General features: G+C 45.5%; 1 protein-coding gene across 2 annotated transcripts; it reads left to right on the top strand.

Moving 5' to 3' along the window:
• Window positions 1-13,657: 13,657 nt before the first annotated feature.
• On the top strand, window positions 13,658-36,492 carry Slc16a1 (solute carrier family 16 member 1). 2 transcript variants are annotated; one of them, XM_059266011.1, is made up of 5 exons: window positions 13,658-13,887; window positions 26,626-26,885; window positions 30,326-30,469; window positions 32,040-32,885; window positions 34,601-36,492. In XM_059266011.1, the coding sequence occupies exons 2-5, from the start codon at window positions 26,669-26,671 to the stop codon at window positions 34,879-34,881; spliced, it is 1,488 nt and encodes a 495-aa protein (XP_059121994.1). In that variant the 5' UTR covers window positions 13,658-13,887; window positions 26,626-26,668; the 3' UTR covers window positions 34,882-36,492. The 2 variants fall into 2 exon arrangements, with proteins under 2 accessions (XP_059121994.1, XP_059121992.1); XM_059266009.1 differs by lacking the exon at window positions 13,658-13,887 and adding an exon at window positions 14,216-14,378.
• Window positions 36,493-71,397: the final 34,905 nt, after the last annotated feature.

The raw sequence follows: 71,397 nt of genomic DNA on the forward strand, positions 1-71,397 counted from the left end.
AAAGCTGGGAATGTAAGCTCACTACACAGCTCACAGGCAGCTCAGAGGGTTAGAGAGTGTCTTCTAGGTAGCTTAGTTGGTCTGATTCTCTCTTAGCCATCTCGACTGCTCTGATCCTCTTTTAGGCAATTCAACTTGTCTGTCTCTCAACAATCCTCTCACTGTTTCATTAAGCTTGGAGAGGGAGGAGGCTGGTAAATCTGATCAGTTTCAGGGATTTCCTGAATCTAATGAGTTGTAGACCAGGCTGGCCTAGAACTCATAGACATCCAACTGCCTCTGCCCCCTGAGTGCTAGGATTAAAGGCATGTGCCACCACCGCCAGGTCTGAAATACATTTTTTTTCTAACTTTATGTGTCCTGATGTTTTGTCTGTATGTTTATCTGTGTACCATTGTAGGCCTGGTACCCTTGGAGGCCAGAAGGCATTGGATTCCTGGAACTGGTGTTACAGATGGTTGTTAGCTACTATGTGGGCATTGGGGATTGAACCCAAGTCTTCTGGAAAAGTGGCCAATGCTCTTAACTGCTTAGCCATTTCTCCAGCAATTGTTCCCCAATTTATTTTTTAAGGTGTGGTAGTGATGGTGGTAAAGTCTGAATTGGGGGAGGGGAGCCAATTTCAAGATCTCGTTTTATAGCCTAGGAAGGCCTGGAACTCACTATGGAGCCCCAGGCTGATGGCTTCCCAAGCACTGGAACTAGACACACAGAGGTGATGACACGGGCTGAGGCCTTTATTTATTTTTTATTTTTTTATTTTTTAAAGACAAAGTGGTGTTGGCACATAATTTTAATCCCAGCTCTTGGGAGGCAGAGGCAGGTGGATCTCTGAGTTCCAGGGCAGCCTGGTCTACAGAATAAGTTTCAGGACAGCCAGGGCTACACAGAGAAACCTTGTCCAAAAAAAAGACAAGGAGCCGGGCGGTGGTGTCACACGCCTTTAATCCCAGCACTCGAGGCAGAGCCAGGCGGATCTCTGTGAGTTCAAGGCCAGCCTGGACTACCAAGTGAGTTCCAGGAAAGGTGCAAAGCTACACAGAGAAACCCTGTCTCAAAAAACCAAAAAAAGGGGCTGGAGAGATGGCTCAGAGGTTAAGAGCACTGTTTGTTCTTCCAAAGGTCCTGAGTTCAATTCCCAGCAACCACATGGTGGCTCACAACCATCTGTAATGAGATCTGGCATCCTCTTCTGCACATATCCCCAGGGATATGTGCAGACAGAACACTGTATACATAATAAATAAATAAATCTTAAAAAAAAAAAAAAAGCCGGGCGGTGGTGGCGCATGCCTTTAATCCCAGCACTCGGGAGGCAGAGCCAGGCGGATCTCTGTGAGTTCGAGGCCAGCCTGGGCTACCAAGTGAGTTCCAGGAAAGGCGCAAAGCTGCACAGAGAAACCTTGTCTCGAAAAACCAAAAAAAAAAAAAAAAAGACAAGGTCTCTCTAAGTAACTCTGGCTGTCCCAGAACTCAATACATAGACCAGGCTGATTTGAACTCACAGCCATCCACCTGTGTCCACTCCCTACCCCCACCCAGTGCTGAGATTAAAGGCCTATATATACTACCATCCTGAGCCAGAATCAAGGCTTCTATGAATAATTTCTTTATATTTTCTTTCCTCGTGTTTTATAAGCAAAGCACCTGCCTGTGGTGTGTTCCAATCAAGCCTTGGAGCTGGGAGGGATCTACAAAGTTGCTATCTCCTCGATGTCAAAACCGTAAAGAGAAACACTAGAATTCTAATTATTCTGGATAGGGAGGTAGAGATTAAATTGCTGGAATTATTGCTGCATAGACTGTCAAGGGGAAGAAAAACAAGCAGATAAGAGTGCTTTCCCACTGAGCAGTTCTAGGTAAACTGTGTCCAAAAGTGCCTGGTACAGAGGCATTGCTAAGTATTAACTGCTGTATGTCCTCCCTGTACGACAATGAACCCAATGCTTGGAGGTAACCAACGAGTATTTAGTAACTACATACCTACATCTATAGAAATCAGTGATAGGCTTTTAGAGAGAGAGGAGAGTTAAACTGTTAGGGAAAACAGTTTTTGTTTTTTTGGTTTGGTTTTTTGAGACAGGGTTTCCCTGTATAGTTTTGGTGCCTGTCCTAGATCTCGCTCTGTAGACCAGGCTGGCCTCGAACTCACAGAGATCCGCCTGGCTCTGCCTCCTGAATCAAAGGTTGAGGAAAGTTCATAGCCCATAACCCAGTTGCCTAAAGCCTTGCTTCCTGGGAATGTCCTTAGCCTTCATCCATACCTTCCTCCATTTCTGAATGTCTTTATTTCTTGGATGGTTTCCAGACTATAGCCACAACGGAGAAGGAAATGGAATCATACCACAGTTGTACTGGATAATCGAGAAGTGGAAAGTGTCCTCTCTCTCTCTCTCTCTCTCTCTCTCTCTCTCTCTCTCTCTCTCTCTCTCTGGTTTTTAAGACAGGGTTTCTCTGTGTTATAGCCCTGGCTGTTCTGGAACTCACTTTGTAGACTAGGCTGTTCTATAGTGGGTTAAAACTGTCCTGCAATCTTTTAGAAAAGGAGCAAAAAGGCTATGTTAGAAAATAATCAATTTCTAGCTGAGGTTATTTTAGAAGGATGAGCTTTCTAAATTGGCAGGAAATCATTCTTTTTGTTTTTTTGGTTTTTTTTTTTTTCTGAGACAGGGTTTCTCTGTGTAGCTTTGCTCCTTTCCTGGATCTGGCTCTGTAGACCAGGCTGGCCTCAAACTCACAGAGATCTACCCACCTCTGCCTCCTGAGTGCTGGGATTAAAGGTTGGGCTCTTTATTTATTTACATTTATGTATGAAAGTCAGAGGACAACTTGTAGGAGTTGGTTCTCTCCTTCCACCTTTATGTGGGTTATTGTACTAGTGATAGCATTTTTGCAGACTGGTAAAGCTTATGAATATGTAATGCTAAAGAACAAAACAAAACAAAGACAAAAACAGGCAGGGGCTGGAGAGATGTCTCAGAGGTTAGGAGCACTTGCTGCTCCTGCAGAGGACCAGAGTTTGATCCCCAGCATCCACATTGGGTGGTTCACAACCACCTGTGACTCCAGCTCCAGGGAATCCTCTTCTGGTATTCACAGGCACCAGCACCCACATGTGCGCACATACACATATACACACACACACAGGCAACAAAACAAAACAAATCCAGAAAAGCAAAACCAAAAACAAGTTGGCCTGGTGGTAAGACCTATAAACCCCCAGCATTCAGGAGGCTGAGACAAGAGATATGGGAATTCAAGACCAGTCTGGGTTACCCAGTAAGACTATCTCAAAAACAAACTAATCAACAAGGCCTGAACCAACAAGGGAGAGATGCATGTCTTTTATAGGAGGAAGAACAAGATGGACTTTAATTTGCAAGCTAACACTTTATCTAAAATAATTATCTACTCCTGCTAAGGAAATAGGAAATGAAACGTTGAAAATAGCTTGGATTTGGAGGTGGTCTTCCTATGCTTTTTATTAGAGGATTAAAAAGCAATTATGTAGAAGAACCTCATTGGCAAATACAAAACTATGAAATCCTATTAATTCACAATAATCAGTAAGAAAGCTAAATTGAAATAAGAGCTTTGAATTATGTAACAGAATCACTGAAACTCCCTTGTTAATCGACCTATCTCTCTTCCATCTCTCAGTTTACCAGGTAGAAGGAAGAGGTCCCCCACCCCTTTGCTCAGAACTGAACCCAGGACCTCACATAGGCTGGGTAAAGGCTTTACCACTGTCTTAGTTTCATTGCCTGTTACTGAAATAAAATTCTCTGACAAAAACAACTGACGGAAGAAAAGGTTTATTTGCCTCACAGTTCCAGGTGACAGTCCATCACTGTGGGAAGTTGAGGTGGCAGGAACCGGCAGCAGCTGGTCACATCACATCCACAGTCAAGAGCAGAGACAAGTGAACCAATGCACACATGCTAGTGCTCAGCTCACTCTTCCACTCTTAGACAGTCCAGGATCCCTTGCCCAGGAATGGTGCCACCCACAGTGGATGGGCCTTCCCACCTCAACTAACATAATCAAGATAACCCACCCCAGACCAATGCGATCTTACAACCTCTCTTTGTGATTCTTTTTTACTTTTTTTTGGTTTTTCAAGACAGGGTTTCTCAGTGTAGCTTTGTGCCTTTCCTGGGACTCCCTTTGGAGACCAGGCTGGCCTCCAACTCACAGAGATCCACCTGCCTCTGCCTCCCGAGTGTTGGGATTAAAGGCGTGCGCCACCACCGCCCGGCCCTCATTGTGATTCTTTGCCCAGGAGAATCCAGAACACTAAGATTGACAACATTAACCTCAACCACCGAGCTAGACCTCCAATTTAGGAAGATGAGCTTTCTGCAAAGAAACAGAACACATGGAAGCCAAAAAGCTGAAGATTGGGACTATGAAACACGCCTGCATTTTCCTTATTTTCCAAATCTCCATTTCTTCCTATGACAAGGAATTTGAACAAAATAAATGAATAAAAATAGCCAAATGTGGTGGTAGACACCTGTAGTCTCCAAACTGGGTAGCCTGAGCAAGAGGGAGCTGGACAACAAACAGCAATTTTCAGGGTAGCCTCAGTTACATAGCAACTGTTTATTTGTCATTATTACTATTATTGGTCTTTTTTCTTTTTTTTAAGTTCTCACTCAGACTTGCTGTGTAGACCAGGGTGTCCTCCAGCTTACAGGTGTCCTCCACCTGCTTCTGCCTCCCAAGTGCTGGAATTAAAGGTGTGTGCTACCACGCCCAGCAACAGCATTTTTTTTGAAAAAAAGTTTAGTGGTGGTACATAATTGTAATCCTACTCAGGAGGCTGGGACAGGAGACAAGAGTTCAAAATCAGCTTGGGCTACAGGGCAAGGCTGTTTCAAAATAAAAGCCTGGGGTTGAGGATTTAGCTCAGTGGTAGAGCGCTTGCCTAGCAAGTGCAAGGCCCTGGGTTCAGTCCTCAGCTCCGGGAAAAAAAAAAAAAAAAAAAAAGAAATAAAGAAATAAAAGCCTAGTATAAACTGAGTCAAGCAGGCCTATGTTTAAATCTCCCCTCTATAGCATTTTACTTAAAAAATTATTCAATTTATGATTGAGCATAAGACTACTTGGTGATACACTATGACTCTTGGAGGACAAGACTGTTCTAGGTTCTCTGTAGAAGGCCTTATTTAGCTTTATGGCTGTGGGGACTGGGAGTTCCCAGAGTGATTCCTGGTATCCATACTTCATTCCACTGGCTGTCAGTGGTCTTGGTAGCTATCACAGCCTGAATTATGTGCTATTGTGTTGTAGTTAAAACAGATTTGGCTGTTTCATGGTGTGGTCTTGTCTGAGCTGATCAAATGACTACTGAAATAGAAAGGGTACAGATGATAGAGTTAGAAAGTTCCACTTTTACTAATCTTTTCATTGAAAATAAAAATAAAAACCCATTATCTAACCTGTCTGAGCCTGATGCAGCCTGAGACGGTCATATCTGGTGCTCTACTTGGCTACACAGATGCATGGCTTGTCTGCAATTTATGGTTTTCTTCCTCTCATTGGCCGCTGGCACAGTATGTAATTTCTCCAGAATTTAATTCTAGTACCTGCTGTGGCTAGTGTACGAAGGCAAAATAATGAGGTATGTGTGCATATGGGTGGAATTTGGGAGTGGTGAAAAATAGTAACTCTAGCCAAAGTATTCTGAGCTTGGAGATTTGCACTCTAGACTTAGAGTAGACAAGCTGTAGGTAGTACATAGAACAAAGGGAATTCCACTACTACAAGATATCTCAGCTTCTTTCTGTTAAATTAGAGGTGGTTAAAAAAATAAAAAAGAAGCCGGGCGGTGGTGGCGCACGCCTTTAATCCCAGCACTTGGGAGGCAGAGGCAAGAGGCCTGCCTGGTCTACACAGTGAGTTCCAGGAAAGGCACAAAACCACACAGAGAAACCCTATCTCGAAAAAAATAAAAATAAAAATAAATAAATAAAAATAAAAATAAAATAAAATAAAATAAAAAAGAAATTGGACGTAGTGGTGCGTGCCTGTAATCCGTTCATTTAGGAGATAGAAGCAGGGCAATCAGAAGTTCTAGGTCAGTGGTCCTCCATCTTCCTAACGCTGCAACCTTTTAATACAGTTCCTCATATTGTGGTGACCCCAACCATAAAATTATTTTCGTTGTTACTTCTTAACTGTAATTTTGCTACTGTTATGAATCCTCAGGCAATTATCTGTGTTTTCCAATGGTCATAGGTAACCCCTATGAAAGGGTCATATGACCTCCAAAGGGGTCAAGACCCACAGGTTGAGAATTGCTGTTCTAGATTATATCTGGCAACATAGTGAACTTGAGGCCAGCCTGGGATACATAAGATCCTATCTTTAAAAAAAAAGTGGTAGACCATAGGAGGAATGTGCACTTTGACAGGACTCTAAATGGCTCTCCTTAAGCTTTTGGCCTGAGACCAAGTGTTCTAAGACACCAGAGAGAGAGAAAAAAAATGTCCCTTTGGCTATGGAGTCAGGGTCATTCTAGTGCAAAAGATGAAGTGTAGCCATGGCGACCAAAGGAAGCATGAGTCTTTTTCAGGGGAGCACTATGCATGAAGCTGTAAAAGAACTATTCTTATTTGAGTCCTGATCTGCCAAAGGTGACAATGAAAAGCTCTCCACGTGGGGAGGGAGCGATTGCCAAGTCTTGTTACTATGATCCCTGTTCTAAGATTAGGCTTCTCCTTGGAGACCTTTCAAGTCACCACAGGTACCACTGAAGACATTTTGCAGAGGAAGCACCTTTTTGTCTGCCTTCTAAACACCAAATCAAAGAGCTCGCTGGATAAATCCGTCTACTGAAATACTGTTTGGCCCACTCTCTGAACTTGCTTGCCCATTTCTCAGTCTGTACTGCCCCCCCCATGCCCCCCCCCAACATCCTGCATTGTGTTTCTCTTTTATACTGATTAAAAACAAGGGCCAGACATGGTGGCACACGCCTTTAATCCCAGCATTCAGGAGGCGGAGGCAGGCCAGTTTCTGAGTTCGAGGCCAGCCTGGTCTACAAAGCAAGTTCCGAGACAGCCAGTGCTACAAAGAGAAACCCGGTATCAAACAAAACAAAACAAATGCAAAAACTAAGTCTTACAAGTTTTATGGCTCCTTCCTTTATTTTGAAAAACCAAACAAAACCTTGTTAAACATTTATTTAGCACACAGAGGTCAGAAGATAATTTACAGGAGTCTGTTCTTTCCTTCCACCCTGTGGGTTCCTGAGAATTAAAATCAGGTTGTCAGGCTTGGCAGCAAGCTCTTTACCTGCTGAACCATTTCACTGGCCTCCCTTTTGGAATTCTTGATCTCAGTCTCTACCTCTCAAGTGCTTTCTTTTGAATTTTTTAAAAAAAATTATTAAATACGACGTGGGCTTCATGTAGTGCCTTTTAAACATCTGAATTTGGATGCCTAGAGGCTTTGGTGGGCTCTCCCTCCCTCACATTGATCATCTATCATTAGCTTATACTGGGCTGAAGGATTTTTTTTTTTTTCATGGCCCTTTAGGCTTTTCGATTTGTATACTTAAACTTTAGGGATAAGTAATGTACTGATACATACCGAACATAAATGTTCTCCAGGAATAGGCAGCACTCTGGCTGAGGCCCTTTTTCTGCCAGTGAGGCAGGCCCCGAGTCTTTTGTGAGTGTGTGTGTATGTATGTGTATGCTAGTACATGCTGAATGAAGCCAGAGGACAACATTGACTGTCTTTTCTGCTGCTCTCCACCTTATGTTTTGAGACAGAATTAGAACTCAGAGCCCACAGATTGAGCAAGAGTAGGTAACCAACCAGCTCCAGAGATCATGTCTCTGCCTCCCCAGTGACTGGATTACAAGTGTGTCCAAAACCACACCCCGCCACATGGGTGCTAGAGAGGCAAGCTTAGGTGCTCATATGTGCACGGCAGCACTTTGCCAATTTATGCCCCACCCCAGCTTTCTAAAAAAAAAAAAAAAAAAAAAATTGATGCATGTATAGTGTGTGTGTGTGTGTGTGTGTGTGTGTGTGTGTGTGTGTGTGTGGTGCCATGGCACAAACTTGTAGGCCAGAGGACAACTTTGTGGAGAGGATTCTCTCTTGCCACCTTAACAGTTTCTGAGGATTAAACTTGGGTGGTCAGACTCTCACAGCAAGCGATTTACTCACTGAGCCTTCCGGCTAGACCCAGTCCCCAGCTCATAATTCTAAATCAGCACCATAAAGTGCCACCTTCTACGTACCAAACTGTTCTGTGTGAACATGGTTCACTGAATGATAAGAGCCTCTACTATAATGGGGAAACTTTTACATTTTTACCCAAAGAGGGATGCCATACTGTAAGACCACAAAAAGGTGCCCATATCAGAGCAAATAAAGGCACAACATCTGAAGCTATTTATTTATAGGCAGGGTCTCACTGTGTAGCCCAGGTGTTGTGACCTCCTGTGTCTGCCTCCAAGACTGCTGGGATCATAGGTGTGCAGTACATGCTTGGCTATAACCCAGGACTTGAAAAATGTAGAGACAGGGAAGGCTACACCGTAGGTCTGATAGCTTCTGAACCTCACCTAGATACAGGTGTTACAGGTAATATTAAATAAGCTGTGCCAGACTTCATGGAAGATTTGGGGCTCTCACATGGCACCACAAACAGTTTTATTTATTTACTGTGGTTCTAGGGATAGAACACAGGGCCTCATAAATGCTAGGCAAGTGTTCTACTACTGTGTCATACCTCCAGCTCTATAGGGGACCTTAAAATTAAGTTCAAAATCCATGTCCAACATCTCTGCCTCCAACTTGGGTGCCTAGACTCACACTACTACGAATTCAGAAGGGGAAGAGGCAGTAGCCAATAGTGACTTTCTGGTGTTAAAAGCAGGTTTCATGGCCAACAGTTTTCATAATGGTTGTTTGGCCCTACCAAGAAGCTTACTAAATGGCCTCAAACTCTGCATTTTCTCCTCTGGTATTAATAGCTACAGATGGCAACTTATACTCATGCATTTTTTATAATTTTTTAAAATTATTTTTGTACGTGTATGGGTGTTTTGCCTGAATATAAAAAAAAAAAGTAGAAAATAGACACCATATGATTCTTTGAAAGATATATCAGTGTATGGGCATACTCCCTTATCCCCCACCAAACCACCAGGAAGGACCCTGTCAGCACAAACGAAGCATTTTTGCCCAGGCACCCATACTAAAAAGTGTTGTTTACTACTTTGTCACGTTGAAGAAATTTTTATTGCAGGCAATTTGTTTTCTGTCAAACCAATTTGACCAAATTATCTCCTGTGAGCAGGAAGCCGGGGAAGTAGCAGATCAGGATGCTAAACTGGTGCAGGCTGGTGATAAAAGGTTCAAAATAGCAAGAGCTGAGGAGAAAGAGTTCAGAGCGGGCCTTGGGCACACCTTATCATGACTGAGTTACCCTTCAAAACACGTTAGAGATCCAGAGGAAGGCTTCCGGAAGCAGCAGGACTCACAAGTGACTAGACAAGGATGCTTGGAATGAGAGTGTTTGAAACTTTAGAGGGTCTGTCTTCAAGATGAGCATTTCCAGTGTTTGCTTAACCAGCCCTTGTTCCACACATGGTTCAGCTCTATCCAACTACAAGCTCTGCCCCTCCCCATCTCTCCTACTTTCATACTTTTACAAAGACAAATTATAATGTTTATTCACAAATACTTGTAGATGTTTCCAAAAATTACCAATCACTTTTATAAATATGGCCCATTGGAGTGTTTATTTGGCCTGGTATTTGCAAACTTCATTTTCCATACTAATTATAAATTGTGTGGGGTGTGTTCTTGGTTGAATAAGCTCTGTGTTTAAAAGAATCCTTTACTGTATTGTTATTAAAATGGGGTAATAGGAACTTCCTGTTTTCTATATCAAAAAAGTGATAAAATTGAGGGAATGTAAGTTAAGTGGTTCCAAATTTCCAGAGGAAAATGCTACTGTTTTTTTTTTTTTTCCTTTCCAGATAAAGTATATTGTCAGTATTTTTCAATTTCGCACTTCTTATGCTGTCAGTAATTTATGAAGTTATAACTTACCTTGAAATCTTATTATTATTATAATTTATTTAACAATCTAGTAAGTTCACAGTTATGAGCAGTTCCAGTTGCAGTTGGGAAATCTCAGTACTGTTAATGTGGCAGACCTTGTAAATAAAATACACGGGTACTTTGGATAGCACATGTGAAAGGAATCTCTCTAAAACTGACCTCACTGGTTTCATTCTTGGCAAACCGACCTGTCCCATTCAGCATGGCCTTTATTGGTCCTGATATAAGAGAAAAGAGTATGTTCTTCAATCTCTTTTTATTTTATTTATTTTATTTTACAATAGATGCATGACCAAAAGACAGTATTAATTTGTCAGACACAATGTCAGGGCCTTCACAGCTGCCATGGGCTTTGTCCTCTTCATCCATCATGTTCTTATAAAAGTCTTTGATCCCACAGGAACTTCAGTAGTTTCCTGGTGAGGTGGAGACTCACTCAGGCTGTTATCCACTTGCGTCTGGAGGAAGCGCGTAGTGTTCTCTAGCTTTAAATTTTTGAATCTGTTTCTCAGTTTATTTCCTCAATATGTCATGGCTTAAATTAGAACAAGGACTTTAATTGGTATTATCCCATTGTTTTCTCCAAATCACCTGCCCTACTGTTTGCTTTGCCTTGTTTTGGCTGTTGTTTGGAGTGCTGGATATCACATAAAAGTCCTTGTGCATGGTACACAAGTGCTCGACCACTGAGCTACATGTTCAGCCTCCTGTAGTCCTTTTGATCTTTCCCTCCTATGCATCTTGTAAATAGTAATATTAATTCATGGGCCAGCAAGATGGCTCAGTAGATAAAAGAACTTGTTGGCAAGCCTGACAATCTGAGTTCAATCCCCACAGGTCTCACACACTGAAAGGAGAGAAATGATTCCCAAAAGTTGTTCCCTAGCCTTCACACACACACACACACACACACACACACACACACACTCTCTCTCTCTCTCTCTCTCTCTTTCTCTCTCTCTCTCCACAAGTTTAATTAAAAATAAAAATATTCATTCATAAAATTTATGGAGGACTTTCAAAGAATTACTGATCACTTTTTAGCTCAGGCTTCTCAATATTTATCTTTAACTTACTTTGGGAAGGGATTTGAAGCCAGAGTTCAGTTAATTAATTGCCCAGATAGCAATTGTGATTCCAGAGCCTTGACTCTACTCAGAACATTAAGTCCCTTTCTGCCCCATCCAGGTTTTACAGGGTCTGAGGTGTCTAGAATTTTGATAGCTCTCTCAGAAACCAAAATTATAACATATAACAAGAACATGATCCTGCTCAGTGCCTTGGAAGTGGGGGCTATTCAAGTGAGGGGCCTTCAGGGTTTAGGATTAGTTTTATGGAAAAAGATCTATTTATTCTTTTATAAAGTCTTTATAATCTACTTTTGATCATATTCCCCCTTCACCAACCTCTGTTAGCCCCTCCTGCTGAATACTTTCTTTGTAACTTTCCTGTCTATTTTGTTTTGGTGCCCCACTGCATTTAATTAGTGTCGCTTCTGGTGAGCATGGACTGGGGAATTTTTTTTTTTTTTTTTTTTTTTTTTTTTTTTGAGACAGGGTCTTACTATTTAGCCTTGGCTGTCCTGGAACTCACTATATAGACCAGGCTGGCCTCAAACTCAAACAGATCTACCTGCCTCTGTCTCCAGAGCACTAGGGACATGAAAGGTGTACATCACCACACCTATCTTTCTTTTTTTTCTTTTTTGGGTGGTGCTAGGGACCCAACCCTGGGCCTCATGCACATTAGACAAGTACTGTACTTCTTAACCTCTGAGCCATCTCTCCAGGCCCAGTACTGTACTTCTTTAAGCTCCATCCATCGCCTTGAAAAAGCAGAGTTTTCAAAAGATTATTTTTTTTAATTAAAAAAAAATAAGTGAAATAAGAAAAAAACGGGCGGGAGATAAAGCTCAGTAGTGGAGGAGCACTTACCTCCAGCACTGGGGGTGGGGGGATGAGGTGTGAAGTAAAAATTAATTGTTTAACTGTATTGTCATAGTAACCCTGAGGGAGGTTATGAGGTGGGTATTATCTTTCTTGTACAGAGTGGAGAATGAGGTTTGCCTTGCCTAAGGGCATAGTACAAGTATCAAAGGCAGAACTCAGGGAACCTGGCTCTCAGGTTTATACTGGGAATGTATCACTGTTTCCCACCACATTCCATAGTGCATACCCTTATAAATTCACACCTGAAATCGGGTGCATGCCTGCAATCCCAATGTGGGGAGGTGGAGAGAAGCACAAATGTAAGAGCATGCTCAGCCACACAGGTAAGGTCTGAGGCCAGCACAGGGTGAATGAGACCGTGCCTCAAGAATAAAACAACAAAAACCCTCCAGATTCTAAACCAGGTTTTTCCCATCTCTCCTAGCTCACCTTTTCAAACCATCTCCCTGAACACTTGTCACCAGAATGCTCCAAGTACTCCCCACCCCCCTTTTTGTGGTGCTGAATATCAAACCTGGGGCCAGACTCCTGAAAACTAAATATGGTACCACTGAACATCCTAGCCTTACACTAACCATCCGAAAGCACCGCTGTTTTAAGTTCCAACCACCCCAATGATCTGAAGAGCTTTACCCTTCTACTCTTTTATCGGATATAAAAGGCAAATTATGGCTCATAAGCAGTACTTGTCAGTGGATTTCATACTGGAGCCTAACATTTCTTACTGAGAGAAGGTAGATGACAGCACACAGCGCCTTCACTTCAATCTCTGGTTCTTCATTCACAAGAGAAACTACAGAGCCTATTTCAGAGTGTTAGGAAAAGTGAGTGTAGGTGAGGAGAGGCTGGAGGGCACATGAGGAGGAGGAGGGCAGGGTTCTGGTATGCAGTAATCTTCAAAAAATTTTTCTTACCGGGCGTGGTGGCACAGGACTTTAATGGCAGCACTCCCAAGGCAGAGAGGCAGGAGGATCTCGAGTTCGAGTCCAGCCTGCTCTACAGAGTTCCTGGGCAGCCAGAACTACAGAGAAACACTGGCCCTGGGTTCGGTCCTCAGCTCAAAAAAAAAAAAAAAAAAAAAAAAGAAGACAGAAACGCGCGCGCGCACACACACACACACACACACACACACACACACTACTAATTTACCTCTTCAAGGGATTTTGCTATCTGGGGTTAGTCAAGAATCAAAAAAAGGCTCTCGTGACACTTTAGGCTCTGTAGTTTTGACTTTAAGTGCTGGCCACTTCCTAGCTTGGTGACTTCTGCCAGTCAACCTCGTGAAGCCAGGGGTTCCTTATTTACAAAATCTTCTTAGTTAGAACCTACCTCCTAAGGCTGGGAGGGTCATACAAGTTAATTCTGGTGCAGTGCTTAGCATGCAACGGTCCCAACTCCACTAGCTATACATCCATCCCGTCCCCAAAATTCAGTGTCCATAGAAACCAGGCCTGAGAGCATGCTCCATCTGCGCTTCCGACGTGCACACCCTCCGCCCCAGGGCTGGTCTCTCCCGACCGACTCGTCCTTTTAAACTCAGCGTTCATCAAATGCCACAAGTCAGGCTCTGTGACGAGACACACGCGTAAAACTGCGCCTTAAACTTCCTAGCGCCTCCACAGTCGCGGATTTAGCGCGAGGAAACAGGCCCGGAGCGTTCCAGCAACTTCCTCGGGTCCCCGAGCCCGGGTTCCAGGCCCGTCTTGGAGTCCACCAAGCGACCGAGCCGCACCGCGTCCATTCAAACGCTGCCCAGTGCCTGGACTCCGCCCGTCCATCATCCTCCGCACCTCTGGGCCGGCCTCGGGGCAGCCTTTCCCTTCTCCCCCGCAGAGCCTGAGGGGTGAGGCCCGCGATGGCGTCCCGGGCACGCGCGAAATGCAGTTACCCTTCCAAGCGCCGAAAAGCGCCCGGGGCTGTTGCGGGGGGGTCTCCCGGGCCCCCCGGGGCCGGGTCACGTGGCGGGGGAGGGGGCGCGGGCGCGCGTGGCCGAGCGGGCGGGCGCGCGCAGCCGCCGACGGCGTGGAGAGAGGCGCGAGATGCCGAGCCGGGTGTCTGTATGGCAGGGAGGGGGCGGCGGCCGGGAAGGCCGACTCCACCCCCTGTGCGCATGCTCCGGCCCCCGCGGGTTATAAGGCAGCCGCGCCTGCCCCGCCAGACAAAGTGGCGAGCTGCGACGTGACTGGTCCGCCGTGTGGGTGCCGCAGCCAACGAACCCGGCGGCGGCGGCGGCGGCGGCGGCGGCAAGGGACGCGAGCAGGACCCGGGGCTCCGAGGAACTGCGGCCCGCGCCGCCGCGTCACGAACACTCCGGGCGCCGCGAGGCACATAACGGTTAGTCCGGGCTGAGCCGGCAGCGCGCCGCACCGACTCTGCGGTGCCCTTGGTGCCCCCGGTGGGGTCGTGGAGTCCGGCGGGCACGCGGAGACTTTCGTCCCCGGGTCGGGGGGGGGGGGGGCGGGGGGCGGCCCGGCAGAGGGCATCCTGGGCGCGCGGAGCCGCATGGTCCCGGAACGTGGCGTGGGTGAAGGGGACCTTAAGGTGCTGGGTACAGCGTCACTCCCGGCCGGACCGCGCGGTGCGGGCCCGTGGTCAGGTGTGGCCGCGGGGCTGCGGGAGTCGGGTCATGGTGCCCGGTGACCTTGTGAGAGACGCTTCCAGCCCAGTCTACGGTAGGCGCCTGGAGAGATGCTTAGATCGGAAGAGGGACGACCTGAGGCCGGTTCACGTGGTGCACTCCTGCCGCCTTCTGCTCGGAGGGAAGGGACTGGGGCGGGAGTTATTTAGGACTCGTGGCATGCCCTCCCAGCCTCCCCCGCCTGCCAGTCGGTGTCCCACCTGGTGGCTTGCTAGAGTGGTGTGAGGAGCTAGCTGCATTGCCGACCGCTGTGACAAGACTGCGGGGTTCCAGTGAACTTGGAGGAAGGGGCGGGTTAGGGGCTCTTTGTGGTCCAACCTGTGGCTTCTGTGCGTCTGCCGGCGGGCACGGGGGTCTTAAGGCATACCTGGAGAGAAGACTTAAATAGCGTTACATTTGGCCAGATGCACGCTTTCTGTGCTAAGTACATCCTTCTTCCGAGTGCATTTTTTTGCCTTTCTTTATGGTGGCGTATTTGGTGCAATCTGCAGTTGCGAAAACTAGTTCTGATCACTCAACCAGGAAACGCACGTGTTACTACTTCAGTCTTTTCCCGTTTTCCAGTGGCTCGTTATAAACCGGGCGTCTCCTGCTAGTAGTTACACAGTGACAAGCTACTTTTTTTTTTTAATTAACCATAACTAATTTTGAAATCTTCAGGCATTATTCGACATAGGCTGAGGGTGTGTAGCTCAGTGGTAGAGTACCATGCCGGAGGCCCCAAAATTTGATCGCCAGCATTGAAAAAAAAAAAAAAAAAAAAAACTGGTTTGTAACAAAATGAGTACATGATGATGACGTGTAAGATTAGTAAGTGTTTGAGAGTTTGGGCAAGGGTGGATAGGAACTAAGTCAAGCAGGATTAATTTTTTTTTTTTTTAATCTCAGTTGCCAGCTGAATAAGGCAAGAGAGACTGTATCTTATTTTGCTTACTTATTTTGTTAGTTGCTAAATGGTGCTCCTAAATCCAAGTCTTTGGCGATGCGTGTGTGAGATAGGGTCTCACTTTGTGGCCTTAGTCTCTCATAAATTAAATCCAAGGTGTACAGGTAGGAGGTATAGGCATTCTATATATAATGAGACCCTTCTCAAGTCAAAGTAAAAATATCCAAGTTTTACAACTTTACCTTCCATTTACCATAAGAAATGACCAATAATCCAAGACTTTTAGACTGTGATTTATTTATTTTGGTGTGTGTAGGTGGGGGGTTAGAGACAGGGTTTCTCTGTATTTCTGGCTGTCCTGGAATTCGCTCTGTAGACCAGACTGACCTCTCAACACACAGAGATCCATCTGCCTCTGCCTCCCCAGTGCTGAGATTAAAGGCACACCCATCCGAGGATTAATTAATTAATTTGTTTTTCCAATCCTGGCATGATCGGACGTGGGATGACCTGGGAATTGAACCGGGTTCCTCTGGAACATCAGCCAGTGCTCTTAAACACTGAGCCATCTCTCTCCTCAGGATTAATTTTCTAATTGAGTGTATTTCAGTAATTTCATTGTGAATTTAAGTAGGTACTGTTGGTTTATCAGATTACAGTGACCTTGTTAAATATGCAAGCTCTTATTTTGAGGAGCATTTTAAAGATTTAGCTGTGGATTTACATAATAATCCCTAAACAGATTAAGGGCAGGAGTGTGGGGGAGTGGTTATGGATACCTATAAACTCAAGCAAAAAATAGTGTTCGATTAGTATTTTCCCAGCTTCTTAAACCCTCATTCCCATTGCACTTGAGTCCATTTCCTAGTATGCACTCCATTTAAGGTCCCTGTATAATGCCGACTTGACTGTTTTAGACTGGGACTGTAAACTTGAATGAATGCAAGGAAAACTGAAAGTTGTGAATTGAGAAATTTAGAATTCAACAGTGAATGGGATTCCAGCACTTACCCTGGAGTTTGTAGTCTAGCAGGAAAGCAGATATAGTTAAGTACTCTTAGCAAACAGTTCCTGAGTTTCAGGGGAAGTTACCATAGGAAAAATACTGTATTGTGTAGGAGAGAGGAGATGCTCAGGAGATACTGTTTAACCAGGTTTGACAAAGGAGTGGGAACTCAGGAGCCATAGGTGGTGACAGGTTTAAAGGGCGTTTCAGACAGTGCTGGGGGCTACGCAGAAGCTGACAGAATTTCACCAAAACCTGAAGCACAGAGAGAGGTCAGAAAGAATGGGAGGGAATAGAAATGTCAGCTAATGGAGGGCCTTAGTCATTTTAAGGACTCAGGAAGAGACTGAACAGTTTGGAACCATACTTTTGAAGATGGTTGAAAGTCATGGAAAGGGGGTTAAAGGGGGTTCAGAGTGGGACCATGTGGGAATACCTGGTGGGAATCCTTGAAAGAAAAACAGATAGGTTTTGGGTAGGGGACTAGGTGTTGAAGACTGGAGAAGCCAGGGTAGAGTTAAGGATGTGGCTCAGGTTGCTAGCTGGAGCAAATACAAGTTTTATTTTCATTTTAACCAATGGGAATCCTGAGGTAGTGTGACTGCACCAGAACCGCCCAACTTATAAAACTTGTGGATAAAATTCAGAGCTATTTCTGCCCTCTTGTCTTTTTATTGGTGAAGCTGAAATTTCTTTGTTTCCTCTATACCTTTCTCTATAGTTTAGTATGGAAATTTTAATTCATAAGAAGCTGAGCCACTAGTGATTCATTGCTATCCCTACCTACTTTTCCCAGTGTCTGATTGATTGTTGTGAAGCAAATCCTAGATGAAATTATTTCATATCTAAATATTTTGGTATATAGTTCTAAAATAGAAGTTTATTTATTTATTTATTATTGGTTTTTCAGGACAGGCTTTTTCTGTGTGCCTTGGCCTACAACTCACTCTGTAGACCAGGCTGGCCTCAAACTCAGATCCACCTGCCTCTGTCTCCAGAGTGCTGGGATTAAAGGCTTGTGCCACCACCACCTGGTCTAAAAGATATATACACATATGTATATGTATATATAATTTTTTTTTGGTTTTTTTTTTAATTTACTAAATTTTGAGATCTAGGGTCTCATATAGCCCATGCTGGCTTTGACCTCATTATGTATCAAAGGTGACCTTGAACTCTTGCCTCTCTGGGACTGTAGGTGTGCACCACCACCACACCCAGTTTATGAAATGCTTTAGATCAAACCCAGCTTTATATCCATAGTTACCTGAAAGATAGTGTTCAGAAATCCATAATCACATTATCCTACCTTTAAAAATTAACATCATCAAATATCCATCAGTATTCAGATTTTTCCAAATTTTATTTATATTTATTCATTGGTCTTGTTTTTAATAATCGATTACCTTGATCAAGGATACAAACAGGGTCGTATGTTATATTTAGTTGATGTCTGTGAAATCTGTAAGTTCCTCATCTAAGTAGTTTATTTGAAGGAAACAGTCCCCTTTTCTTCTAGCTTTCACGTTTGGGATTTTGATGAATTGTGCTCATGGCATAGTTTTAATATGGCCTAGTTTTGTGTATCCTGCTGTCCTTTGTATTTCCTCTAATTGGGAGCTCATGGCCAGACTTGAAGAGCGGTCGGGTTTCTACTTCTGAGTAAAGGGTTAGGAGAGATCAAGTATATTTCATGTTTGCTACTTCTGCTTGGAGTCTGTGATGGGTTTCCCTCTTTGTTCTGTCTGTCTTCACAGCCTAATCTGTCATTTCATTGCACTTTAATGTATTATCCAGAGGACCTGGACTACAGGTGCAGTTTGAAGGAAGGGACATTGAAGAGCAGTCAGCTAGGGTCGGTCCCACTGCAGCGTGTGCGTTTCAGACCTTCTCTTAGAACCTTTAATCCCAGCACTCACTCAGAAGGTGGAGGCAGGCGGTCTATGAGCTTGAGGCCAGCCAGGGCTGCACACAGAGACCCTGTCTCTGAAAGACACAGTGAAAAACAAGCAAACTGGAGGGGTGCACACTTCAATCTCAGTGCTGGACAGGTGGAAACTTGAGATCTGAGAGGCTCTCTCCAAGCCTGCCTAACCTGAGCAAGCTCCAGACAAAATGAGAGACCTTGTCTCAACAGAAACCATGCAGATCTCTGGCTTCCACAGGTCCATGCACCTGCAGGCATGTGTAAACACACATTTTCTTGGTTTCCCACTTTCTACCATATTAATTTGTCTGAGTATTAAGTTTCTTTGAGTCAGTCTCACTGTGCAGAAGCAGTCTGGCATCTGGAAATCCACCTGCCTCTGCATCCTGTGGGCTGGGATCAAAGGTGTACACCACCATGATTGGTAAATTAAATCATCTTAAGCATATTGTTCTAATCTTTCGGAATTCTGTATGTTCTTTAATTTATCTAAGAAAGTGACACTTTCCTTCCTGTAATTTAATTTTTTCTTTGGGGGATGGTGAGGGTCATAGATCTACAGTAGATCTGAATGGTAGAGTGAGCCCTAGTGTCTTGCAGAGAAGAACTTCAAAGCTCAGCGCTCCAGGGTCGCAGAAGGAGCTCACCTTCACCACAGTAACAAGAAGGGGGGCTTCAAAGGCTGAGCCTTTGGGTATCACTGACCATAAATAACAAGCATGATCCAGTTCTTCTATTTTCAACACTACCCTATTGCTAATTACAACCTACAATACTCAATTTGATTTGACAGATTTAGCCTTTGCAGAGAAAGAACTTAAAAATGTTCTGATGTTCTAAGCTGCATAGGTGAGGGTTGAAAACTAAGTCTTTGCCCCGATTCTGTTTTACCTATATTAGTCCTGGGGTGGGGTGGGTGCTCGGGTATGTATCGGTTACTTTGCTCATAGTTGTGACCAGATACCTGACAAGAAGCGACTTGAGGGAGGAAGGCTTCATTTCAGCCGGTTTTGAGTATTACAGCGAGGCAGCAGCATGAGGCTGCTTGCTCACATCTTGGCCAGTCAGGAAGCAGAGCTGGTTACAGCCCTCCGGGCCTGCCCCTAAGGAGCTGCTTCCTCCAGCTAGGTCTGACCTAAAGACTCCTCAGCCTCCCAAAGCAGTGTAACCAGCTGGTGACTAAGTATTCAAATACATGAACCTGTGGGGAACCTTTGCTTCCAAACCATAACAGGCTAGAACCCAGTACATAACTGAAGGAATGAAAGCTTGGATCAGCTGGTAGAGGCAGTTCTTTGCAGGCCTGATTCCTGGGTCCACAAGGTGGCAGGAGAGAACCCAGCTCTGGACAGTTCTCTGACCTCCATGGAGTGTGTCCACATACCTTCACACACATACATTCTTTCCATTTAAATAAATTTTAAAAGAATTGTAATAGAAAACATGACACTGTTGTGTTTGTAAACTGTCTTGGAGAGCAAAGGTCTTTTAACTTAGTTATTGAATTGGAGTTAGGTTTTCTTTTTGTTGTTTTTTGTTTTGTTTTTTCAAGACAAGGTTTCTCCATATATCCCTGGCTGTCCTGGAACTGGATCTGTAGACCAGACTGGCCTTGAACTCAGAAATTCCCCTGCCTCTAACTCCCAGTGCTGGGATTAAAGGTGTGTGTCACCACCTCCCTGCTAGGTTTACTTTTTTTCTTTTTCAAATCCTACCGGCGTGCGCCACCACAACTGGCTAGGTTTTCTTTTCTTAATGTCTTAAATTATTTTAAATTTATTTCTTTGGAAAGAAAGGAGGGTGTGTGTGTGTGTGTGTGTGTGTTCCAGTTCCAGTCAGTCTCTCTTTCCACTATGTATGTGTTGGAAGTTCCTGTGGAGGACAGGACAGCTTGCAAGAGTTGATTCTCGGCATCACACTCAGGCAGTCAGGCTCCGTGGTAAGTGCCTTTACCTCTTGAGTCATCCTGTTAGCCCAGTTACTGAGTTTTGAGAGCCAAAGCAATGCTTTTACCTGATTTTCTCTTGTGTTTTCCTATGGGAGGGTTTTTTCCCTCTGTCCTATCAGATTTTAAACTTACAGTCTGCAGGATTCATCTCCAAGGTGTGTGAGATTCAGTAGAGTTTGTTAATTTGTTGGAATTTTAACTATGGTTGTAGGCTCCATGTGTTAGCAGTACATATGACTCAGAAATACCAGTAAACCTCATACTTCATCAACTATTAAATGCATACTGAAATTGTCACCATTTCAAAATTACTATGGTTATTATACCAGTACCTCACAGTGTCCAATTAAAATATTTTGATAGTTCTACTTTTGAATTTATGTATCTATACATTTACTTTTCTTTTTATTTGTTTTTTTTAAGAATGGGGTCACTTTGTAACCTGGGCTGGTCTTCAACTCACTATGCATATTACACTGACCTCAAATTTATGGTTATCTTCCTGCTTCAGCTTCCTGAGACTGGATTTACAGTTTAAAAGTATTCTGATGAGTTCCACAGGTTTTACCAAACTGCCACAGAAATCTGATGCTCCTTAGGGAAAGGATTCCTCTGGGTTCCATTATCCCTGTTCCCGTGTGAGGGTGAGCTAGCCAGAGACCATAATCCTACACAGCAGATAGGTCTTGTTGTCATTGGATTATGTATGTAATTATGATATCACAGCTTTAGTAAGTTCTTGGGCCATGTAGAGTCATTCTCACAAATTCAGGCAGACTACTTAGAGTGTCTGTGCCACCAATTAAATGGGTATCTTAATTTGACTTGGATTTTCTGGCCCTGTTTCCCAGTAGGTTCACATCAGTAAGTATACTTCAAATTCATTCAAACCTTGTCTTCTATGGCTCAGTTGGAAGAACCTCTAAAGAGGTCATTGAGCCGCAGGTCTGAAATCCTTGCAGATTAGAAACACATCCTTACTTCAGCCTCTTGTGATTATAATATTAGTACTTACTCTATTAGCACTCTGTCACCTAGAAATTTCAATTGGGTAGAAGGGAGGCAAGTGGTTTAATAATTACTCTAATTTGAGGAAAATCAAGTACTCATTTAGAAATTGTATATTCCTAGTAAAAGATCCAGCAATTATTTTTAATGACAACATAGTGTAAGGTTTATATCATCAGCAATTAGGAAGGCTATTTAAAGGCTGGGCATGTGGTTCAGTGGTTGAGTGCTGGCCTAGGGTTTAGTATATTTAGCCATAAGTCCTCTACAAAAAGCTACCCACATGATAGAACAGTGTCACACTTGAACGGACACATAAAACTACAGTATTTACCTTTCTGGATCTGGTTTGTTTCATTCAGCAAGTGTCCTTGAGGGCTATCCATATTGTCACAAATGACCAGATTTTCTTTTTATTTAAGCTTAGTAATACTCTACTGCATGTAGTACCATTGATGGACATTTAGATTGCTTTTACGTCTTGCCTGTTTTAATTTTTAAATTATTTGTATGGATGTGTGCATGTTGTGTATGTGCAGTCCTGTGTGCCACAGTATTCATGTGGAAGTCAGAGGACAACTTTGGAGTCAGCTCGCTTATTATCCTGTTGAAGATTCCAGGGATCAAACTGGAGTGGCCAGACTTGTTTGAAAGTACCCTTACCCACCAAGCCATCCCACCAGCCTGTGTCTTGCCTATTTTGGACTAACACTGCAGAGCATGTGGAAGTACAGTTGTATCTTTGACACTCAGATTCCTGTTCTTAGAAGTGGACTTCTAGAAGTATGATGGTTGGATCCAATGGCAATCTAGTCTGAATTTTTATTAATCTACATTTTGTTTTCCATAATAGCTAAACCAACACAGTGTCCTATTACCATATCAGCTGGGCGTGGCGGTGTGTGCTTTTAATCCCTGTCTTCAGAAGGCAGAGGCAACTAGAAGTTTGCAGAGACAAGTTTACACTTTCTGTGCTGTTCCTTATGTAGTATAAAGTTATGCATTTTATAATTGCTAAGGGTCATGTTAGTCCAGTCCAGTAGTCAAAGTTCTACTCTTCATAGATATTTTTCCCCTTTCTTTGTTTTTGTTTTTTTTATTTTATTTTTGTATTCTATCATCAGCTTGATAAAGTACAAATTCTTACCCTAATAGTGAAATGTTTCACTGAGGCTTGCCCAGTGATTGAGTAAAACCAAAACTTATTATAAGCCACAGTCATCCTAGGGTCCCCCCTGCTATGTAGCCTCCCTGGTTCTCTGGGTTGCAGTCTGATCTTTGCTTTATATCTAGTATCTACTTATGAGTGAGTACATACCATGTTTGTCCTTCGGGTCTGGGTTACCTCAGTTGTGATGATACTTTCTAGTTCCATCCATTTGCCTGCAAATTTCTTTGCTGAGTAGTACTCCATTGTGTATATGTACCACATTTTCTTAATCCATTCTTCAGTTGACGCCCCTCTTTCTTAAAGGGGAGGTGGGGGCTTAAAGTGGGGAGGTGGAGGCCAGGTAGTAACTGCTGGAGACTAAACCCAGGGCCCTGTGCATGTTAAGTTATACATTCTGCTACTGAGATTCACTCCCAGCCTATCATTCTCACTCTCTCTCTCTCTCTCTCTCTCTCTCTCTCTCTCTCTCTCTCTCTCTCTCTCTCTCTCCTCTCCCCCCCCCCCACTTGTTTTATAAGCCAAGAAGCTGGATCAAAACAAATAAAAAACAGGAGGCTGCCCTGATAGCAGACGGCTACTTTGAATCAGCTTTGTGGATCTGAGTGCCTGATTTGAAGCCTAAGACTAGTTTGTTTGTTTGTTTGTTTGTTTGTTTGTTTTTGTTTTTGTTTTTCGAGACAGGGTTTCTCAGTGTAGTTTTGGTGCCTGTCCAGGATCTTACTCTATAGACCAGGCTGGCCTCGAACTCACAGAGATTCGCCTGGCTCTGCCTCCTGAATGCTGGGATTAAAGGCATGCACAGCCACCACCACCCGGCTTCTAAGACTAGTTTGTGCTTAGTAATGTACATTGAACTTCAGATACTTTCTATATCTTTTACATTCACAAACTGTTGTCCCCTTAGGAAATGGGAGTTGGGTTTGTTTTACATATTGGTATGGAGAGTGCAGGGAAATTACTACCATTTCCTAGGGCTTTGTAACTCCTCTCTATAGAGAGTCCAGGGCATGGGAACTGAACTACAACTTTGGCTTTCTAGATTTGCTTACTAAAATGCATCATACCCCCCCACCTCTGTGTCTGTGTGAGAGTGTGGGTCCCTTCAGGTCCCTTAATATAAGTCTAGTGCTTATGAACCACCCAGTGTGAACTCAGGTTCTCTGCAAGAGCAATATGTGTTTTTAACCACTGAGCCATGTTTCCAGCATGCTCGTATGATTTTTTTGTGTGTGGAGTGGGCAGAGTCTTACTATGTAACTCTGGTTGTCTTTGGAACTCACTATATAGATCAAACTGGCCTCAGAGCTCAGAGATCCACCTGCCTCTGCCTCCCAAGTGCTGGGATTAACAGTGTAAAATTATGCCCAGACACTTAGGCAGATGAATCACTGAATTAAAGGCCAGCCAGGACTACATAGTGAGACCATGTCTGGCAAAGACAATTTAAAAAAAGCTCGTTTCTCCTGTCGTTTGAAGGTAGTGATGTGGAGCTTGTTCCCTGTGTCACCCGCTCTCCGTTCACTTCTGCTGGTGCTTCTGGCACACCACACTATGCATGGCGTCTGTGTCCTTAGAAGACATACTTTCTCATCACTCCTTTGCCTGTTTGCTAACCCCCTGTTACTTTGAAGGCAATAACATTTAAGCTGATGGGACTACTGCATACTGTAAGATTAAAATATTAAAAAATTTTGTTCTTTGGATTTAGTCTCTGGATTTTAACATGTGATGTGTCTATGTTCTCTTTTTCTGAACTTCAGGCAAAGGGTCTAGTCCTGGAATTTCCTTTGAGGATAAGGCCTTCTGTGTATGGAAGAAAACTGCTGGTGTAAAATGGAGGATTTTTTATAATCAGAATTTTTATGTTAGTTGTAAAATGATGGTTGTGATAAAATTATATTGAATCTGTTTCTGGGTTTTTGAATTTCTTTTCCCCAGAACTATTTTGGACTATATTAGTTTACTTGTGAATCTTCTTAGTTACTTAAGTTAAATCTTGATTCTGTAGAAAAGGTATTATTAACTTGATGAGGCAAGTCTTCATGACTAAAAATTAGAAGTGTCTTTAATTGACAAATCCTAGCTGGCAGCTAAGCTCAGAGTTTAACCACGTCCAGCACGTATTGCTGTTCTAGTCAGGGCTTGATTTGTAACAGCACTGCTCTGTGTGTGTAGGAGTTTTTCTGTGTATGTAAATACTCTTGCTTGAAATGAAGGCATCTTTGTAATTCTTTGGAAAACTTTTATGCTTAGATGAAGGAAAAGGAATTAATGCCTGGAGCACCCATACTTAGCCGAGTTAAATCTGCTAGCATGTTAAGCAGATTTTTATTATTCAGTGGGTACAGTTTGTTTGTTTGTTTTTGTTTGTTTTCGAGACAGGGTTTCTCCGTGTTAACAGCCCTGGCTGTCCTGGAACTCGCTCTGTAGACCAGACTGGCTTCAAACTCAGAGATCTGCCTGCTTTAATTTTTAAGAAACCTAGCTTGTAAAAAAAAAAAAATTTTTTTAAGATTTATTTATTTATTATGTATACAGCATGTATGACCAGAAGAGGGAGCCAGCTCTCATCAGGTGCTTGTGAGCCACCATGTGGTTGCTGGGAATTGAACTCAGGACCTCTGGAAGAGCAGTCAGTGCTCTTAACCTCTGAGCCATCTCTCCAGCCCGTAAAAATGTTTTTATCTGACATGAGTGAAATGCCCTACAACAAAGATTTTTTTTTTCCCTCTACACTATGTTTTTTAAAGAATAATCCAGAGGCTTATATTCAGATAAGACTTTTAAGTAAAAACTATATTTTCTAAGAACGGGTACCTGAGGTCTTTCTCAGCTTACCTCTATTACAGAAGAAATTACTCATCCCATGTCTCACTGAGTAAAAATCTGGGGCCCCAAAAGAAGGAAAACTTGTGAATGCATAGATCTAGGCCAGAACTCTGGAGGGAGCGAAGGGAGGAAAGAAATCTCACGTTTTCTCTCTTAGTTGGATTCTTTTTTTGTTTTGTTTTGTTTTTTGAGAGACAGGGTTTCTCTGTAGCTTTGCGCCTTTCCTGGAATTCACTCAAACTCACAGAGATCTGCCTGCCTCTGCCTCCCAGTGCTGGGATTAAAGGCGTGCACCACCCACCCACCCCAGAGGCTTAGTTGGATTCTTAACACACATGTATATGTGTGTAAAACATGGAGGCAGAATGGTGATTAATTCATCTTTTTAGTAGTTCTTTGGGATAGGGGTACAGCTGTAAGTTGTGTGAGAATGTTAGTGAAGCTCATTTTTGTACACTGATACAAAACTGAGTGTGTAGAAAAAAAAAAAAAAACCCTGTAATTCCAGCACTTGTACGATAGACACAGAATTAGGAGTTTGAGGCCAACTTCAGCCACGTATGAATGAGTTTGAAGTCAGCCTGGGCTGAATGCACAATCCTCTCTCAAGGCAACCAGTTTTTTAAAACAAAAATCAAAAACATACTGGGAGGGTCACCAGCCTTATTCCACATGGACAGTTAAAACTCCTGTCTTTTCTGTTTTCATAGTAGAATTGGGGTCACATTGATGGTTATCTGCACATTTACTTCAGTTGAAATCTGTTTTACTTCCTTGATTGTAGGATCTGGCCATGTTAGAGTATGTAGTGTTTATTTTTCATAGAGTAAATTGGTTAAATGTTCACTGCCCAATGCCGCTAAAAAGCCATTTTAAAAAAAATCACATAAAGTAAAATGAAATAAAAGGTTGAAAACCAAGCAGAAGAGTAAGAGAGTAGGTCCATTGGAATTGTGGGGGTGACAGACAGAGTCTCACTATATACCCTTCCCTGGCCTGAAACAACAAACCCAGTAAGATATTTCCTTTGTCATTCAGATGGTTAAAAGGCATTCGGTGTGACTCTTTTGTCAAGAGCCAAGCAAATATGTCTATTATTGCAGAAAAAGGATTTGTGGAGGCTGTTTCTCTCGTTGCTGACATTTTTTTTCCATTTCATATCCTTCAGATACTAGATTTGCACTGCATTTTGGAATTCATCGACACTTAAAATGCCACCTGCAATTGGAGGACCAGTCGGATATACACCCCCAGATGGAGGCTGGGGGTGGGCAGTGGTGGTTGGAGCCTTCATTTCTATCGGCTTCTCTTATGCATTTCCCAAATCCATCACTGTCTTCTTCAAAGAAATTGAACTTTTATTCACTGCTACTACCAGTGAAGTGTCATGGATATCATCCATCATGCTGGCTGTCATGTATGCTGGAGGTGAGTACCCACTATGGCCCACTCTTTTACCTTCTATTAGGCAGCCAGAGTCTGTACTTTTTGGTGATTTCTCTGTGTAACACTGGCTGTCCAGGAACATCTCTCTAGACCAAGCTGGCCTTGAACTCACAGAGATCTGCCTGCCTCTGCCTCCTGAGTGCTGGAGTTAAAGAGCCACCGCCACCTGGCTGAGTCTGTACATTTTAATATCTTACTCAGTGAGGTGCTTTTGAAGCTGTGCTTGCTGACGTTTCGTACTGAGGAGCATGCTTTCACCCCGATAATGCTGGCAGCTCTTACTCCCTTCATCCATTACTGCTTATTGGAACAGAAGTGGAAGCGAGAGGAACTCTCTCAAGTATTAGCTGTGTTTTGAGGGCTCTTGTAAAATGATGTGTATAAACCTTGTTCCTCTTGCTCTATGCCAGACACTTGAAAAGTAAGCATCTTTACATATTGAATTGCAAGATTTTAAAGTTACTCAAATGTCTAGAATAGTATAGTTAGTTCAAAGTCTAAGGTAAAATCTATAATTTAAGGACTGGGCTTGTCCCACAGGCACAAAGAGGTGAAGACAACTGATACCCTATTGGCTGGCACGCACACATGTACACGAGAGCACACACCAAAAGCAAAAGCTGAGTAAAATCTCCCTTTGTTCCTATGATACTATGAGTTCTAAAAGCATTTTAGCTGTTACTTAAATTTTATCACTTTTTCCCCTTTTGTTTGCTTTGGCATGGTGTGGAGGCTATGTAGAAAGTAGATTGCTTATTTCAAACACTGTATATTTTACCTGGAGACATCAAACCACAATTAAACTAGAAGTTAAACCTACAATAAAACTTGAGGTTGTTGAGTAGGAATTCTGGAGCAAAGTGGTTTTTTGTTTAACCTGGTGGACAGTGTTCCATGTTGTCTTGTTAGATATCTAACAAGCTGGTTTTTGATAACAATTTAGTGTCTTGGATTATACTCACATGTAGCTCTTTAACAGCCAACACAAAGATTCTGGTCTCCATTTCAATGGTGAATAACTTAGTTGGTAGCAGATTCAGCAGTCTTTACTAAGTAAGTCTCTTGAGTACCTCCAGCTCTGGCTGCATGTTGTGAGTGAGGGAGAACACTACATCTGGTATTCTTTTTGATGTAATAAGCCCTGAAACAGCACTGTGTAGTTGAAGTCAAAATTTAATTAAACATAATTAAGTTGGTTGATTTGAAGAGGGATAAATGGACAGAAGCAGCAGTTTGAAGACCTGCTTTTCCCTCCTGTGTATTTTTTTGTCTTTATAACTTAAAAAAAAATTTTTTTTTTAAATTTTTTTTATGTGTGTGGGTGTATGTGTGCCTGGTATCATGTGAATGCCTGGTAACCATGAAGGCCTGAAGAGGGCTTCAAATCCCCTTGGACTCTGAGCAGCCATTGGTACTGGGAACCAAGCCCGGCTTCTCAAAAAGAAGCCAGTGCTCTCACTCAGCCCTGCTGTCTAAGGTTTGTTTTCTGAGCCAGGGTCTCTGTAGAGTTCTAGCTGCTTAGAGCCTTCAGTTAACTAACGTGTTTCTCTAAGCTCGTGTGCCAGTGGACCTGTTTACTAATCTTCTGTTTTCAACGACAGTTCATTAGGACCTTTCTTTCTGAAGTAACTGAAAGACAGATTGCTTGTCATGAACTTTGGCAGGATTCTTATTAAATGGGTTATTCTGTTTGGGGTTTCTAAAGAACACACCCCCTAAGAATTTTCATCACTTTACAACTGTCAATCCTTTAACCTGTGCACTCTTGATTTTGGTTGCTTATTGAAGCAGGGTCTATATGGTGCCCTGGCTGTGTAGATCAGGCCAGTCGTAAAGTCAGACCTCCTCCTCCTGCCTCTGCCTCCCAAAGACTGGGATTAAAGGTGTGAGCCCCCACACCTGGCCAAAGAGAAAAAGATCTTAGTGCTTTTGTTGTTTTTCCCTTTTTTGGTATTTCAAATATTATAGAATTGATAACACTAACTTAAACTTCATAGAACAGTATGGCAATATTTATTTTAGGATTCTGGCTATATAAAACCTCACAAATAACTCATATGAAACTCTTGTACAGATATTCTATCAGTGTCCAGTATTTTCATCCTATACAAACTGTAAACATAAGTTTTCAAATGACCTGTGACTTCATGAAGGGGCTGTTTTCATCTGGGCCTCTGATGGCCTGTTCTTTGTAACCAGTGCCTTCCAGCTGCCTCACATGGCAGCAGAGAAGATATGTTCCCTCAGGCTCTTTCATAAAGACACTTAGTAGATTCATGAGGCTCTGACCTAATTATCTCTTAAAGTTCCTGGCTGTCAGGCTCTTGCTTTTGGGTTGAGTTTTAACATGAATTTTTTTCCCCTCCATGTGAGGGTGGAACCCAGAGCCTTGCTTATTTGCAGTCATCTGCTGTAACCAGGCAGGTTACAGTGTCCTGCAGTCATTCTTTCTCAAGTCCTTATCTATGAAGTGTGAAACTCAAGGGTTTTTATAATTACAAATAAGTGAAGTTGAATACCTTTCATTTTATAATCAGCAAAAATGATTAGCTTTTCTTCTTTTTGCTGTTGTTGACAGAAGCAAAGCACTAGCACCATGGCAAGTTTGAGGGAGAAGTGCCTCACACACCAGCATGAAATGCAGTTATCAGGCTTATGAACCGCAGGAAGATGGACATCAATAGTTTTTTTGTTTTTTGTTTTTAGATTTATTTGTTTATTATGTATACAGCATGTATGCCTGCAGGCCAGAAGAGGGCACCAGATCTCATTACAGATGGTTGTGAGCCACCATGTGGTTGCTGGGAATTGAACTCAGGACCTCTGGAAGAGCAGTCAGTGCTCTTAACCTCTGAGCCATCTCTCCAGCCCGACATCGTTAGTTTTATTAAGAATTGTGTCCTAGGACTGGATGTGGCTTAGTGGTAGAGTGGGTAACAGCTTAGGTTTCTCCAACACTTAAAAAAACAACAGCTTTAGAATACCCTTTAATCTGTTCACCTAGACAGCCTATCATTTCATTCCCATCCTCTTGAGTGGTTAGCTCAAGGCTCTTATTGACTGTTGTCTGACTTGATCTCCTGTAAGCTTTATTTTTATTCCTTTTGGTTTTTGAGGCAGGGACTCGTGGGCCTAGTCTGGCCTTGAACTTACTGTGTAGATGAGGATGAGTGGTTCTGTCTGCCTTCACATTACTGTAATTACAGGATACTGCTTGCCATGGCAGTCGCAGCCTTGGGCCATTGTACCCGTCCTCCAAGCATTTCTTTACATCAGGACCATACAGGATTGAGCCAAGTCATTTTAATATAGTCAACTCAGTGCCTTAGACAGCTAGATAGATATACAGGGGAAGTTTTTTCTCATTTGTCTTTTCTTGGATATGAAGAGTTTATACTACTACATTTTTTATTCCCTCCTAGGTCCTATCAGCAGTGTCCTGGTGAATAAATATGGCAGCCGTCCGGTAATGATTGCTGGTGGCTGCCTGTCTGGTTGTGGCTTGATTGCAGCGTCTTTCTGTAACACAGTGAAGGAACTTTACTTTTGCATTGGCGTCATTGGAGGTGAGTGGCTACTGATTAATTTCTTTCTTTCTTTCTTTTTTTTTTTTTTTTCTTCGAGACAGGGTTTCTCTGTAGCTTTGGAGCCTGTCCTAGAACTCGCTTTGTAGCCCAGGCTGGCCTGGAACTCACAGAGATCCACCTGCCTCTGCCTGGGATTAAAGGTGTGCGCCACCACCACCCCTGATGAATTTCATATTGATTTTTGTCACTATCTGATAATGCATTTGATAAATGTCTTTTTAGAGAGCTGCTGATTAACTGAGTACTAGTAAGAAGGCTCAGTGGGTAAAGGAAGAGCCTGAGTCTTCCCCTGGACCCACGTGGTGTAAGGAACGAACCAGCTCCCCTCTCACACCATGGCACAGGCATGCACACACGAAATTGTTTTTTTGTTTTGTTTTGTTTTTCCAGACAGGGTTTCTCTGTCTAATAGTCCTGGCTGCCCTGGAACTCACTCTGTAGACCAGACTGGCCTTGAACTCAGATCCAGCCTACCTCTGCCTCCCACGTGCTGGGATTAAAGGCGTGCACCAACACTGCCCAGTGGGAATAGCCTTTTACTGGAATAGGACAGTGTGCTATCCAGGTAACACCTCCCTGAAGGTTAAGGGTACTCTTGGTAAGCCTTCTCTCCATTTTTTATTTAGCCATCACATCAAGAAAATGAACCAAGAGGTAATGGTGCACACCTTTAATCTCAGCGCTTGGGAGGCAGAGGCAGGTCTGTCTCTGAGTTCAAGGCCAGCCTGGTCTACAAAGTGAGTTCCAGGACAGCCAGGGCTACAGAGAAACCTTGTCTTGAAAAACCAAAAGAGAGAAAGAAAATGAGCTGTTGAATATTATGACATTCAAATATATGGCCTGTCATACTGTTTCTTTAGTGTACAAACCTAACCTTTTTTTGTTTGTTTAGACCAAAAAGGAAGAGATTTTGTTTATTTTTTAAAGATTTATTTATGTACTATGTATACAGTGTTCTGCCTGCATGCATTCCTGCAGGCCAGAAGAGGGCACCAGATCTCATTACAGGTGGTTGTGAGCCACCATGTGGTTGCTGGGAATTGAACTCAAGACCTTTGGAAGAGCAGCCAGTGCTCTTAACCTCTGAGCCAGCTCTCCAGCCCCCAAACTGTGTATTATAAGCAGCTTTTCATGTCATTCAGTATTTGAGATAGAACAAAGTTTGCTGTGTCCAGCCCAGCTTCAGGGATTGATCTGATTAGGGCAGTGAAGGAATGAAGGAAGGACAGACGTACAGAGGAACGCTGAAATCGGCATGGTTACCATATACAGTTAAACAAGGAGTTCATGTACACAGCTGGACAAGGGGACAGCGTTTATGATATATAGTTGGATCAAGTTGGATCAAGGAGGCAGGTTTGACTAGATCACATGCATCAGATTCCCTAGAGCTAGAGTTACAAGGTGATGGAGAGCTTTCCAGTGTGGATGCTGGGAATCCATTGTCAGTCCTCTGCAAGAGCAGTGTATCATGCCCTTAGTCACTGAGCCATCTTTTCAGCCTCACTTACTTCTGCTTATGACAGTCTTTTCTTTGTTCCTTTCCTAGGTCTTGGGCTTGCTTTCAACTTGAACCCAGCTCTGACCATGATTGGCAAGTATTTCTACAAGAAGCGACCATTGGCCAATGGGCTGGCCATGGCAGGCAGCCCTGTGTTCCTCTGTACCCTGGCTCCACTTAATCAGGCTTTCTTTGGTATTTTTGGCTTGAAAGGAAGCTTCCTAATTCTTGGGGGCCTCCTGCTAAACTGTTGTGTAGCTGGATCCCTGATGCGACCAATAGGGCCTAAACCAGGCAAGGTAGAAAAACTGAAGTCCAAAGAGTCTCTTGAGGAAGCTGGAAAATCTGATGCCAACACAGATCTCATTGGAGGAAGCCCCAAAGGAGAAAAGTCGTCAGCCTTGCAAACAATTAATAAGTTCCTGGACCTGTCCCTGTTTGCCCACAGAGGCTTTTTGCTGTACCTGTCTGGAAATGTGGTCATGTTTTTTGGACTCTTTACCCCTTTGGTCTTTCTTAGTAATTATGGTAAGAGTCAGCATTATTCCAGTGAGAAGTCAGCCTTCCTCCTTTCCATTCTGGCTTTTGTCGATATGGTAGCCAGACCTTCCATGGGACTTGTAGCCAACACTAAGTGGATCAGACCTCGGGTCCAGTACTTCTTTGCTGCTTCTGTTGTTGCAAACGGAGTGTGCCATTTGCTAGCACCTTTGTCTACGAGCTATGTTGGGTTCTGTATCTACGCGGGAGTCTTTGGATTTGCCTTTGGTTGGCTCAGCTCCGTGTTATTTGAAACACTGATGGACCTCGTTGGACCCCAGAGGTTCTCCAGTGCTGTGGGCTTGGTGACCATTGTGGAATGCTGTCCCGTCCTCCTAGGACCACCACTTTTAGGTATGGTATATCTCCCTACATTTTTGGTTCTGTTCTGATTATAAAAGTAACCTGTGAAAAGCAGCTCTACCTTTAAAGCACATTCTAGTAATAGGCGGAAGAGTAGATACTTCATAAGTATCTTAGGAGCAACTGTCCTAACCACTGTGTGTATCTTGGATCTAGAATTACTTTAGCAGTTTCATAAGTGAAGTCAAGAGCTTTAGGAGGTGGGATAATTTGGCTCAGTTACATTAGTTTATGAGTCATTATATAATTTGAGAACGCCTTTGTTTTGTTTTTGTATTTTCAAAGCAAGGTTTCTCTGTAGCCCTGGCTGGACTGGAACTCACTCTATAGACCAGGCTGGCTTCAAACTCAGATCTTGCCTGCTTGCCTCTGCCTCCCAAGTGCTGGGACTAAAGGCTTGAACCTTTATTTTGTTAAATCCTATGTGGGCTGCTGGTGCACACCTACTTTTCCAGCACTTGGAGGCTGAGCAGGTTGTTTGTGACTTCAAGATCAGCATTAGCTTACACAACAAGATAACTGGCAAATAACTATCTCCACAAATGTTCTGACTCCTTTTGGGTGTTCATGGTGGTTTATTTATTTTGGAGATAGGATCTTATTGGTGAAATTATTATGGCCACTCACGTAGTTAAAAGGAGATTTATTTAATGGCGTAACTTACAAGTTAAGGGATAGGTAGGTCGTGGGGTCTGGGAAAGGTGTATCGCAGTCCAGCGGTGTTCTCTGGAGCTCTACTTGGCCCACCTTCACCGTCCAAGGTCCCAGAACCGAGTGAGTGCGCCGCCCATCCAGATCTTAGGTCTCCAGGTGCCTCCCTTGGCCCCGCCTTGTAGGTGTGACAGTTGCCGAAGTCTCAATGGGGGTTGGAACTTCCAGATCAAAGCTGGAATGGCTACCCACTACACAGGTCTGTCTTCCTGCTGTCTCAGCTCTGGGTGATGCTTCAAAAGAGGCAGCCTTCCTCACCCACTCACTAGTCTCCCACCCATGATCTGGTCCAGAACCTCCCTGTAGCACTTATCAGTTTGTGTAATAGTTAGCCCTATGGAGTTCCATTCACATTGGCCAATGATAGGTTTCATTACCATCAGACATCACCCTCTCCCAAAATGGGAGAGGATGTGATGCAATTTTCCAAATTGACTTGGTGTCAAAACAGTAGAGAGGCTTCCTGTAGCACAGAGGTGGTGGTGCAGGCCCCAACTCAGACTCTTTGTGTTCCCTTACTAGCCTCGTGACCTTGAAGAAGTTACTTAACATCAGTGTGCTTGAGTTTCTGTAACTGCTGGAGGATATGTTGGGGGTTTGGTGCTAAGAGGGTGCTGTTGGCTACAGAGCAAGTGTTCTCCGGAAGTGCTGATAGAGAGCTTTGGCCTTGGTGACTGGAGTAGCTCTGTGTGGCCTTGGACACTTTCAAACTTCCTTTGAATTAGTTTTGTTGTGTATTAAGAGAACAAATTATAATCCCGTCTTCTCATTCAGATTTGCCAAGGGTCAATTGTTTCCAATTTGAAAATAGAAAATACACGGCCAGTCAAAATCGGCACTATAAATAGAAAATTTAGCAATTCATTTTTGTGCTAGTGTGTCATTAATGGGTTCTTTGAAGGTTGGTTTGGCATCTTTCTGAGAGGATGTTTACACTTTGGGGAGAGGTTTCCTTGTTTGCTTTTCCTCATGAGCCTTGTCTTCTGCATCCTTAGGCCGCCTCAATGACATGTATGGAGACTACAAGTACACGTACTGGGCCTGTGGCGTGATCCTCATCATCGCGGGCATCTATCTCTTCGTTGGCATGGGCATCAATTACCGACTTGTGGCCAAAGAGCAGAAAGCCGAGGAGAAGCAGAAGAGGGAAGCTAAGGAGGAGGAGGCCAGCACAGATGGCGGCGGCGGCGAGAAGCCCAAGGAAGTAGCCAAGGCAGCACAGTCCCCGCAGCAGAACAGCGCCGGAGACCCCGCAGAGGAGGAGAGTCCCGTCTGAACGGAGCAGGAGCAGAGCAGTGTGTGACCCGAGACGACATCCGAAACCATTCTGCTGGCCTCTCTCTTCCAGTGGTGCTCAATGCAGACAGTGGACATTTGTGTGGAAACCTACCAGGTGTTCATTGGTGGATTTTTTTGTTTTTGTTTTTGTTTTTTTGTTCACTCCTTACCAATGCCGGAATTCAAAATTTACTATGCTTTAGGGAGGGAGTGGTTGGCAGAGGATATGGGAAAGAACTAGGGATTTTGTTTTGTTTTGTTTTAATCTTAGCTTTTAACAGTCTCATGAAGATTATAATATGTGCCTTAAGTTTTAGTTTTAGAACTCTTTAGAGAGCCTTAACTTTTAAAACCATTCTGCTGAATTCATCTATTTTAAAAGGAAGAATAACAACTAACTTGCTTGAGGTAACTCTAACCTTAATCTGGTTTTGTTGTTGTTTGTAATGCTTTGTCGGAAATTGTTACCGGAACATTTCTGGATAGACATATTAGTTAAAAGTTGGAGATTTATAAAATACTGACGGAAGTATTTTTCTAGCATCGTAGTTGCCTGGTGTAGGTGCCTGCTAGGTATATATTTAAGAAATTTAAAGCATGAAATTCTGGAAACATCTTGGCTGTTGTAGCCACAGTCTGTCTGTCACCTGCTGGGTGCCTCCTCAGATGCTTCCTGCAAGCCTAGAGCTACAATGTTATCACTAGATTGCTACCTTTGCTCCTGTTCAGAGACATTGAGTGGTTAGAAGTCAGTCATTGCCATTTTTGAAATCTACTGCAAAAATGTTAGTATTAAAATCTACAAAACATTATTCAATACAGTCTGATTTAATATAGACAAGTATTTCAGGCATCAGCTGAATTCAGCTTGGGTTTTCCAAGACCCTAGTTATGGTATGAAACTCTTGTAATCTTTAAGTTGTGTGGGTTTGGGGGGGCTTGGTGGTTCTGAGGATTGAACCCAGGGCCACAAGCATGCTAAGCACATGCTGTACCACTGAGCCACATCCCACCAGCACCCCGGAATCCTCCTTAACCCCCAAGACCTTTTCTCTTTGATTTTTGGTAGTTCCATTTATATTCTAGTTTAGAGCTGTATGTGAGATACTCAGTACGGACTGAATGTGTGTGCTATTTTTGTTTTTTACATTGTTTTTCAGTATTTGCAAAACCAAGAGGGTCAGAGTTTGGCCCCAGGGAAGCCAATAAAAGATAAAATAGGGAGGGAGTTTGCTGAATTCACTTGGTTTCAGTAAGTACCCACCTCCCTGCCACATGCACCAAGGCTTAAAGAGAAACTTCTATCATGCTTAGAATTATTGGACAGTCTTGGCTCCACAACCTTAGCTTTTGTGACCTTTTCACTTACCTGAAATGGAGAAAATGGGTTCAGTGTAAGGACAGGAGGAAGGATGGACCAGATTGGAATTGTAGTATTTTTTTTAACCCAATGTCTTCTAAATAGAGGCAGAAAAGATATATGACACTGAATTGTACTCAATGCATTTAAAATACCATTGTAATTGACAGGGTGAAAATATAGATTTGAAACCTGTGTAAGAAGAAGCTGACTTTTTCCAAATAAAACATGTATTTTATTTTTAGAAAACAGGTCTTCACATGTTTATTTGAGAGACATATTGTGTCTTCATTTTTATTTTCGTTTTGACCTTTACTAATACTGGACCGTCTGGTTTATATGCCTTGAGACTTGTGCACATGGTTTTCCGTATGTTTTCTCCTTCATTTGACACAAACAGGAAAGGATTGGAAACAACCCACGTCTTGAATTGCTCTCACCTGGTGCAGTTAGCCTTAGGACGCAGTGGAAAACGGCCCTGCAATAGCGAGGTGCCGGATTTTAGAGAGGAAACCTGCAGAGTTTAGGCTGTTGATAGCAGAATTCGAAGCCACATGTAAAGGATTCCTGTCTGTCCCGTCTCAGATGCGGAAGCTGCATTTGCCGGGCAGGTTTGCCGCCCGTGCTGAGGGTTAAAACCCACGTTTCATGATGCATGTTCACTATCACCCTTCAGAAGGAGGGGTTCTGAGTTTATAGTCAGAAGCCAAAGCTGCCATAAAACTGGAACTTGTAACTAACTAAACTTTTTTTGCTAACTGCTCAATTGTTCTTTCTGTCACTGGGTTCTAACATAAGATCGGTGTTAGTAAAGGCTGGGTGTAAAGGCTGGGTGGCACTTAGCACAGCCCTTCTCTGTCCCTTTTTCACTCCCAGTGCATTTATTAGTTTATCAGCTGTGCTGTGAATGAGTCCTGGAGGCAGTGGGCTCTGATCCTTGTCCATTACTCCTTTTGATACTGATTTCATTTGACGTTTTATTTCAGTTCACATATTAGCTGCTCAATAAGAGATGTGAGTACAGACATGAACTGTCACGTACAGTAGAGTGGGAAAATTGTTTAAGAAACTGATAGGCTGGACAATTTCAAATTATTACACTGTAAACCACATTGCTCAGGATCACATTCAGACCAAGTCTGTTGGAAATTGAGAATATCTTCACCAGCTGAAATGAATACTTTGCACAAAATTATGGGTTTTTTAGTTTATAATTAAATGATTTCTCCCCTTTCCTCCTCTAACCCCTCCATGTACATCCTTCCTTGTTACTCAAATTCACAGCCTCTTTATAATTGTTCTGTGTGTGTGTGTGCAATGCGCAACTAAATACAAAATACAAACTGCTCAGCCCATGTCATGTTACTTGTGTGTATGTTTTAGGGGTGACCATCTGGTACTGAATAACCAGTTATTGTGCTCTTCCTGGGGAAGACCATCCGAGTCTCACTATGTAGACAAGGCTGGCCTGGAACTCAGATCTGCCTTCCTCTGCCTCCCAAGTGCTGGCACGAGAGGTATACACATCTTGTGTTGAATTTCAGAGTGGCAGGCTAGGTACTGGTTGCATGTGTATCTGAAAACCTGAGTGTCTTGAGTTTCGCCTTCCCTAGCACGTAGTTGACAATAACAAATCAAGTCAGGCACAGTGCCTGGAAGACATGAAGAAAGAAGTTAATGATAGACTTGGCTAACTCAATGTTTGAGCACTTGATGGGAAAGATAGCCCAAGCTGGCCTGGCCCAAGGCCAATTCTGTCTGGGCCATAGGGATTGGGGGGTGGGCATGAAGTTTAAGGACATTACTTTTTGACACAGTCTCTGTAGCCCTGGCTGTCCTGGAACTCTATAGAGCAGGCTGGCCTTAAACTCACAAGAGATACCTGCCTTTGCGATTACAGGCTTTGCTCTAGGCTTTTAGATTTAGTCTCCATTTACTCTGTACTCTGGGCTATGGTGACATAAACTCAAAGGTGCAAACAATAACGTGTGAGTATAGAGTATGGAGGTTAGTTGGTTTTTGTATGTTCTACCACTGAGCCCTAATCCTATCCTTAAAAGAAAAACGTCACATGGCCCTGGCTTTCAAGAGGGGATTAAAAAGAAGAAAAATCCTAATGCATTTGCAACAAGAAAACAGCTGTCTCTTGGCAAATGAAGCCAGAGTTGGGTGTGTTAGAGGTAGGAGAAGGAGAATAAAGAGTTTGAGGCCAGGGAAGCTAAAGAGATAGTTCAGGGCTAAAAAGCACTCCTGGCCTTTGAGATTTCAGGTTTGCTTCTCAGTACCCACGTCAGGTAGCTCACAACTCCAGGTCCAGGGGATCCCACACCCTCTTTTGGCCCCTGAGGGCACTTGTACTTATACATAATTAAAAATGAAATACTACAAAGCTGGAGGTCAGCCAGGCATTGGTTTTAATCACAGCACTTGGCAGGCAGATCTCTGAGTTCAAGGCCAGCCCCTGCAGAGCAAGTTCCAGGACAGCCAAGGCTACACAGAAAAATTATGTATTGTGGAGCAGGGGGAAAGCTGAGGTCAGCCTAGGCTACATGAAACCCTACCTCAAAACTTACAGTTTTTATAGACAGAGTTTCCTCTCTAACCCTGGCTGTCCTGGAACTCACCTGGCTCTGTAGACCAGGCTGGCCTCGAACTCACAAAGATCCACCTGGCTCTGCCTCCCAAGTGCTGGGATTAAAGGCGTGCGCCACCACTGCCCGGCTTTGAGACAGGGTCTTTCTGTGTAGTCCTGGCTGTCCTGGAACTCACTCTCTAGATCAGGATGTCCTCAACTCTCAAGAGATCCACCTGCCTCTGCTTCCCAATGCTGGGAATTAAAGGTGTGCGCCACCACCGCCCGGCTGCAGTTTTTGTTTTGATGCAGGCTTTTTTGGGTTGTCTATGGTGTTTGGGATTGGAACCAGGGCCCTAACTTGGCAAGTATATCTTGACTCACGGGAGTTGGGGGGTGTTCGTTTGTTTGTTTAAACAGGCTGGACTTGAAGTCCATATCCCGGCCAGTCAGGTTATCATTTTCCTACTCCAAGAATCGCAGTCTGGGAAAAATGGAAGTGAACATGATCTGTAACTCAGGACAGGACATGGCTGGGACTGGATGGAAGCTGTGGAGTAGAGTGCATTATCAGCCTCTTAGGCTGACCCCAAGGCCTCCTTCCTGCAGGCAGATGTCTAAGAGTCTGCATTCCTCTGGTTCCCTTCTGAGCAGCCAGCCCAGGTGGATGATTAACTCAGGAAGCCAGAGGCCCACACTCACCCCCTCACAGGAGCTGGTGTGGACATTACTGTCCTGAGGTCAGTGTCAGAAATAAACACTAATGACAAGAATCGGGGAGGGCTGAGAACAACTCCGTCCCATGTGCTAGAGTTCCATGCTGTAGGCGGCGACGGCCGGTCCCTACGACAAATATCTTCTTCACAGGTATCCTACAGACAACCGCACCCTTTTTTCTTTTTTTTTTTTTTTTTTTTTTTTTTTGTAATTGTGAGAAGATCTCATGTAACACAGGCTGGTGACCTCAACCTCACTGTGTGGTTGAGAGTAACCTTGGAACTTCAGAACCTCCTTTCTCCAATCCTTACTGGGATTATAGGCATTTGTCATGTCTGGTTTGTGGAGCCCTGGCGACTGAACCCAGAACCTGATAGATAGATGCTGGGTTAGCACTCTAGCAGCTGAGCTCCATCTGCCCAGAGGTGCTTTTGAACAAAATCACTTACACAGGATATTGCTGTGAGGAGTGTGGGAAAGCATGCAGCATACTGTTGAGTGGAAGGTAGTTTGGTAAAGTGCTTGCCTCACAAACAGGACCAGAGTTTGAGCCCCAGACCCCAACATTTTCCCTTGGAATCCCCAGTGCCTGGAAGGCAGAGACAGGAGGATCCCTGGGCTCGATGCCTAGCCAGTTCTAGCCTAATTGGTGAAGGCTAAGGAGAGACCCTGTCTTGAGGGAAGGAGATGGTGTTCCTGAGGATGCTGCTTGGCTGTCCTGGCATCCATGTGCATGTGTGCTCACCCCCATACACAAAGCATAATGATTTTTTTTTTTAAAGGAAGGAAGGAAGGAAGAAAAACATACGTAAATCTGAATGTACTTGAATATTCTGCAGCGCAGTGTAGCAAGTCAGCAGTCAAGAGCCCGAGGAACAATGAATAAAGAGCAACTGTTGCGGGCAAAGCGCATCGGTTAACAAAGGCTTTCCAATATATTCACCCTCTGAAAGTGCCGAGTCTGCATCCTGGCCAAGCATCTCTCTTGTCAGAAGAGGACAGAGCAAGAGCTGAGGGTTGTGCCAGAAAGAGGTTCTGGAAGTAAACAGGAACAAAATGGGCCAAATCTCGGGGATTCCAAGGCCAGTCTCTAGCATCCCACAGAGTGAATGAGTGACTTCTGTCCCAGCAGCTCACAGTCCCGTTTGTGATCCTTTCCCTTGGCTTTGAAATTCATAACGTGATTGTTTTTTATTTGTGGATTTCCTTTGCTAATGTGCTTTACTGATTCCAGAACTAAAACTTAGTATTTCCTGAGCTTATGCTGGCCGGATCCCAAGAGGAAATAGCTAGAAGCCATTAAGAGGGCCAGGGGCAACGGACTGGAATTAAAAGTCACCTGGTGTGTCCACAGTCTGTGTGTCACCTGGTGTGTCCACAGTGTGTGTGTCACCTGGTGTGTTCACAGTCTGTGTGTCACCTGGTGTGTCCATAGTCTGTGTCACCTGGTGTGTCCACAGTGTGTGTGTCACCTGGTGTGTCCACAGTGTGTGTGTCCCTGGTGTGTCCACAGTCTGTGTCACCTGGTGTGTCCACAGTCTGTGTCACCTGGTGTGTCCACAGTGTGTGTGTCACCTGGTGTGTCCACAGTGTGTGTGTCACCTGGTGTGTCCACAGTCTGTGTCACCTGGTGTGTCCATAGTCTGTGTCACCTGGTGTGTCCACAGTGTGTGTGTCACCTGGTGTGTCCACAGTGTGTGTGTCACCTGGTGTGTCCACAGTCTGTGTCACCTGGTATGTCCACAGTCTGTGTGTCACCTGGTGTGTCCACAGTCTGTGTGTCACCTGGTGTGTCCACAGTGTGTGTGTCACCTGGTGTGTCCACAGTGTGTGTGTCACCTGGTGTGTCCACAGTCTGTGTGTCACCTGGTGTGTCCACAGTCTGTGTGTCACCTGGTGTGTCCACAGTGTGTGTGTCACCTGGTGTGTTCACAGTCTGTGTGTCACCTGGTGTGTCCATAGTCTGTGTCACCTGGTGTGTCCACAGTGTGTGTGTCACCTGGTGTGTCCACAGTGTGTGTGTCCCTGGTGTGTCCACAGTCTGTGTCACCTGGTGTGTCCACAGTGTGTGTGTCACCTGGTGTGTCCACAGTGTGTGTGTCACCTGGTGTGTCCACAGTCTGTGTCACCTGGTGTGTCCACAGTCTGTGTCACCTGGTATGTCCACAGTCTGTGTGTCACCTGGTGTGTCCACAGTCTGTGTGTCACCTGGTGTGTCCACAGTCTGTGTGTCACCTGGTGTGTCCACAGTGTGTGTGTCACCTGGTGTGTCCACAGTCTGTGTGTCACCTGGTGTGCCTACAGTGTGTGTTTCACCTGGTGTGCCTACAGTCCGTGTGTCACAGTTATTAAGAGGCCTGTGGTTACTGTGGCTCTTGGTTGTTACCCCGTCCCTCTCTCCTTCCTTTTTAAGGCCTGGGTGCTTCTGGCAGGCTCTGTCTGTGTGGACTTCTTAGAATGGGAGCTGTGTGGGTGGTAGATAACATTTTTCCTTTTAAATTCCAATCCTGGGCCAGTGAGATGGCTCAGCTGGTGAAGGTGCTTTCCACCAAGTCTTACGACCTGAGTTCAAACCCCAGAACCCACGTGGTAGGACAGAACAGAACTGATTCCTGAAAATGGTCCTCTGAGCTCCACACCTCTCTCTCTCTCTCTCTCTCTCTCTCTCTCTCTCTCTCTCTCTCTCTCTCTCTCTCTTTCACACACACACACACACACACACACACACTAAATATAAAATTTCAAAACTAAATTCTCCTTTATCCCAGCACTTGGGAGGCAAAAGCAGGCAGATCTCTCTGAGTTTGAGATCAGCCTGGTTTACGTAGCAAGTTCTAGGACAGCCAGAGCTACATAGTGAGTCCCTGTCTCCAAACAAACAAACAAATAAATAAATGGAATAAATTTCAAGTACTCTTTGGTTTCCCAAATGGTGTGGGTGTGTCGACGCCTGCCGCAGTAGAGGCTTCCTAGAGCCGGGCTCTCGTGTGTTCAGCCTTATCTCCCCTAACTCCCCCCACATACCTATCATCTTCCAGGCCTGACACTCCATCCCTCTGCTCTCCCTGCAGTTGGCCTGGTCCCTAGTAACCTCCCCAGCTCCTCTCTAACGCTGTACTTTATCCCATTCCTACACCGTTGCCAAAGTGACTTTTCTAAAAGGGCCAAATAGCTCAGCATTGTCACTTTAAATTAAAAAAAAAACTATTCAACTTTTATAACTTTAAACAAAAGCAATAAAGATAAAAATAATAAAAATCATGTCACTCCTCTACCTAAATAAAACCCTTCTGCTTGAGGATAAAGTCCAAACTCCTTGGCCTGGCCCATAGGGCCCCTGCCTGATAGCTCCTGTCTACTGGCCATCTTTCCAGATGCCAATCCCACAAGACCTGTTCCAGGCCACCCCGCCCTCTGTCCTACGCCACCTCCTCCTCCAGTGCATCCTTTGCTCGTGCTGCGAGGTCAACTACCAGTTTGGTTTTCTGTCTCTACCAGACTAGCTTGAGGTGAGTAAGAACCAACATGCCATATGAGAGTTGCCTTTGGATTTTAGAGTCTAAGGCGGTTTCTGCAGGAGGGGCATGTGCACAGAGAAGGCAGGGTGGCCCCACACTGAAGAAAAGCTTGCAGAGACACCTGAGTGCGGACCAGTGATGGAAATGATCCGCTAACCTGCTTCTCAGACTGTCCGCCAGACCCTGGGTGAACCTGGCCTCTGCCCCTCCAGCACCTTCCGGTCTCTGGGGAGCAATGAAAGGGGATGACTGTAACATGGCCTGGTGAGGACCAAACAGTCCACAGGCCAAACTCAAGAAGCAGGAGAGAGCAGTGGGCAGATCAGTGAGTTCCCGGTGGCCTGTGGGCTTCTGGACTGCTCCACAGGAAAAGTAGACTATAGTTCTGTATGCCCGTACTCAATACAAAATAACTCTGTGACCACATATGTGGAGCTCCTTGTTCCCCACACCAATTGGCGTCCTGCAAAGAACTTAATCCTGGTGCCAGCTACAGCGGAGACCCAGAGCTTGGGAGTCCACTGCAAGTGGCAGGCTCCCAGGTTACCCTCAACTTCCCTGATTGACAGAGAGAACAGTAAGTGCTCCCAAGTTAGACAATGGGATACCTAGTTTGGGTTGTGAGGAAGTTCTAAAAAGATCTCAAGAAAGCCTATCTGAGACTTCTTCCAAAAGATAAGTGAAAAGTTCATGCAACTAAGTAGTAGGAAAAAGCTGAACATGCCCAGTTGACCTTCCCACCCTGACCTCCTAAAGATGCCAGGTAATGGAGCTGTAGTCCCAACTGTGGGGTGGGGGTGCAGTGGGGGTAGGGAGGTCATTTGAGGCCAACCAGGGAGGGTAGGGGAGAAAGGGGAAAACAATAGGGAAGCAGGAGGAGAGCCTGCTGGCTAGAGATGGAGCTCAGAGATGGGGCGCTCACCTCGAATGCATGAGGTCCTGAGTTGGATCAGAAAAGTTAAGTCCTCAAATGAGCTGTTTATTTCTCTAATCACTTTCCTACCCTAGGGCAAAGTTTGTTTATTCCTCCCTCCCCTCCTTCTCCCCTCCATCTCTCCCAGCAGCTCAGGGGACGGAGCCAGTGTTTCAGTCATATCCCGGCCTCTAGTCAGGGTCTGGAACTCACGTTTACTCTTGACGTGGGCAATGTTTTGACCGTTGGGGATGTAGCGCCATTGTTAAGAGTGCTGGACTAGCATGCATGAAAGCACCAGGTTGATCCTCAGCACTGCAAAAGTCGGGGGCAGTGGGGTGCACCTGTAACCCCAACACTAGGAGGGAAGGGGGGTCATCATTGCCTACATAAGCAACCGACTAACCCATGTTGAATGTAGTGTGCTCCCCTCACCATTGCTATCTGCTGACACTGTCCAGGCGTGCCAGCACACCTAGTTTATGCTGTGAATGCTGAGCAAGTACTCTACCAACTGAGCCTGCGTCCTCAGGCACACTTCTGTGGAATTTTGTTTTGTTTTTGTTTTTTCGTGACAGGGTTTCTCTGTGTAGTTTTGGTGCCTGTCGTGGATCTCGCTCTGTAGACCAGGCTGGCCTTGAACTCCCAGAGATCCGCCTGGCTCTATTTCCCGAGTGCTGGGATTAAAGGCGTGTGCCACCGCCACCCGGCTAGAATTTTTAATACTTGATTGATTTGGCACCAAAACCAAATAACTTAAGATGATGGTGAGGTTCATTTAATGTCTCTCAAAATTTTCATGAGCTATTTAACATATATGTCAAGAATATTAATAGCCGAGCAGTGGTGTTAATCCCAGCAGAGGCAGGTGGATGTCTGTGAGGAGTTCAAAGCCAGCCTGGTCTATTGAGTGAGTTCCAGGACAACCAGGGCTACAGAGTGAAACCCTGTCTTGAAAACAAACAAACAAAAAAAAAAAAAAAAAAAAACAGGTGTGTTGGAGTGGTACAAGCCTTTAATACCAAGGGAAGCCTTTAAGGACCAGGAAAGGGGGATAGGGTTGGAGGGAGGAGAAGGCAGACAGATATCTGTGAGTTCAAGCTCAGCCTGGTTTACATATTGAGTTCCAGGATATCTAGGACTACACAGTAAAACCCTGCCTCAAAAATAGCTAAATAAATAGGAATTCTAATTAATAAATAGTATTTAAAACCATTAAAAACAGTAAAGAACTCAGCATGTAAAATATACAGGAGAAATGTTTTGGGTTTTGTTGTTGTTGTTGTTTTGCGACAGTTTCTCTGTGTAATCCTGGCTGTCCTGGAACTCTCTCTGTAGACCAGGCTGGCTTCATACAGAGATCTGCTTACCTCTGCCTCCCGAGTGCTGGGATAAAGGCGTGCACCACCACCGCCTGGCAGTATTTTTTGTGTACGTTGAAAGTTACACATTATGAAAGTATAGAATGCTGTTGACCACTGAATGAAAAAATCATTTTTTTAATGTTTTTTTTTTTTTGTTTGTTTTTTTTTTGTTTTTTTTTGAAACAGGGTTTCTCTGGTTGTCCTGGAACTCACTCTGTAGACCAGGCTGGCCTCAAACTCACAGAGATCCACCTGCCTCTGCCTCCCGAGTGCTGGGATTAAGGCGTGTGCCCCACTGCCCGGCACAAACAAAATGATTTTTTTAATTTATGATTATTATGTACATGTGTGATACATGATGTGTGCTCATGAGAGAGTACCTGGCACATATGTGGCAGTCAAGGGACTTCAGGGTGTCTGTCATCTCTTCCTATCACATGGGTTCCAGGAATCTAACTTAAGTCCTCTGACTTCTGCAACCTTACCTGATAAGTCATCTCACCAGCACCAAAATTAAAAACATTAGCATAATTACCTTATCGGTTTCTTATAATCAAATACTGCCTCTCGCCTGGCATTACTTCTATCCGGGCAAGATTTCAAAAAAGGATATCTCCTCGGTTTTTTCCCAAATAATGCCATTATACAATAAACAATAGTAGGACTTAAAATACATCCTGTCTACTTGTATAAACTGGTCATTATTGTTTTAAAAGGCAAAACTAAGGCTGGAGAGAAGGCTTGGGATTAGGAGTGCTTGCTGTTTTTCAGAAGGACCTGAGTTAATTCCTAGCACCCACATTGGGCGGCTCACCACCACCCATAACTCCAGCTCCAGGGGGATAGGACTCCCCTGACCCCCATAGGTACTTGCACTCATATGCGGCCTCCACACACATAAAGTAATAGAAATAAAATACGTAACAAGGCAAAACTAATGCTTGCTTTCTTCATAAAATGGACATTGTTTTCTGAAATTCTGGTGTGCAGAAAAAGGAGTTAGGAAGACTGTGATCCTGAGGCTACATTCACAGAGGGATTCTAATGTTTCCCTGTTTCAGTAATAAATGTAAAGGGACGGTGGGTGGGACTTGATGTCAATACCCCTCCTGATGATCTCACAGCTATTATATATTCTAGACAAAGTGTGACACCTAGTTTTCCCTAGAACAGAGTACAGCTGGGGCTGGGGAGATAGTCAGCTAAGTGATTGCCACCCCAAGCACGAGGACCTGAGTTCTAGCCCAGCACCCACATAAAAGCCGGGCTCAGTGGTGTATGCTTAAAATCCCAGCTCTGGGGAGGTGGAGACAGGAGGGTTCCTGGGGCTTGCTCAGCCAATCTAGCAGAAATTAGAGAGCTCCAGGTTCAGTGTGAGAGACCCTGTCTCAAAAAAAGAAAATAGAGAACAATTGAGGAAGATTCTGGCATCAGCCTCTGGCTTCTACGTTCATGAACGCGCATGCACACGGGATTGTTATTACAAAGTTGTTTTTTTTTTGTTTTTAAGAACATATTTTACAGCTGGGTGAGGTGGCACACATTTAATCCCAACACTCAGGAGGCAAAGGCAGGCAGATCTCTGTAAATATGAAGCCAGCTTGGTCTACAGAGCGAGTTCCAGGACAGCCAGGGCTGTTGTACAGAGAAAACCCATCTCAAAAACAAACAAAAATAATATATCTTACATAGTTAAATAAAATATTTTGCATACAGTCAATACATCTTGATTCAAAAGCAAGTCAACCCCTTGTACTACCATTTCTTTTAGGTCTTGTATGATCCTTTATGACACTACACATTGATTACATGTAACATAATCTGAAGTTAAGAAAAACAATTGTTGCTTGAAAAGAATTATTCCAGGTGGACATTTGGTTGTAGCAGCACAGTGTGAGCCTCCGAGAGTCTAGTATGTCAAGAAGGAATTGTTAGGTGGTGTCTGTGAGTCAGATTTTTGTCATATTTCCTAGCAACTGTTTCCAAGTGTTGGCAATGGTTCTTCTGCCACAGAAAGCCAGATGATGACGTGTCTCCGTGATCACACATGGGCGTACCTCCCAGACCAGAATCTATATCTACTTCCTTTCCCAATGGCCCTTTTAGGTCTCTGGTCCTTTTCAGCATGGGATTGTTTATTTTCTCTCAATTTTTCTTTCTCAGAGACATGAATTTTAGATGCTCCCTAAAGGGCAATTTCTCCTGCCTGCTCCTCTAGAATCATTTTATCTTTTTGGGTTTACATCCAGTACTTGGCTCTGTTGCCTCACTTGGGCTGAAGTGAAAATCCACGTGTGTCTGGTTCTCTGAAGGTCAGGGGTGCACTTCTCTGTGGAAGGCTGTTCTGAGAAGGACAGGGGCTCCCACAGACACATTCTCAGCAGAGGCCTGATGAGATGCCTCAGGTGGGTGGGCAGCAGCTTCTTCTTCTCCGCTCTGCTACTTCCAGGACACAGGCTACCTGTGACCCGGGTGGCCTGGGTCTGGACCCGGAGAAAGAGGTTCATGGGGGTCTCCTGATCATCTGCTTACCCTGTGACAGCCTGGTGGCTTTGAAAAGATAAGCCACAGAATTGTTGTTGTTATTTTGAGACAAGGTTTTACTGTGTGGCTCTGGCTGGCCTGGCCTGGAACTCTTTATGGAGACCAGGGTGGCCTTGAATTTACAGAGATCCACCTGCTTCTGCTTCCCCAGTGTTGGGGTTAAAGGTGTGTGTCACTGTACCCCGCTTGGTTTTTAAAGTCTTTATGTCAAAACTAAGCCGGGAAGTGGTGGCGCACTCCTTTAATCCCAGCACTTGAGAGGCAGAGCCAGGCGGATCTCTGTGAGTTCGAGGCCAGCCTGGGCTACAGCGTGAGTCCCAGGAAAGGCGCCAAAGCTACACAGAGAAACCCTGTCTCGAAAAACAAAAACAAAACTAGAATTAGGAGGCTGGGTGTAGTTTTTTTTTTAACTCTTTACTCTTTTGGGGGGCCTGCCACCCAGCTCCCAAATAATTATATGGAGGCTTATTCTTACTTATTTTTTAAAATTTAATTTAATTTTTCCTTTTTTATTTATTATTTTTTTTTATTTTTATAAAAGCTCCCGGGGGCTGGAGAGATGGCTCAGCAGTTAAGAGCACTGACTGTTCTTCCAGAGGTCCTGAGTTCAATTCCCAGCACCCACATGGCAGCTCATAACTGCCTATAACTACGGTTCCAGGGGATCCCACACCCTCATGCAGACATGGGTGTGGACAAAACACCAATGCACGTAAAATAAAAATAATGTTAAAAAAAAAAGCTCCCAAATAAATACATGGAGGCTTATTCTTACTTATGAATGCTCAGACTTAGCTTGGCTTGTTTCTGGCCATCTTTTTTTTTTTTTTTTTTTTTTTTGTAATGTCAGAGTACAGTGGCTGGAAATTAAAAAAAAATATTTTCACATATTTATTAGGTATAGTTAGTTGTTCACACTATAATCTTGGTATTTAGAGAGGCTGAGACATCATGAATTCAAGGACACTTTGAACTGTATAGTGAGTTTCAGACCAGCCTGGTCTAAAGCGAGACCATCCCAAACAAATCCAAAACTGTGTATAAGTCTCTCACCTTAGGACTTTAAATTTGTTTGAGAATGAATAACAAGTTTACACTTGGCAGGTACCCAGATATTTGTTTCAATTTAGTAGTACAAAGTTTCATTCTTTTTTTTTTTTTTTTAGAAAGAAAACATTTAATTGGGGCTAGCTTACAGTTTCAGAAATTTAGTACATTATCGTCATGGCAGGACATGGTGGCATGCAGGCAGACATGGTGCTGGACAAGTTGCTGAGACTTCTACATCTTGATCCGCAGGGAACAGGAAGTGAACTGTGTACTATACTGAGCGTAGCTTTAGCAAAGGAGACCTCAAAGCCCACCCTACAGTGACACACTTCTTCCAACAAAGCCACACTTCCTTATAGTGCCACTTCCTTTGGGGGCCATTTTCTTCCAAACTACCACATTAGTACACCCAACTTCCACATCTTTGAAGAGTCAGCTTCTAGACTAGCCTTTCCAGTGGGTTGTGAGGATCCAGTAAGAGGGCTTGCTGCCCTGGGTTGATCTTGCAAAGCTGGCACACTCGTTGCCCTCTGACTCAGGGAGAATGGACTCTGTGCTCACCAGCAGGCTCCAATAGATGCCCTATCTATCCCTTGAGCCAAGAGCAATTTGGGGTGGTATTGGGGTTTGAGAAATAGTCTGGCCTTCAGTTAAGCCTAGGGTGACCACATTCTGGCTTCTTCCTATGACTGCCCTGAGTCTAACACTCTAAGTCCTATGTCCAGAAAACCCTCTCCTAGTAACACATTTCTTTGAACATTAGTTGATCATCCATGAAATGACTATAGCCAGCTTTTCTTAACTTAAATTACCCCATCTATCTTTTGCCTCTGGGCTTTTATCTTTCTCTATTCTATATATGTTTCTTTACTTCTTTTTCCGTGGCTTGCTGTGTAGCTGGGTGACTGGCCCCTAGAGTCCTCTTCTTTTCCTTCTCTCACTCAGATTTCTCCTTCTATTTATCCTCTCTGCCTGCCAGCCCCGCCTATCCTTTCTCCTGCCTTGCTATTGGCCATTCAGCTCTTTATTAGACCATCAGGTTTTTCAGAAAGGAAAAGTAACACAGCTTCACAGAGTTAAACAAATGCAACATAAAAGAATGCAACACATTTTTCATCATTAAGCAAATGTTCCACAGCATAAAAAAATGTAACACATCGTAACTAATATTCCACAACACCTGGGGTTCATCTCTAGCACCACATACACCAGGTGTGGTGGTACACACCTGTGATGCCAACACTCTAGAGGCAAAAGGATCAGGAATTCAAGGTCACCTTCAGCTGCACAGCAAGTTCAAGGTCAGTATCTGACACTTGAGACCCTGCATTTAAAAAATAATAATACAATAAAGCATACATTAGACGTGCTAGAGAGACCCTAGTCCAAAGTAAGGACAGATATTGAAGAAGACATCTGACATTGTCTTCTGACCTGAACATGCACATGTACTCATATACCTGCACACACATGTACATGTGTATTTTACACACATAATAATGGTAAAATAAAAATAAACATATCATAATGAGAATTTGGTAACCTATAGTTTCCTTGAAGTGTTAATAAGAGACTTCTTTTTGTTTGTTTTTGTTTTGTTTTTTGAGACTGGATTTCTCTGTGTAGGCCCTGCTGTCCTGGATCTCACTCTGTAGACCAGGCTGGCCTTGAACTCACAGGAATCCGCCTGCCTCTGCTGGGATTAAAGGAGTGTGCCGCCACTGCCTGGCTTGATAAGAGATTTATGGTGAATAGGTTTTTAACCTTTTAAATCATCTGCCTAAAAGGAATAAAAAGTGGTGGTGGTGGTAGTGGTATGTGTGATATGTGTTGTGTGTGTGTGTGTGTGTGTGTATGTGTGTTAGTGCTAGGGATCAAATGTGCTCTTACCATGTAGTTACACCCCATCCTCAATTCTGGTTCTCATCAAGAACAGAATGTTTTGTATGAAGTCTTTTTTTCTTTTTTTAAACTTTTTTGAAAACGAGTCACACTATGTACCTCTGGCTGTCCTGGAACTCGCTCTGTAGATCTGGCTGGCCTCAAACTGACAGAGATCCACCTGCCTCTGCCTCCTGAGTGCTGGGATTAAAGATACCACCAGGCTTTTTTTTTTTTTTTTTGTAAGTACCTTTAATTATTTGGTTTATGTCTCCCTCCCTTCTCCTTCCTCCCTCTCTCTCCTTCCCGCTCTCCTTCCTTCCCTCCTCTCTGTCACTAAACCCTGAGCTCACAGATTTGGTCAGACTACCTGGCCACGGAGCTCGAGGGACCCAGCTGTCTCTGCTCGCCTCCCCGCACCAGGGGAGCAGATGCTGACCTTGCTGGCTCCTTACATGGGTGCCAGAGACCTGAACTCAGGTCCTCACATTTGCGCGACTGGCACTTCCCCCCCTCAGGCATTTCTCCAGCCCATGAATTCTCATCAGATTTGGTTTCCTCCTAGAGACTGAGCTAATAATCGGTTGTAACCACATCAACCTTCAATTCTCTGGTTCGGTTGCTTAGCTCTCGAGGACTCTGGCTGAGGAGCACACTCTCCATGGTTGGGTTCATTCTTCTGGTGTTTGTGGTTGTCTCCTTGAGTCTTTTCAAGGTCTAAACTGCATGTTCAAGGCATCCGTGGTACCCAGATTGGGTCACTGTAATTAGGCAATAACGAGATGAACGCCAGAGATTTCTCCCAGGAGCGTGACGTCAGGACCAGTCAGCCCGGCTCTCCCAGGCACCCCACACATCCCATCTGGGTCAGGCCTGTCTACAGACTATCCCAGGATACTGAGCTGACGTGCCGCCCAGGAGGTGCCAGGCCCCTTGGGCACCTCTCTTTATGAGGTCAGCCCAGTCCTTTGCGTAGGAGCCCTCTGTGACGTTTCTGTCGCCTGGCATCAAGTGTCACGTGGTCCACAACAAGGTGAGAAGATGGGATGGGCCCTGAGGTCAGGAAAACCTGAGGTCAAGCCTGGCACTCACTGGCCACGTGGCTCTGGACCTATAAAATGAGGGTAATAATAGCTGAGTGAGTCAGCAGAGCTCAGTCCACTGCAGTTACTGGAGGAGTTTTGAACAGAAAGTGATTTGAGATAGGGGTGGGGTGGAGAGAGACAGGGCTGAGCTCCAGAGGGTCTGCTGCTCAGAGCAGGGAAGGAAAGCGGAGTGTCTAAAGCTACCACTGCTCTGCTGAGGTCCAGAGGGTCTGCTGCTCAGAGCACGGAAGGAAGGCTAATAATGAGTGTCTAAAGCTACCACTGCTCTGCTGAGGTCCAGGCTCCGCCCGTCAGGCTGTGTTCCAGAAGACATAGTGTCTGTCACTGCAGCTGCCAACTGTCCTGTGACTCCCAGGGGTGGCAACTGGGTACCAGACCCTGCTTCAGGAAAGAACTCACACTCACTGGCCTGGCCCTGCTTGCCAGAGAACCAGCCACAGCTGCAGGGTGACAGCCCCGTCCCTTCCCCACGTGAGGGTCTCTATGTCGATCCTGTCTGTAGGGGCCTGCATGAGGCAAGGCCTGGGAAGTGCAGTTTTTAAAAGCCTTCTGTCAGGGAGACACAGGAAACAGGTGGGGGTGGGCTGGGTCTGCTCCTCAGCCTGGTGTGAATAGTGTTGTGCCTGGAGGGCACCCTGAACAGTTCCTGGCACTGAACCACAGTGCTGAGTAAATGTGGGCTCCTGTCCATGTTCCTGCTGTGACTGCTCCGTGCCTGCCGAGTGTAAGTGCTGTGCTGCGCTCAGGGGTTCCACGGCAAGTCAGACAAAGCCGTACCTCGCAGCAGCATGTAGACTAAAGGGGGTAGGCAGACCGTAGAGTAAATTAGGAAGTGTGAAAATAGTATCATAAAAGCCTGAAATACTGAATGTTAAAGGTGACTCCCTGGCCTGTCTTAAATGGGACAGATGAGGAGGTCAATGATGTCCTTCCTGGAGAAGGGATCTCTAATATGGCCAATGTGACAACATTTATTTCCACCTTCAGGGACACATCCATGTGCAAGTGTGGAAGATGGAGGAGGCCTGGCACCTGTCAGGCATGGACAGGTCAATCTAAGAGGGGCAGGGGGTGACAGGTAAAGGGAGCAGGTACAAGATGAGGCCAGGGAGGAGAGCAGGGCAGGGTGACCACATGGGGCATATCAGGTCATTCTGGATAATCTGGGCTATAGTTGATGGGCAACAGGGACCCATGGAAGGCCTTTAAGCTGGGGGGGGGGGGAAGGGGGGACATTGTTGTGTTTTCAGCCACATCACTTTGATGGAGTTTGTGCACCAGACTGGAAGAAGACAGGAGTGCGTGCAAGATTTCATTTCAAATTGGGCCATCTGGTCTGGAAATAATGGCAGCCTAGAGGAGGAACGGGGGCAGGGAGGCTGAACGGCAGGGGTGAGGGTGGGGGCTGAGAGGAACACAGGGGCCTGCCAGTTTAGGCCTGACACTTGATCCCAGGGAGGTGCCCACTCACATCTCCCTGTCCTGGACTGGGCTCACAGAAAGCCCCTCCCTCCCCTCGGCTTTATGACCTGCATGCAGTTTAATTCCACCAACCATTAGGAAGTACCTATTCCATGCCAAGAGCCCAGCAGACTTCCTCCAGAATCACCTAGTGGAGTTGTGCTAAGCAGGAACTGAAGCAAAGACGGGAGGGTGGGGGAGCAGTGGAGGAGAAAGCTATTAACCCTTGGCCTATCATCAGACCCTCTTTCTTAAAAGACCCTAGACTTCTCACTCTCATGATGGAAATTCAAAGAGGGTCAGTCACCACAAGCCCCACTGTCACAGGAAGCCCCCAGCCTCTTCATGTCCCTCCTCCTGAGGTGAGGCCCCAAAGAGGGACATTCCACAAGACCTTTCTCCTCCTGGACCCAACCTCTAGCTATTGGATCCATTCCTACAGACCCAGGCACTCTCCTGAGGCCTCCTGCTAACACAGAGATAAGAACCTCTCACTGCTGAGGGACTAGTAACTTCTTTAACTTTTAATTTTCATTGCTGGGATTGAACCCAGAGCCTTGCACATCTACCACGAAGCTGCACTTCAAGCCATGTTATAGTAAACTGACAATTTGTCTCATTTATTTTTTTCTACGGTACTGGGAATAGAACCTAGGGCCTTACACATGCTAGGCAAAGTGTTCTACAATGGAGATACATTTCCAGACCTTTACATCTTTTTTGGTTTTATTTTTGAGGAGCTGTAGTGATGACGAGGTGGTTAAGAGTGCTTCCTAGCCAGGCGGTGGTGGCGCGCGCCTTTAATCCCAGCACTCGGGAGGCAGAGCCAGGCGGATCTCTGTGAGTTTGAGGCCAGCCTGGTCTACAGAGCGAGATCCAGGAAAGGTGCAAAGCTACACAGAGAAACCCTGTCTCGAAAAACAAAAAAACCAAAATCAAAAAACAAAACAAAACATAAGAGTGCTTCCTGTTCTTCCAGAAAACCCAAGTTCAGTTCCCAGCACCCGTGTCCAGTTCACCACCACCTGTAACTCCAACTCCAGGAGATTACATGTCCTCTTTTAGCCTCTGTAGGTAACCCCCAACACAGACAGACACATAAACTAAAATAAAAATATTTTATTTTGAAATTTTTCTTATTTTAAGAATAATCCTTAATTTTTTTTTTTTTAGATAATGTGCCGCTAAGTGACTCAAGCTGAGCTGAATTCACTCTGCCATCCAGGCAAGCGTTGAACTTCCAATCCTCTGCCCTAGCATCCTACTGGGCCATAGTTTATTTATTTTTAAATTAATTACATGTATTTACTTGTGTGTGGGTGCGGATGAATGTGGATATCAGAGGACACCTTGACAATGCTGGTTTTCTTCCTCCACCATATAGTTCTGGGGATCAAAGTCAGGTTGGCTTGGTACCAAGTGCATTTTGCTGGCATTTGTTTGTTTTTTGTTGTTTTTCCTTTTTTTGCTTTTGTTCTTGTTTTGTTTGGTTTGGTTTTTTAATAATTTATTTTTTATTTTATGTGCATTGGCGTTTTGTCTGTGTGTATGTCTGTGTGAGAGTCTCCTGGTCCCCTAGAACTGGAGTTACAGACAGTTGTGAGCTGCCCTGTGGGTGCTGGGAATTGAACGCAGGTCCTTTGGAAGAGCAGTCAGTGCTCCTAACTGCTAAGCCATCTCTCCAGCCCCCTCTTGTTTTGTTTTTAAAGATTTGTTTATCTATATGGTGCTTTGTCTGCATGTACAGGCACACCAGAAGGGAACATTGGAATTCATGAAACTATAGTTTTAGACAGTTGTGAGCCGACATGTGGGTGCTGGGAACTGAACTTAGGACCTCTGGAAGAACAGCCAGTGCTCTTAACCACTGAGCCATCTCTCTAGCCCTGTTTGTTTTTGGAGACAGGAGCTGACTATGTAGCCCAGGCTTCTCTTTAAATTAGACATCCTCCTGCCTCCATCTTGGGTGTGTTGGGATTACAGGCTCACACATGGCTTACATTTATTTTGAATGTTTTCTTTTTCTTCTCTTTTCTTCAGTCTCAATGTGTTGCCTCGATGGCCTTAAACTTGTGTACTCTTTAGGAAGAAGCAAAGTGCTAGAGAGGCCCACAGAAATCCACAAAGATACCCCCACAACAGACTGCTGGCAATAGTCAAGAGACAGCCCGAACTGACCTACTCTGGTGATGGGATGGCCAAACACCCTAATTGTCGTGCTAGAAACCTCATCCAACGACTGAGGGATCTGGATGCAGAGATCCATGGCTAGGCCCTGGGTGGATCTCTGGGAGTCCAATTAGCGAGAATGAGGAGGGTTTATATGAGCGAGAATTGTTGAGACCAAGGTTGGATAAAGCACAGGGACAAATAGCCAAATGAATGGAAACACATGAAATATGAACTAATGGCTGAGGGGTCCCCAACTGGATCAGGCCCTCTGAATGGGTGAGACAGTTGATTGGCTTGATCTGTTTGGGAGGCATCCAGGCAGTGGGACCGGGTCCTGTGCTCATTGCATGAGTTGGCTGTTTGAAACCTGGGGCCTATGCAGGGTCGCTTGGCTCGGCCTGGGAGGAGGGGACTGGACCTACCTGGACTGAGTCTACCAGGTTGATCTCAGTCCGTGGGGGAAGCTTTGCCTTGAAGGAGGTGGGAATGGAGGGTGGGCTGGGGGAAAGGTGAGGGGGGCGGGAGGGGGGAGAACAAGGGAATCTTTGGCTGATATGTAGAACTGAATTGTATTGCAAAATAAAAAAAATAAAATAAAAAAATAATAAAAAAAAAACAAACTTGTGTGCTCTTGCTTCCACCTCCTGAGTGGCAGGGACTTGGGGTGTGCACGTTCACACCCAGTTTAATATTGACCTCTCGTTATCACACTGTGCAGGCAAATTGGAGCCCAGGCCAAGTGTTTAGAAAGGAGAGAGAGAAGCCCAGCCATCCTAGTGGGTCTGGGCACTTGAAAGACTAACAGGATTTTTGTTTTCTTTTTCTTTCTCCCTTCCTTCCTTCCTTTCTACAGTCTCACCTTAGCTCAGGCTAACCTGGAACTCTGTGGTTCAGGCTAGTTTCGAACTCTCATTGCTCTCCCACCTCACCCTCTCAAGGGCTGGGATTACAGGTGTGAGCCACCGTGCCTTGACAGCATGTGTTGTTACAAATGGGCTGCTTTCACCCTCCTGATTCCCGAATCTTCAAACACCTGCAGGGGAGTTGCTTTGCAGCTGGTGAAACTGAGGTTGAGTCGTTCTTGGTTATCAAGATCATGTGACCCTTTGTGGGTCAGCTAAGAGGAATTTTTTCAGTGTTAAGGCTTGAACCCAGGGCCTCCCTAAAGCAATGCTCTATCACTGAGCTATGCCCCCAGTTCCCTGACTTGAAATCTCAACCCCCTCAGGCCTGACACTAGAGTCTGCTTCCAGATGACCTGATGACCTTGTGTCCCTGCTCCCTACAGTTCTCCTTCCCCTTGGAGGCAGTCTCCAGAAAGACGTTTTCCTCCCACACTTCTCAGTTCATTCCGTCAGGAACTGCAGCTGCCAGGTCCAGGCGGGTGAGTGAAAGGGCTGGGTGGGTGAGGTGTCTGGTCAAGGAACCTACTGGATCTCCGAGTCCTGGGTTCATATTGACCTTTCCTGTTGCTCTCTGGCCAACTGGGGTGTGTGTCTCCTGGGCATTGCAGAGTCTGTTCTCCCCATGTTTCAGCATCTGGGACCCCTGGGGCTTGCTGACACCAGGTCCCCAATACTTCTCTTCCCCTGCTATGGGACACTGTCTAGGGCCTCAACCTGCTGGCCTGCCGCTCACATCCTGGGTTTAATTTTTACCAAATCTAATGCCTTCAAATCCCGGGCTGAGCCTCTGGGCCTGGGTACGGCCTGCAGAGCTGATCATGTGAAGTAGCTATTGGGTGATAAAGGTAAGAATGGGCAGAAGCCTCCCTTCCCTCTCATACTCCAGTCTGGGCTCCTGGCCACTGCCCCACGCAGCTTTCAGGGGGAAATGCCCTAATCTAAACTAAGACCAGTGCTATTTCCTGGCTCACAAGATCTCCACTGTGCCTCTGGGCAAATCTTGGTGACACCAGGTCCTTGAGCTGCATGGCTGGACAGGATCCAAGGGTTGATGCTGCTAGGGATGGCAGCTTCTGCTGGAGGTATTTACCCCCGCGGCTTAGCTAAAGCAGCCATTCATCCCTGCTGTTTCCAACAGGGATGGGAAAGCCTGCCTGATTCTACCGGGGGCTGCATTTTGCTTCAAGGGCTGCTCCTAGAAGACACTAGTCCCAGCCCTCCGGGACTAGAAACGTCCACTCCTTCCCACCTACATCCCTGTAGAAACGCGCCCACCCTCACACCCCAGTACTGCAATCACTTCCAACACACACACCCCAGTGAGTCGCAAACATCCTCCCTCCCACACACAGATGGACCTGATCTACAGAGGCATTAATTCCTCAGGACCTGAACGCCGTCTGTTCCCAGAGTCTAGAGAGACCTCATGCCGACCTTCAAGTCTTCCAGAAACACGAAAAGAGGGGCCTGTCGCTGGGCACCCAGGAGGGTCCCTTCCCACCCCTTTTCCCCTCAAGGCCTTTTCTCCCACACAGCTCCTTAGTGCCACCGCAGGCCCTTACGTGGCAGTGTGGGGCGCCCTCGTGTGGCCCACAGCCACCCTGCAAGCCGGCCACCGGGACCTGCTCAGCTCCGCACTGAACCTGGACCCCCTCGCGCACCTGGGCATCCCCTCCCCCACCCACTTCCCCCAGCTGTCCCCAGCGGACGTCAGGGCTCCACCCATTCCTCCCACTGCCCCTTTCCGTCGGTCAGACTGGGATAACCTGCTGTTTCCGTTGCTGCGAGCCTTTGAGAGCCCTGAGCAGGAATCCTGCCGCCCTTAGCAGATGCTCTGCTGAAGTGATTTCCTCATCTGTCTCTCTGCCCACGCTGAAATCCTTCGTTTAGGAAGTGCAAGAAAAGAAAGCGAAATAACATGGCAAAACCGAAACAAATTTCCAAGGAAACCGGAGTGGCTCATCATGAACTGAACTTTAGACAGTTTATCCCCAAGAGGGAATATGAACTGCTTTTCAAGCGTTAAAAAAAATTTTTTTTTTAAGATTTATTTATTTATTATACATACAGTATTCTGTCTGCATGTGTCCTTGTAGGCCAGAAGAGGGCACCAGATCTCATTACAGGTGGTGGAGAGCCACAATGTGGTTGCTGGGAATTGAACTCACGACCTCTGGAAGAGCAGTCAGTGCTCTTAACCACTGAGCCATCTCTCCAGCCCTCAAGCGTTAAAATTTATGGGAGGCTGTTGAGTTGGATCGAGCTCCTGTACTGGGTACTCGGCTAAGCTAAAATGTAAGTCGCTCATGCTGGGTTTCCACACTATGGAGCCCAAACCAAGCTGTTCACCCACCTTCAATAATAATAATAATAATAATAATAATAATAATAATAATAATAATACAATAACAATAACATAGCAGCAGCAACAATAATAATAAAAGAGCCCGGCAGTGGTGGTGCACGTCTTTAATCCAAGTACTCGGGAGGCAGAGGCAGGCGATCTCTTGAGTTTGAGGCCAACTTGGTTTACAGAGCAAGTTCGAGGACAGCCAGGGCTACACAGAGAGACCCAGTCTCTCAAAAATAAATAAATAACAACAACAAAAAAAAAAAAGGAAGGAGAAATAGCTATAATCTCAAGTAGACCAGTTTAGAAGGTACAAATAGGAATCCTCTTCGGGTTAACCTGTATAAGTTAACTTATTTTTGTGGGATTTTGTTGTTGGTGTTGTTGAGATGGTCTCACTCTGTAGCCCTGGCTGGTGTGGAACTAACAGAGATCCACCTGTTTCTGCCTCCAGAGTGCTGGGATTTAGAGTGTCACCATGCCTGGCTCAATTAACCTTTTGATTAGTTGATTGATTGATTGATTGATTGATTGATGCTGGGCGGTTGAATTTAGAGTCTTGGTGGCTTACCTGCTGGTACCACTGACCTACACCCTCAGTCCCCTGAAGCAAATCTGCTCTTTATCTGTTTCTGCCTCTTCAGACCCTTTTTCTATGAGGCATCCTCCTCTGCTTAGCCAATCATAAAGTACTCCTTTTTCCAGGATGTATTGTTGGGATTCATGAATCACAAGTAAAAGACCTATAAATAAATGTATTGATTGTTGATGATTTTTCTCCTTTTTAAGGCAGTCTTATGTAGTACAGCTGGCCTGGAACTTTTGGTCCTCCAACCTCCACTGCCCAAGGGTTAGGATTACAGCTGTGTGGCACTATGCCCAGCTTTTGTAATTTTCTTTAAGATTTTTTTTTTTTTTTTTCAGACAGGGTTTCTCTACGTAGCCCTGGCTGTCCTGAACTCACTATTATGTGACTAAGCTGGCTTCAAAGTCCTGAGTGCTGGGACTAAAGGCATGCACTGCCATGCCTGGCCTAATTTTTTGTTTTGTTTTGTTTTTCGAGACAGGGTTTCTCTGTGTAGTTTTGCGCCTTTCCTGGAACTAGCTTTGTAGACCAGGCTGGCCTCGAACTCACAGAGATCCACCTGCCTCTGCCTCCCGAGTGCTGGGATTAAAGGCGTGTGCCACCACTGCCTGGCTCCCGGCCTAATTTTTAATCATTTACTTAAATTATCTTTAGCTGGGCATGTTGGCAAATGCCTTTAGTTCCAGCACTTGAGAGACAGAGGCAGGAGGATCTCTGTAAATTCAAGGCCAGCCTGGTCTACATAACAAGTTCCAGGCCCGACAGGGCTGCATAATGAATCCCTGCCTTAGATTTATATGCATGAGTGTTTTGTTTGTGCACCATGTTCCTGCCTGGTGTCCGAGGAGGTCAGAAGAGGGCATCTGATCCCCCAGAACTGGAGTTAGAGTGGTTGTGAGCCACTGTGTAGATGCTGAGACTTGAACCCGGATCCTCTGCAAGAGCTACAGCGCTTGAGCAACATGTGCTTTTAACCAGCACGTGTGACTCCAGCTCTATTTTTTTCCTTTTTAAATGAGTGGCTTCCTTTACTTAGGTTTTCTTTCTTTTTCCCCGTTGGTATATTGTACTTGGTACTGGGTTACATAAGGACATTTTTACGCACATATTCAACATACTATCTTAGGGTTTCTATTACTGTGAAGAGACACCATGACCATAGCAACTTTTACAAGGAAAACATTCAGCTGGGGTGACTCGCTTGCAGTTCAGAGGTTCAGTCCATTATCATCATGGTGGATCATGGTGGCGTACAGGCAGATGTGCTGGAGAAGTAGCTGAGAGTTCTTGCAGGCAACAGGAAATGGACTGAGACACTGGGCAGTATCCTGAGCATAGGAAACCTCAAAGCCCACCCACCCAAGGGACACACTTCCTCCAACAAGACCATACATACCCACTCCACACCTCCTAATAGTGCCACTCCCTGTGAGATTATAGGGGCCAGTTACATTCCCACTGCCACAGAGACTTGGGGCATAACCCTCCCACGTCCCTGTACCCTCCCCTTTTCCTCTGAAAGAACCACAAGTGAAAGGAAGCCTCATATTTGTTTTTCCGAGATTGACTTCATTTGCTTACTATAATTATCTCCATTTTCCTAAAAATGATATTAATGTCATTCTTCATGTCTGGAAAAAAAATTCCTGGTGCATGTACACTGCATTTTCTTTGTCTACCCTCTATAGTTGGGCATCCGTGTTGGTTCCATAACTCAGCAGGGGTGGCTTGCTGTCGTAAACAGTGATGTGCAAGTATCTCTGTGCTCTGTTGACTTGTAGCCCTTTGTGTTAATACCCAGGAGTGGGTTAGCTGGTTTGAATGGTAGTTCTATTTTTAGTTTTTGAGGCGCCTCCGTACTGATTTCCATAGCTGCTAGACTCGTTGTCCACATTCTCACCAGCAGTGTGTAAGTTTCCCTTCTGTGCTCAGCCTTCTGTTGCTACTCATTCCCTTAATGACTGCTCTTCCGACTAGCATGAAATGTAAAATCCCCTACCCCACCCTTCTCTCTCTTTTTAATATTACAAGTTCTTTTGCAAACCTGGATGGGCATCGTGGTACACACTTAGAATCCTAGCAGTTGGGAAGCTAAGACAGGAGTCGTGAGTTTGAGACTAGCCTGATCTATACAGTGAGATCCTTTTACAACCTCCCTCCATCCCCCAAAGAAGTTCTTCTGCACTGCAGAAATGACCATGGGCTGGGCAGTGGTGGCCCAGGCCTTTAATCCCAGCACTTGGGAGGCAGAGCCAGGCCGATCTCTGTGAGTTCGAGGCCAGCCTGGTCTACAGAGCGAGATCCAGGACAGGCACCAAAACCACACAGAGAAACTCTTGTCTGGAAAACAACAACAAAAAGGAAATGACCGTGACTGCCTGCTGGTTTTGGGCCACACGAGGCTGACATTTTCTCTTTTGATTCAAACACAGAAATTCAGAATAGGAAAGAAGGGAACATGAGTTTAATATTTGGCTAAAATCCCATTGTGGTGGGAATGGGAAAGAGCTGTCCTGTCTTAAAACATTTTGTCAATAATAAAAAAAAAAAATCTTCTGGCCCGGGGTACCCTTCACTGCATCGCTACCCACCCCACCCTTGCCTGGAACCTTGATCTGAGGAGGGCACAGGGGAGGCCCATGCTCCCCATCGGTACCCTGATTGCTGCTCCTCTGCCACACAGGCCAGCTGAGATGACCTCAGAAGACTCTCAGCCCGGTGTGGTGGCTCACGTCCAGCTCTAGAGAGGCAGAGGCAGGCAGATCTCTGTGAGACAGAGATGTAGGCCAACCTGGTCTACAGAGTGAGTTCCAGAACAGCCAAGAGCTACATAGTGGGACCCTGTCTCGTGTGTGTGTGTGTGTGTGTGTGTGTGTGTGTGTGTGTGTGTGTGTATGTGTGTACTCCTGGGCAAATTTAGAAACATAGACCCATGTCCCTCTCACCTGCCCAAAGACCTCTCCTCCCAGGCAGTACCTGAGATTCCCCTGCAGTGGCCCTACTAAGGCAACTGTTAACAGCTTGTGGGAGGAGATGCATGTTAAGTGGGTGACACTCACAGGAGGCATCTAGGCCAATCTCCCTCCCACAGGGCAGTGCTGACGGGAAGAGGCCATCCTCACTCAGCACAGCCTTCCCTGTGCCCACGCAGCAGGGCTTTTCTGTCTCTCAGCTTCTTCGGACAGAACCGGTGCCAGGCTCTGCTGAGAAGCTCCAGACAGACCGGGCCCAGAGAGCAGGCCCAGGCTTCTGGCTACCGCAGCAGGCCTAGGGCATGCACTTTGAACATGGGACATCTATGCACAGTAGGTCAGCCCAACCCAACCACGTAGAGACTTGGTCTCTGTAAAGCAGCTGGTATGATGAGCTCATACTGCACTTTGTCCCTAGCCCAGTCTTGACCCAAAGGTGTCCCCAAGGAGGTCTCCCTTCCAGGAGACCAAACCACTTGGCCCCAGGCTACAGCTGTATAAGGCTTGAGGAGTGTTGCCACTGGGTGAGCAGGAGAGGCCACTGATTTGATCTGGAACTCCCTTGGTGGACTTCAGAATTTAGGGTGCAGCAGTCAAGGTTCAGGCCTCCCTGAATAACATTTTCCTGCCTTTCCTGAATAAACATAAATGTAAATTCACAGGGTGCCATGTCTTGTGTGTCTTGGCTTTCTGACAGGCAAGAGGTGTTTTAGACTTGAAAAGCCCAACTCTCTAGCCCTAAGAGATGGAGCTATCTCCTCCATCCCAGATGAGCCATTCAGGCCAGAGGAACATTTGGCAGGAAAGCAGAGCCCAGGACTCTCTCTTCTGCCCTGGTGGCTGCACTGGGTTCCTGGGTCCACTCACAGGGTCTTCAGCAACTTCATGGCCTGAGAACTGAGGTGAATGCGGAGCCGAGGTCACAGGAAACAAAGTGTGCCTTGCCCTGGGATGGGGTGGTGGGCTGTGCTGGGAGGGAAGGGGTCTGGGTCCCAGGACTCCAACACTGCAAGCCTGAGCAAGGAGGAGGCTGTGTTTGCTGGGAAGAAACTCTTTTGATTGCGTTTTGGGGAAAGGATGGAAAATGATGAAGTCTGTCCCCTAATTAGGACCCAGTGAGAGTCAATTACCAGAAACCACAACAGAGCAGGAGATCACGGAGGAAAGAAACGCATCTTCCTCAAGATCCTCCCAGCTTTGAGCAGGAAAGAGGGGGGCAGGGAGAGAAGCAGCATCCCTTGAGCCAAATCACAGGCCATTTAGAAGCTTGCTGTATGGTCTGGGGCTGGGCTGGGGCACAGAGCAGGGAATAATTCAGAAAGCAAACGGAGAAGCACTGTTTCTGGTGCTGCTGAGGCTCATGTCTTGCTGGATTCAGAGCTGCTCCCTGGCTTCCTGGGAGAAGACCAAGCAATGATTCAGGCAGACAAGGTAGATGGAAGCACAAAGCCCGCTTTGTTTCTCAGGGTACTTATATTAGTTAACTCTCGCTGTGTAACAAGTAGCCCAAAGCTTAGCTGCCTAGCAAGCAGGTGATTATTTTTTCTCACAGGGTCTGAAGGTCAGGAGCTTGGAAGTTAAGTGGTAGGATTTTCTGACTAAGAGTCTCCTGAGTTTTTAGATAAGCTGTCTTTTAGGGCTATAGACGTCTATCTTCATTAGAGCTTTATTGCTATGCAGAGACACCATGACCAAGACAACTCTCTTTTTGTTTTTTCGAGACAGGGTTTCTCTGTGTAGCTTTGAAGCCTTTCCCGGAACTTGCTCTGGCTGTACACCAGGCTGGCCTTGAACTCATAGAGATCCGTCTGTCTGTGCCTCCCGAGTGCTAGGATTAAAGGTGTATACCACCATTGCCCAGCTCCAAGACAACTCTTATAAAGTAAAACATTTAACTGGGGCTGGCTTACAGTTCAGAGGTTTAGTTCATTATCGTCATGGCGGGATATGGCAGTGTATAGGCAGACATGGTGCTGGAGAGGTAGCTGTGAGTTCTACATCCAGTTCGGCAGGCAGCAGGAAGAGAGAGTGACACTGGGCCTGGCTTGAGCATCGGAAACCTCAAAGTCCACCCTGGGTGACACACTTCCTCCAACAAGGCCACATCTCATAACAGTGCCACTCCCTGTGAACCTATGGGGGCCAAATATATTCAAACTACCACAGCCATCTGAAGGCTTGACCTGGACTAAGGAGTCTGTCTGCTCCTAAAACTGACATGGCATTATATCATAAGCCAAACAGCCGTGAACTTTTCCCAGAGTTTTAGGACAAAAGCCCCTTCTCTGGCAGCCCCATGGACTGGGGTTGGCCCCTATCCCAGTGCCAGTTAGAGAGGCAAACAGTGACAAGAAGCAGAGAAGGGAGATAATCTATGTGCACCCTGGAAAGAGGGACAGGTAATGGGGCCCGGTGACCCGAAGTCCAGCTTCAGCGAACCGGCATGAGCTTCAGATGTGAGCAGAGGGAGATCTCGAGCAAAGGGAAGAAGCTTGTAGAATTAACCAGTCCTAGTCGGGTCTCGTCTGGCTGGGTGCTCCCAGGTTCTCGATGCCATTCTAAGAATTGCAAAAGCACACAAAGAGCAAGGGACCAGAAGTTTCCTTTAAAAGAGATTGTGCCGTATATACTGCAGGGGAGCAGCAGGCTACTTTTGGGGTCTCTCTCTCCCTTTTCTTTTTGTTTTTTGTTTTTTTTTTTTTCAAGACAGAGTTTCTCTGGGTAGCCCTGGCTGTCCTGGAACTCAAAAAGTAGACCAGGCTGGACTTGAACTCACAGAAATCAGACTCTTGAGCGCTGGGATTACAGGTATATACCATCACACCTGGCTCAAACTCAAATATTTTTTATACTCAATTGCTTCAGAGTCCAGACTACAAATAAGTTAATGGCTAGTCATTTAGAGACCTCTTGCGCTAGACGGTGGTGGCGCACGCCTTTAATCCCAGCACTTGGGAGGCAGAGGCAGGCGGATCTCTTTGAGTTCGAGGCCAGCCTGGTCTACAGCGCAAGATCCAGAACAGGTACCAAACTACACGGAGAAACCCTGTCTTGAAAAACCAAAAAAAAAAAAAAAAAAAAAAAAGAGAGAGAGAGAGAGAGATCTCTTGCTTCACATATCCCATATATTAGTTGTTTTTCTAACTGTTGGGACGAAGTATTTGACAACGCTAAAGAAAGGAAGACTTGTTCAGACTCAAAGTTTGAGGGGGCAGTGCAGCCTGGTGGGGAAGGCGTGGCTCAGGAGATTGAGACAGCTGGTCACTTTGTATCCACAGTCAGAGAGATGGTGCTGATGCTCAGCTGGATTTCTCCCCTTTATTCATCTGAGTTCTATACACACACACACACACACACACACACACACACACACACACACACACACACACCCCATCCAGAGATAGTGCTACTCACATTAGGCTGGGTCTTCCCTACCTTATCAGCCCAATCTGGAAATGCCTTTCTAGACACACATAGAGGTGTATTCCCATGGTGATTCTACGTCCAGCCCAGCAGCAGGGAAGATCAGCTACCACAGTCTGTCACCTAGCATTGTAAGTCTGCTGGTCACAGATACAGTGGATACCTGAGTGCTATCATAGGCCCCAAGCCACGGCTGCCTTTTCTCTCTGACCCAAGACACCACCTTATGCTGGTGAGGAATATCACCTGGCCATCTGAAGACCGCCTGTACCCTGAATATGGTCTCTGGCCTGGAGTCGTCCCCAGGGCATAGTCCTCTGAGAAGCTAGTCTATTTAGCATCCGCTGTGTGCTACTGCCGCCTCCTGGTCACGTCCTGAATTTATCTCACAGAGTTGGCTTGGCTCTCAGTTTCTCCCAGGAGTTTCTGAGGCTTCTCAGAAAGAGCAGCCGGCTTCCCCCTGAGTGAAAAGTCTAGAGAGTGTGGTCATGATAGAGGTTGCAATTCTGGAGCGTGCACAGGAAAGGGTATATAGTCAGTATAGTTTAGTCACACACACAGCTCCACTTCCAGTTTCTATTAGAAACAGTCAATCAGCCCAGACTCAGAGAGGTGATTTAGGTTTTATCTCCTCAAAGAATATCAAATAGCTGGGCGGTGGTGGGGCACGCCTTTAATCCCAGCACTCGGGAGGCAGAGCCAGGCGGATCTCTGTGAGTTCGAGGCCAGCCTGGTCTACAAAGCAAGTTCCAGGAAAGGCGCAAAACTACACAGAGAAACCCCGTCTCGAAAAAAAAAAAAAAATCAAATAATTTTGGATGTGTGTGTCATCAGGGATTGAGCCCAATGCCTTTCACAGGCTAAGGGCACTCACCACCACTGAGCCCCACCCCTACCCCAACAACTTCTTTTCATTTTTTTGTTATTACTTATTTGTGTTTTGTTTTCTTGAGACAGAGTCTCACTGTATAGCCCTAGCTGACCTGGAACTGGCTGTTTAGACCAAGCTGTCCTTGAACTCATAGAGATCCGCCTGCCTCTGTTTCTCCGGTGCTGGGATTAAAGGTGTTAACACCAGAGTTCACAATTCTCTTTTAATGCTGATTACATGTAATTTATTTCTTTTGTATGGGTGTGCATGTGGGAGTCAGAGGGCAACTGGGGGGGGGGGTCTGCTCCCTCCTTCCACCACGGAGGTCCCAGGGATGGTACTTAGGTGGTCAGGTGTGGCAACAGGCTCTTTTACCCACTGAGCCATCTCCCTGCGCCCCGACACATTTCCTCAGATTCCCACAGAACCTCTCCTTTCACCTTACCCCTGCTCCCCTGAGCAGGGCAGGTGAGGAGACTCGGCACAGATGGGAAGCCTCGTCTCTGCACAGCATTGTGGGCAAGCCTCGTCTCTGCACAGCATTGTGGGCAAGCCTCGTCTCTGCACAGCATTGTGGGCAAGCCTCGTCTTCTCTCCCACCACTGTCCAGGTAGGTCCCTCAGAGGCTCGTGCATCAAGCTGACAAAAGAGTTCTGTTTGTAGCTTTAGGGCAGCCAGGCTGGTGATGGTGGGAAAATGTCACTCCTCTCCCTCCATACATCCTTATCCTCTTCTCTAGAATGTCAAAGGCCTAATAGTCATGGTTGATACAGATAGAAAATGCAAAGAACTTACCTCATTCACTAGTGAGGAACCCCTAAGATATTACCATCATTTTGAAAAGCAACCCCCAAGTTTATTTTCAGGTAAGGAATGTCGAAACAAATCTACAAATGGATGTAAAACTGGAAGAATTGGAGAGATGGCTCAGGGGTTAAGAGCACTGACTGCTCTTGCAGAGGACCAGGTTTGATTCCCAGCACCCACATGGCAGCTTGCAACTGTCTGTAACTCCAGTCCCAGGGCATCTAATACCCTCTTCTGGCTCCTGAGGGCACTGCATACATGTGGTGCACATACATGCGGACAGACATACATGCAATACACAAAGCAAAATAATCCAAAAAATGTTTTTAAATACTTTATGGTCGTTGACCTCTGGCCCACTGTGACTCCAGCATTCCCTGATCCTGAGTCCCATAGAACTGAAGAGAAAACTGAGGCTCAGTTTATGGTGGTGACAAGTTGGAGTCCTGTCCTTCCTCTTGCCTCGTTAGGAGGCCTCTGCCTCTCTCCTTCCTTCAGCTCAACCTGGGAGCTAAAGAATGAGGGAGATCGGGGCCATTAAGACAACTGGCTGCTCTTGTAGGGGACCCTGGGTTCTATTCCCTGCACCCACATGGTGACTCACAACGTCTGCAACTCCAGTTCTGGGGATCCAACTCCCTCTTCTGGCCTCTGGGGGCTGCAGGCACGCATATGATGCACAAATGCATACATGCAGGCCAAACACACATACACATAAAATAAAATAAAGAATGAGAGAGTGCCCTCTGTCCTCTCTGGACACCAGAGACACCTTTTAAGGAGAACTAAGTTTCGGAACTGCTTTTGCTGGGGCCAGAAGAACTCTTGCCTACAGTGACTGGAGGAGTTAATGGACAGTGCTGAGAACCAACCTAATTACCACTTCCCTCCTGTTAATAAGGCCTTTAGTGTGAACACACTCAGAATAAAAAGGGCAGAAAAGCCATTATCTTGAAATGCCTGGGCTCCTACCTGGGCCAAGCCCCGGGAAGTCATTATGGGTAATGATGGGCTATTAAATGTTTTCACTTAGCTGCATAACCAACCAATGACTAGCAGCCTGAAGGAGAGGGCAGCTCTCCCACCCCCCAAGCCAGGAAATCAAGGGCAGCTTTCTATGTTCAATTCCCTTAGCCTGGGCTTTGCTCCCTCACACTGCCCCCTACTCACACTTCAGCGACTAGGTCCTCCAAGTTTCCTTCTGTTGTGGGGAACTCCAGAAGCCTCAGCAGCTGTCCTGATTCTCCATTTGACTGGAAGACAGCTTTACTCACTGGTAGAGCTGAGGGCCTGTGGGGATGAGGAGCGGGACACAATGGGTCCCTGAATTATGGAGGGGAGGAGGAGGAAACATGACATAGGCAAGGTCATGAAGCATGGCTGGTTTGGGTCTACAGGCAGTGGGGGACCGGCAGGTGGGAGAAACACGGAAGCTTTTGCAACCCTCTGGATACTTGGCTTCATAAACTCTCAGATCCTGCACGGGGTAAGAGATGAGAGGCTCGCTCGTCAGGACTCCAGTTCTGTGAGACATCCACCCCGCACTCCAGCCACCTCTTGTGGTGGACTAAATGTGGTCACCCAGTCCCTCCCATGCTTCCCCTTAGAGGTAGGGCCTGTTTCCTCAACCTTCCTGTCCATCTGGCTCTCGGGACTTCTTAGAGCAGTGGAATGTAGCAGAAGGGATACTGCGTGAGTCCCAGGTGATGGGGTTCGGGGACATACCACCCCAGGAAAGGGAATCTTGTCTTACTGTTTTAAGCTGACAGAACCAGTAACAGGTTCTAGAACCTTCCTCTGTCCTTCTCCCTTACAGCAGGTCATAAAACCTAGACAGAATCTTTCTTTCTTTCTTTCTTTCTTTCTTTCTTTCTTTCTTTCTTTCTTTCTTTCTTTCTTTCTTTCTTTTCTTTCTTTTCTTTCTTTCTTTCTTCTTTCTTTCTTTCTTTCTTCTTTCTTTCTTCTTTCTTTCTTTCTTTCTTTCTTTCTTTCTTTCTTTCTTCCTTTCTTTCCTTCATATTCTCTCTCTCTCTCTCTCTCTCTCTCTCTCTCTCTCTCTTTCTCTCTCTCTCTCTCTCTTTTGTTTTGTTTTTTCAAATCAGGGTTTCTCTGTGTAGCCCTGGCTGTTCTGGAACTCGCTCTGTAGACCAGGCTGGCCTCAACCTCAGGGATCCGCCTGATTCTGCCTCCTGAGTGCTGGGATTAAAGACGTGTGCCACCACCACTAACCAGGACTTCTTGTCCCTTGAAGTCACCATCAGAATCTCATGTGAGAAGAAAGGAACACCCTTACCTCTGAAGAGAAAGGGATGGGAGAAGTCTCCAGATGTTACCATCAGGGCAGATGTTCTTTGTTCTCCCTTACTTCCTCACCATCATCTACAAGCCATCCATTAAAACACTCAGGCCTAGCCAAACAGTGGTGGTGTACACAGGAGGCAGAGGCAGGTGGATCGCTACGAGTTCAAGGCCAGCCTGGTCTACAGAATAAGGTCCAGGACAGTCAGGGCTACACAGAGAAACACTGTCTGAAAACAAAAACAAAACCACTCAGGCTTACCAGTTGGGAGGATTCTTTATTTACAGATGAGGCCTCTCATGTCGCCCAGAACTTCATTAAATACATTTGTGTGTTTTTCTTTGACTACTGGGACCTTGGCTGTGAGCCTCGGCTGGATGGGGAAAGCTGTTTTCCCCCCTTACACAGAACCAAGCCCTCAGATAGTTCCCACACTCACCACCCATCCATCAAGACCACAGCTCCTCAGACATGACATATCGCCATGCCAATCAGCTCTATCTGGCCAGGCTGAGGTCAGCCTTCCAAACCTCCAGCTGTGCGGTGTGTGCCGTGGGGGCCTATTGCTTCATAATTCCAGCTCTGCTCAGCCAAAATTCCCTTTGCGGTCTCAGAAGATTGGGAACATCTTTAATGTCACGAGGACTAGGGAAGACAGTCTACATTGTCCCGGTCAGGTCCATGACCTCATGAACCCTGCCCAAGTCCAGTGCCAGCTTTGAGTGGGAACTTAGGGATCTGAGACCCTGAGAGAGGCCTCTGGCTACTCTCTCATATTCTTGTATGGCAGAGCTCTTACCTTCTGTGAGAAGAGCATCATTTTGTACTTTTTCCTGGAACAGTTGTTTTGTGCTGTACATCTGACCTGTGTAAAAATAGGATGAAATCTGAGCTCACCGCTAAATTGGACTAAAGCCCTGGTGGCGATTTAGACTGAAACGCCTTTATAGCTCTGAATATTTCATGATAGTTGAGTTCAGAGTAGAATAACCAGCATTACTTATTAATGGCTGGTGGGTCACCCATCACAGGTATTAATGTAGTGTGCTGCACAGTGTCAGCCAGGGGGCATTAGCTTCAAGGGTCAAATCTAATGTGACAAAATGTAGTGATCTCACTCACTCAGGCTTTTGACAAACCTTCCAGAGACTCATCGTGAGCCTTCTGCTCACCATTGGGTCAGGGAGGGAAAGCATGGCCGTGGTCCAGGCCCACTAAGATGCAGCATTCCCGAGCAGAGACAGTACAGTAGCTCTCTCAAGTCAGCATTCTGACACAGGGAGATACCCAAGGTAATTCACATGGAGGGAGAAGAGGTTTTTCTGTTTGTTTGTTTTGTTTTTCTGCTCCTGGTTTTGAAGATTTCGGTCTTAGCCGGGCGGTGGTGGCGCACGCCTTTAATCCCAGCACTCGGGAGGCAGAGCCAGGCGGATCTCTGTGAGTTCGAGGCCAGCCTGGGCTACCGAGTGAGTTCCAGGAAAAGACGCAAAGCTACACAGAGAAACCCTGTCTCGAAAAACCAAAAAAAAAAAAAAAAAAAGAAGAAGATTTCGGTCCATGAGCAATTGGCGCCATTGCTTTGGCCTGTGATGACCCGGCAGGGGATGGTGGAGGCGAGAGCAAAATCAGTCACATGACAAAGC

The sequence above is a fragment of the Peromyscus eremicus genome, chromosome 6, assembly GCF_949786415.1.
Source record: "Peromyscus eremicus chromosome 6, PerEre_H2_v1, whole genome shotgun sequence".
Lineage (NCBI taxonomy): Eukaryota > Metazoa > Chordata > Mammalia > Rodentia > Cricetidae > Peromyscus > Peromyscus eremicus.

Excerpts from the sequence above, each read along its gene's own strand:
- Slc16a1 (XM_059266011.1), top strand. The coding sequence starts at position 26,669 with ATGCCACCTGCAATTGGAGGACCAGTCGGATATACACCCCCAGATGGA. Across the intron at positions 26,886-30,325 it reads GGCTGTCATGTATGCTGGAG|GTCCTATCAGCAGTGTCCTG; the intron begins GTGAGTACCCAC and ends ATTCCCTCCTAG. Across the intron at positions 30,470-32,039 it reads TTGCATTGGCGTCATTGGAG|GTCTTGGGCTTGCTTTCAAC; the intron begins GTGAGTGGCTAC and ends TTCCTTTCCTAG.